The sequence below is a fragment of the Manacus vitellinus genome, unplaced genomic scaffold, assembly GCF_001715985.3.
Source record: "Manacus vitellinus isolate BGI_N305 unplaced genomic scaffold, ASM171598v3 scaffold_34_pilon, whole genome shotgun sequence".
Lineage (NCBI taxonomy): Eukaryota > Metazoa > Chordata > Aves > Passeriformes > Pipridae > Manacus > Manacus vitellinus.
Window position 1 is genome coordinate 7,467,041 of NW_021940488.1, and position 72,089 is coordinate 7,539,129.

A 72,089-nucleotide genomic window follows, 5' to 3' on the forward strand; every position below is an offset into this window, starting at 1 on the left:
ATTATTTTTTTTTTTAATCCAGGTAGATATTTGGATTTTAATTTACTGGTCATGAGCATGAACAGCTAAATCTTTAAAAAGAAAAAGAAAACACCTCAAGCAAAATGAGAGTACACTTGATTTTACTTACCCGCTGACTGCACTGGAGGCAAATATCACCAGTTAATCCCCTTCTGTTGGAATCCAGCAAAGGAAAACGAAGGGTTCCTGCACCTGGAAAAAAAATAACCTCATGTGTCAGTACAGGCTGAGGCCTCACCTACTGGAAAGCAGCTCAGTGGAAAAGGACCTAGGGGTCCTGGTGGACAACGAGCTGTCCATGAGCCAGCAATACCCTTGTGGCTAAGAAGGACAGTGGTATCCTAGGATGCAAATTGGTTTCCTATGATGTGTATTCTTCTTTGGCCTGACTTTTGTTTTAATTGTCTAGATGAAAAAAAAAAATATCATGAATTTCTAAAGATTATAAGATTGAAAGGGCATAGCAATTTTTAACCTGATGCTGAATGAGTAGTAAGACTTTCAGGTGTGTGAGTTCACCTAATTGCTTTTAGCTGCTGCTTTCTCTGGGCTGCTGTGGCCAGTTGCTGACCCAGAGGCACAGCTCCTGAGCTGAGGTTTTTCCTACCATTGCTCTGTTTTTCCCTCATGGATGGCTGGGAAGCAGGGAGGATGAGTTGACCAGACTTCAATACAAAGGGTGGCTTCAAATGAATTTGACAGAGAAACAAGAAAGTGAGCCTTCCACTTAGTTGACAGTTGAAAGATGCTGATCATCTTGCCTTGATGGTTTAGTGGTGTTTTGGAATTGTTTGTAATTTTTTTTTGAAAATCAATGAAATAGGACAGATACAATATTTGTGGTACTCTCATAGAAATATATAGGATAAGGACTGCTCAATTATTTTAGAAATAGCATCAGAGCTAAAAGCTTGCTTGGACTTTGGATGTTTACACCACATAGCTATTACTTTGAGACTTCATCATGCTTCTCCAAACTATGGATATATTTTCTTCTTTAGGGCACAGCTGGTTTCTTTTGTCTGTACAGAGAAGTTCAGAAAGTTTGGCGCCCTTTTGTTGTTGCTGCTGCTTTTTTTTGAAGCATTATACATCTGACCTTAAAGGTTTTATGTCTGGTCTTAAAGGCTTACAGTTAGGAATAATGTGGGGTTTTTTACCTTAACATGGTGTAGTCTTGGTTTCCTTTTGCTCCCTTTGGAAGAGCAAATGGATAATAATTTGGTGACTTCCTTCTAATGCAGTTGGCAATTGTGAATTCCATCCATTTTTCTTAATGTGAGGATGAGAATATGGTAGCACTAATTTGATTAGAGGATATAGGAACCCTCAGTTCTAAAATTTACCATCAAGAGTAACATCTCCTTCACCAAAGCTTTCACTGAGACAGACATTTAGTGCTGCATGAGATAGATGTTTTATATATGGGTTTGTATGTTGAGAAAATATTTCAGTGCCCCTGGAAATAATGACATTTAAATAAATAATGTTCTTATGGTTCAAAGTGTCTTGGGTTTTTCTGAATAATTTCTTTAATTATGATTAAGTTTCAAGTTGAGATAAAGAAATATCAGAAGTCCTTAGTGAACTCTTACAATTTGAGTGTTAAATTGACAAAGGATGAAGGCAGTGGTTCCCAGATGAGTCTGTTCTCCCAAGGGAGCCAGCAAGGGGGAATAGCTGTGCAAGCTTCCATTGCAAGCACTATATCTGGAATTTATAGGTGCACGTTTCAGTAATTATCTGCTTATGCCTTTCAAAGAGGACCTTTTAGTGTTATAATCAAGAATTGTAGAAAGGAAGTTTTCTTACCGTAAGATCTATTTGAAAAGCCATTGGAAATGCTTGAATACTTCATTTTTGAAGAACAGTAATTTTTACAGATATTTACATTAAGCAGTACTGATTGTATGATGATCTTTTTTGTTTTTCATAGTGGTCATTTTAGAGACAAATGATTCTGTAAGACCTTGAAAGAAAAAGGTCACTTAATGCAAAATGTACATCTGTATAATTTATACACCAATTAATATCCTGATTCATGGCAGACAACAGAGTTAAAAATCACAACAGTTTCATGCCAAAATCCATAATATAACATTAATTTTTCTCTGCATAATAGGATTTTATTTGGAGAACATGTTTGACTAGATGAAGATGTCAGAGTGTGTTGGATGAGCGTCTGGCAGTAATCCCACATATTTGCCATCATTATATTGTACAATTGTCACCATGCCTAGTATCAAAAAAAATCCTTCCTTTGGAAGGCTTCATTTACCTTCCTGTGGCTTCCCTGGGGAGAATTTAATGGTTCTAGAATGATATAAATGCAGTTAGGTTAAAAAGAATGTATATACAAGGTGAGAACTGTTGAGGTAGTTTCCTTAAGGATTAAACTATTTCCCAAGCTGAAAACACCCTAAGGCTTCAGGCACTTGAAGCTGGGGTACAGTGGACATGGAGCATGTAAGTGGATGCAACTCTTGCAAACATTAAACTGTTGCAGTACAGCACAGTAGTAATCAAGGATTTTAATTTAACACATGGACTCTTCCCTTTCCAGATTGTACCTACACTTATGTATAATCTTAAAGGAAGTATATACATAATATGAAACATAGGAAGAAAGATTAATCATAAAAATAAGCAGCTACGTGATATTAAAAAGCAGACATTTGAATTCCCTCTAGATGTTGGTTTAAATAAGAGTTGTGGCCCTAAATTATCAAAGGATCTCTGAAAATCTAATCCAAACCACATAAGCTAACACTATTTTATGAATCTTCCCATTATTTTTTTTTTAAATAGTGCTCAGACTGATCAGTAGCCTAATGCATTTACCCCCAGGAATAATAGAGTATCACTTTAAATGATTAAGTAATGGGAAAAGAGCTTAATCTCTTACAGCTTGTCTACAAGGAAAGAAGATCAAAGACAGAGTGATCAGGTTTGCCAGCTTTGCTGCTCTTTTGAGACTAGGAAATTAAAACAGCCCCTCGTAAACTGAGATTTGTAGTCCTGTCCTGAACAAATATGTTCATAAATATATGGGATGTTGAAGAAAAGAACAATTTGTCATATCTCTAGAGAAAACTATTACCTTCTTTAAGAACTAATACATCAATTTAAAAAAGCTCTGTCAGCTCGGTGAGATCAGCTCCAGGATAGCACCGGCTGGAATTTCTCATCAAGAGTTGTTCTGTTGGAGCATTTGTATCCATGGAAAGCACATTTTGCAGATGCTCTGCCAGGTGCTTCTGTGGCTCCAAGCCCACCTTGTAGCTCTAGGCCCTCTAATTTTAAGCAGCACATCTGGAAATATCCCAGCTAGATGTATAGTGATTACCCAAGGAAACTCCTGTAATACAAGCTGGTGATGAAAATGGATCTTCTCATGGGATTTCTGGTTTGTCCAGCTTTCTATAGTGGTAGTTGTACTGACACCTGGAGCAGATTTCCTTAGTGAAATGGAAAATCAGGTCACTCTGGCATTAGGTGGAATCCATACTCGAGGAACCACTTAGTCATTTTTATATATCTTACATTTTGCTTTTCCTTCTATTTGGTCTGCAACTTGTTTACATCCAAATTTACTGTTTGTAGTGCATTTTAATGCACATTAGGTACCTGGGCTTGGTTTTCTTTTTACCATGGAAAACCAGTTCTGCCCAGCAAAAGTAAAACAAATGAGCTGCAGCCAGCTGATCAGTAGAGAGGAATTGCTGTTTGTACCTGAAGTGAACCCTTCTTGGGGTGTGTGTGTGGAGATGCCTCCCTTGGCTGGGGACGCCCTCCAAGGTTACTCCTAGAGGCTGAGAGAAAGGGATCTCCCCAGATCTCTATTTAATAATTATTTTTTTGCTATAACTGCTTCAATAATTGCTTTGTTACAGTGCCCTATACTGCTTTATGCTAAACTATACCCCACTATTGGATTTCTAGTGTTTGTATTGTGTAGGAAATAGTTCTGATTAAGATCTTTTGTCTGATCATTTGTATGAAATAAATTATTCATTTTACATTCATATTCTCATTTTGTCAATCATTAAATGTCGGGGTTGTGGATGAGGAAAGCTATGAGAAGCAGGAGAGAGAACAAGAGATCTGCCAGATCTGTGGCACCCCGATAATGAGACCCCTGTTTGAAGTTACTGAGAAGTTCGACCCCCATGTGTTCCAGGATTTATTGTTATGTTTAAAAGCTCATTGTAATTTACCCCTAATTGTTTTACAAAACAACCCTCTGTTCTTTATCCCTTACAATCCCTGTTCCTGATTGGTTCTTGCTTGCTGCATTGCAGTAATTGCTTTTATGGCTATGACCCCTTTTTATGGGCAATGCCAACCCTTATTTTCTCTTTATGGTAGTTATTTGCATGCTCCTCCCTAATCCCACCTTCCCTTCTAGGAGTTTCCATCCCAACTGTATAAAAAACCAGAGCTCCCTTAATAAAGCACCATTTTCCCCACACGTCCCGGGAGTGGCAAACCCTTTTTCCCGTTGGGACTGGGACAATTAAAAACTACGGGACAAAAGTTGTTCCATCATGCCTCTATAATTCCTTGAAGTTAAACCAGTAACATAATCCAAGGCTAAGACTGGGTTTAGCTGCACTTAAACTCCTCTCTGAGCAGGGGTTTAGCAAGCAGGGTAGTCCTTTCTGTACCTCGAGACCGGTTCCACAGAACCACCAGTTCTGTACTCGAGACCGGCAAGGCTTTGCTTTTTAATAAATTTGTCTGAGCCTTCCACTCCCACTCAAGACAGGTGGTGGTGGAATTTTCAGTAGGATCAAGGCTGTCCCCTCCCGGATATTGATATCTGTGGCTCCTATGCAAATACCATTAATAGGAGAGTGAGTGCAGTAAGTCTGTTCACCTAGAGGATGTTTGTGAGCCTGTATCTTTAATTACGTCAGAAATGGTTTCAAGTGTTTTGGAAGTTGTTTTTTTTTTCCTTAAAGAGAGAAAGAAGCAAGTATAAATTTACGGTGAGGAGGAGAGAAATTGGTCAAAGTACTTGGTCAAAAATCAGTTTTCATATCTAAGTGTAATTAAACAGCCTTAGCAAAAAAGTTATGGGGATTCAAACTATGTTTATTTTAAAAAAAACTTTATGACGAGAAACTTTGCAGGTGATTAAAAATGCCTGAGGTACATTTTTCATTGTAAATCTTGCACCTGTGAAATTACATTAGATGGATAAAATATTCTGGGCAAGGGACCAAAATGGTCCAAATGACAGCGATTTGATAAGGGAATGAGAATGTATTATAGCCAAAGGGAGATGGGTGTAGTTTTTCAAATCTTTGAAATGACAATCTTGTTTAACTTCTCTTATTAAATATTTGAAATGCTTGTTGAGTTTAAACAATTTCATGACATCATCTAGGCCTAATGTTTTTGAAATACCTAATAATTTCTGTGCTGGCTGCTGCTTTAAACTTTTATTTCATTAATTTCCCACTTAGTAATTTAGTTAGAATTTCAAAAACATCACCACAAACTTGTGTATTTGACTTTGATTTAATTTAAATAATTGAGAGAAGCCAGCCAAAGGAAGGAGCTCCAAAAAAACCTCTGATGTATAAGAAATATTTGAAACAAAGTAACAGTTTTTTAAGACAACAGAGTACAAATTTGCATTTTATGTATTAGATGTAATTAAAAATTTGAGAGACTGAGAAAAATTTACTAGTTTTACATGACATTTAAGAAATCATTTTCTAGTTCTAAGAAAAGTATAAAACCTCAAAAATGCCTTGTAGTCAGAAGAGAAGAAAACATGGGATGAATCGATTAAAAAAAAATGCAGAAAGGGAAAGAACCTAAGAGACACCTTTTGATTGTTTGCTGCTGATTTGGGATATTTTCAGGTGTACTTTTTAGAATGGGATTTTCATCAATATGGGGAGGGCTGCTTTCTTTGCATACCTAAAGTACACTTAGAAATTAGAATGAGGAACACTGATAAGATGCTTGTATCAACTTTTCTGTCATAGAATATTATACATTCACTTAGTTAAGCTATCAATTTATTAATTCTGATGGCATAAAAGGCAAGTATTTCCAAAGCTTCCTTTAATGAAAACAATTCTTCTCTCCTATGTAAGAAGATGTTTTTGTTGTTGTTGTTGACACAATCCAGTTCAGTTAAAATGGAGAGAACATACAATGTCAAATTTATTCTGATTCTGAAATATGCAACCACATATAAGTTAGCATAGGAATATTGTTTTCCTAAATCAATTGATTGAATAATATGCATCAAGTTATAGGCATAAAACTAAAAATATCCTAGAAAAAGTATGCAGGTTGAATTAACCCATAAATTCATTATTCATGTCCCAGGGCCTATCATTACACAGTTCAATAGCATCTCAATTAATACTTGGTTGTTGTTTTAGAGGTTCTGGATCTGGGTTAAAAAGAAAAAGATATTAGAAATAATTTTAATCCCGGTTGAACCACTGTTTTCATGAGGGAAAATCTTGATTTTTCTTAGGGAAAAAAATATCCCGTTCCATTTCATATGAAGTATATGAATATGACTGAGAAAACATCAGGGTTTTTTGTTAGCGAAGATTACTATCTGAGCTCCAGATTCTGCCACAGTGACAAGTTGATATTTATATCAAATGATTGCTGTTTATATGGAACAAAACAGGATTTACAAGTAACCACACATGGTGTGATTCTTGGTCCTGACCAAGGCCAGCAGCTGGACTTAGATGACCCCTGTGGGTCCCTTCTAACTCAAGGTATTCTATGAGTCTATACTTTATAATGTTGTGTATGAGGGCCCTTGGGCAGACTGTGGGGCTCCATCTTTACAAATACCCCAAAACCAACTGGCCGTGGCCCTGAGCAGTCAGGTGCAGTCTCAAACCCAGTCCTCAGACTGCATAGCCTGGCAGTTTTCCTTCCTCTGCTTCTCTCCTCTCAAGTCCTTGCTCAAGAGACTTAGGTAGACTTTAACACTGCTGACCACTTACTGTATTACAGTATAACATATAGGAGTCATGCTGTAAAGAACTGTGAAGACATTTCACAGTGTATGCATTCTTTTTATAGGGGAATACTCCATTTAACATTCAGTTGAACAAAATTTAGATAGTAATTAAAAGTGTTTAACCCACATAAAAAAATTTTATGTGGGCTATGCAATTAATTTTATTACAGAAATTGCATTTAACTTAAGAACTGATGACCTTATCTTAATGCAGTAATGTATTTTTCATTAAAATGAAACATCCTGTTAGCCAGGCAATAACCAGCAAGAAAGGAAGAGATGGAAAAGGTCCACAATATACCATGTACAACATCTGTCTAAAAGAAAAAAATAGCCAGTAATGCAGCATTTTTCAATTTATTACTGTGTCATATTGGAAAGTTTAAACTGTAATTAGATGGATGGGAACTACTAATACACTGTCATTTTACAACTTGGATGGCTTCTACTGCTGAGCTGTCCTACCTCCCTCAGTAAATTACAGCTGTTGCTTGGTGTTTTATGCAGACTTTCACACGTGGGATATATTAATCATCAAGGAAGATTATTGAGTGCATTTCCACACAGAGGAACAGCCAGTATTTCTTCTGTCAAACCCAGCTCCCACCTGTTTGGTGCGATGCTATACGCATTTTTAGGGGTTTCTTTTATTTATGTTGCATGCCTGTAACAACATACATCTTGCAGATGAAGTTTTCTAAATGACTTAAGATGATAACTCTGTGGAAGAGGGCATATACGAATAGCATTTGGTTTTGCTGTCATGAGATGATTGCTGCAGCACAGCATATAAGTCTTATCATATAAGTGTTTGGTTTTAGCAGCAAAAAACATTTTTAGTGAAGTTACACTGCGAGTAATAGGGTGATTTTTATATGTAACCAGTGAGTAATCATGGCTTGCCTTATAGACTCTTACTCAAGGCTGTGTACTTGCAGGCAGTGCAGGAACACAGCACCTGGGGTAGTGGGTGATGGAGTTAAGAATGTATTTCATTCATTCAGATTGTTAAACTGATGGGAGGTAAAAGTATTTAACTTTCTTGTCTATTATTTAATTAGTTTCATATGCCAGGGTCTTGAAAACGGGTCAGGTCGGATGGAATATGTTTTTAAAACAAACAATTTTCTAAGGCTTGTTTGTTCCATGTCATTGTTGAGAAATACTATTTTGGATCTGCTTAATGATTCTTATTAATATTGATATAATAATATATTAATATTTATAGTTTGATTCTTCCACCCCTTTCCCATCAAACAAGAATGAAAAATACCCACCAAGTAAACCTGAAAAATATTAAGAATAGAGGTTCAAACCATGAACAACTTTTTCACTGAGTTTGAGTGACGAATTTGGCTGATTTTAAGTATTCTGTCTGTTATATAGTTGGCTTCAATAGATGAAGTTCCCAAGGAAAGCGATGTACAGCAAGAATAGTCTTCTCCTTGCTTTATTAGGTAGCTTGGTAGGCTTTATGGCTCATGCTTGACTGCTAATAGTGTTTGTTCTCCCTTGGAAGTGGTAAGAGATAAAGCTTCTGTAAATGTTTTGCTTCTTGCATTGGGTCAAATACTGTAATTATAAGAAACTGGGGGAAAAGATGTGTTTCTTCTGTTCAGAAGTGAAATACTCTGCTTGCTTCTATGGCTTTCCAAATGTGTAAATGAATGGGCTAATTGTTTTGGTGAAGAAGTTACATTCCTTGAAGGAAAAAGTTCATTTGTTCATTTTCAAATAAGGTTTCTTGAACTGCAGTGGATTTTACCTTCATTGTAGTTGCTGGGGTGTTTTCTGTTTGGTTGGTTTTGGGTTTTTGTTTGGGGGGTGGGTTGTTTGTGATTTTTGTTTGGTTTGTTTTGACTGTTGAGTGTCTGTGCGTTGATATGTGTGTGTATGTGTGTTTATTTTACTTTAGTTAACGAGTGATGTTGACAGGATGGTAGAAAGAGTAAACTGAGGTAACCATTCACTGTGAGCTTGATTTTGTGAGGCAGAACTGCACCTCTGGAGATCATCTAATCTAACCTCCTCCTCAGAGTGGGTTGTTCAGGGCTATGTCCCATTGGGTTTTGAGTATTTCAAGGGTGCAGGCTCCACAGCTTTCTCTTCACTGGGGAGAAATGCTTTCTTACACTTAGGTGGAATTATCTCTGTTTCAGTTAATGCCTATCTCCTCTTGTTGCCCTGTCACTGGGCACCACTGACAAGAGCCTGGTTGCCTCTTCTTTTCTTCCCCCATCATTTATACCCATGGATCAGATCCTCTAAGCCTTCTCTGCTCCAGGCTGGACAGCCCCAGCTCCCTAAGCCTCTCCTTGTTGGACAGATGCCCTGGTCCCTTAATAATCTTTTCAGCTTTTCCCTGAGCTTACTCCAGTATTTCTATCTCTTACTAGAGAGCCCAGCACTGGACCCAGCACTCCAGGTGTCTCACCAGAGCTAAGCAGATGGGAGGGATTGCTCCCCTCAACCTGCTGGCTACCCTCTTCTGGTGCTGCTCAGGAGTCTGTTTGTCCTTATTTGCTCCAAGAGGGCACTGCTTGAGCTGGTGCCCACCAGGACCCCCAGGGCCTTTTGCACATATCTGGTTTCTAGCCTGTCTCTTCAGGTGAATGTGGTTTTATTCCTCCCCAGGTGAAGGATTTTGCATTTCCCATTTATATGGTTCCTGTCAGCATATTTCTCCAGCCTGTTGAGGTCCTTCTGGATGGCAGCACAACCCTCTGGTGAATCAGCCACTTACCCAGTTTTGTGTTATCTGCAAAAATGTCATGTTTTGTGTGTAAAGATTAAACTTTTGTCTCTATTGAAAAATCATGAATACAGACAACCCTGAGGCTGAGACTGCTGCTCAGCTCTTTTTCAGAATGACTGGATGCCAGTTATAAATCCTTTTAGCCTTTTTTTCAGTAGACATTTTGCCACAAAAATGGCTATGGGCTTGTGCTCAGATACGTAAAGATTTTTGGTGATTGTTTGATGTCCTATGGATAGTGACCATAAAGTTAAACTGATTGTGTTAGCTAAGCTGTTTTTGATGCAGATGATGATTCATTGCCCGGATTAGTACTTCTAAATCAGATTTTTTTCACTTTGATATTTATTAATATTAGTGTTACTCTAAGTAGGTTTTTATTTTAAAATGTCTTTTAAAGGTAATTATAACATATATGTATAGCACACATACATACTGCTTGATACTTCTAATTTCTGGGAGAAATTAGGATACTGCAGTAGTTGAAATACTATCATTGTTAAGAAACAGGAACTTGATTTTTCCTGAGCGTGAGGGTGGACTGGAACATAAACAAACGTGCAGCTTCTGTTAATTTTTGCATCATTCAATAAATACAACCAGGCTTCAGTGAAACGGGTAGCCCCAGCAAATAAAAGAACTAATAGCACCTGAGGCCTGTCAGTACCTGAAGGGAGGAAAAATTTCCCTACTGTGAGGGTGGTGAGGCACTGGAACAGGTCACCCAGAGATGTTGTGGATGCCCCATCCATGGAAGTGTTCAAGGCCAGGTGCAAAGGAGCTCTGAGCAACCCGACGTGGTGAAAGGTGTCCCTGCCCATGGCAGGGGGGGTGTAATGAGATGATCTTTGAGGTCTCTTCCAACCTTATGATTCCATAAGTGAAGTTTTAAGTGTTATAATTTCTACCTGACTGTGAGTGAGAGAATTAAATAGTGTTTGTAAATGCATTTATCCTTTTTTTTTTATGTTCAGTCTTCCCTTTAACAATATTGCTGAAGTTCTGAAACTTTACGACATGCTCCTCTCCCTGCATGTGACACTCTTGTGTCAGAGGTGTTCCTGGAGCACAGAAAGATCATTTGAGAGGGTTACTCAAGGCATGCAAAGTGCCTTACTCATGAACATGGACCTCAGGCAGGACTGCAAACCTAAGTAAAACCTCAAGTTAGCTTCTTGTCTCTTACGGATGTGATGCTGATGATGCTTCAACTCTTAAAAACCTACTAAGTGAGGAAGAGTCTGTTCAGACACCTACTATGAAACTGTAGAAGGGATTTATTGGCTGATGTGACAGCTGACAAAGGAGAGCAAATAGGTAAAAACCTCGTGGTAGAGTAAGATTTTTGTGAGGTGGTGAAGAGGGTTTGCAAGGCCCCAGGGAGTTGCAGAGGGATGTGCTATTTTAGATGTGGCCTCAGAGGTACTTCACCAGCTTGATGGGCTGTGACTTGGTGTTTAACTACCTCAGCACCCAACATGTGAGAGTTGCCTTAGTAAGAGGTGCTTGGTAATTGGGATGGGGCAGAGATCTATGTTGGCAGGAATCTGCTGAGTCCAGTGGCACTGCTCCTGCTACCCCCTGGGCAGGAGAGAGGAACTGAGGGGATACTATGTTTCTCGTCTTTGGTGCAGCTTCAAAGAGGAGAGTTTTTAGCTTCTCACTGAGATCCAGTAATTTGTTATGTGAATACTTTTAAGCCCTTCTAGGGCAGAGCTAAGGAAGTTATTTTGAACGACAAATTTCTTTTATCCTGGAAAGAATTCAAAGCATTCTTACTGGGGTTCTCCTCAAGGTGCATGCTAGTACTCACAGGAATTAAGAGCTGTATCTTAAACAGCTTTTTAACTGTCCCTGAGTACCTGCTTTCAGGTTTTCTTGGACCCAAGACTCACCACGGGCAGGAAGAGGTTAACTTGGCATATGTGACTTTGTGTTTAAGTGGACTGAAGCACTCATGCTGTAAAGGGCAAAGGAGATCTGGATGAGGAAACTTTTTCTTCAGCGTTTCTTGCAGTCTTCTGTCCCTCTGCATCATGCTCATTGCAAACAAAGCTGGGCATGAGCACATCCAAATCCACCCCTTTTATTTACCTGCCTGGTGTGCTGGCTGGGGGAACATGGAGTGCAGAGGTCAGGAACATGAATGTGGGCAGGAAACTCATCCCCTCAGAACAGCTAAGCTAAGGCAGGTTATCCTGCAGTTTAAATTTCAAACTGGGCTTAGAAGCATGGTCCCTTTTAGCAGTCAGCCTGGCAGCAGAGCAAACACCTGGCTTAGAGAGGCCAGATGTTTCTGGGGATCTTGACCTGGGACAGACTAGTGGGGTGACTGGTTTTTCCACAGTGAAGATATGGTTGTTGTGGGAGGTGCAAATAGTGTGTTATCTACTTTGTGAAAACACAAACACAAAAAATAAACCATAGGGAAGAGAACAAAAGGTATGTACTGCTTGTTAACTAAGACTGATGACATTAGCAGAATATTAATGAGACCATGATAAAAAAAGAGTTCATCTGAAATGTTAATGTGAAGCAAGACTTGATCAAAGTGACTAAATATAAATTCTGTATTTGATTAATCACTTTTCAGTTATATATATTTTCAGATTGTATTTAGCAACTACCTCTGAAAAAGTAATTCTTACAGGAATCAGAGTAGTAGCTGGAAGGCAGGTGATGCAACAGATTATGCAGGAATATCTACTTGTCCTTTTGCTTTGCTATAAAGGCACAAGAATTTAAATGTATGCTGTTGTGGTCAGACCAGGCAATGTTGGCTGCTAGACTGTAACTATAGAGGGAGCCTGTACTCCATCTAGGGAAATGTGCCCTGTGGAGCACTGAACTGAGAAAAAATATATGTGCTTCTACTGGCATGACAACCTGAACCCCCTGGGTGACATCCAAACTTATGTAATTGCAAGACCTAGATGACATTAATCATTCAACCACAAATTGAGTTTCAAACTAAAGAAGTATTTGTCTTTCTTTCAGCAAATAGACCATTCTTGAATACATAATAATTTCAAATGTTTGTTGGGCTTGGGGAGAAAAGGTGAGCACAATGTAGGAGAAAAAATATACTTAAAATAACAATCTGCCTGACCAGTTCAATGTCTTTACTTTCAATGAATAACCCATTTTTTATGGTTCTAAAAATAATTTCATTTTTTCCTTTGAAACAACACAGCTCCATTAATGCTGTTCATGCTTGCTTACTTAGAAATCCTACAATAGAGCTTTATATAGTGAAAAGAGACCATAATTTTTAATATTTTGCTGGAATTTAAGCATTAAAGACTATGGCAGTAACACCCAAGAAGCTGTATGCAGCGTGAAAGGAGAATTTTATCTGTTAGTTTTTTGGATTACCTGTAAAGATCCTTCTTCTAAAAAATGAACAGCAAACCTGTAAAACTGCCTGCCTCAGTCTGAGATTATATAACTGGAGGTAATTAGGAGGTGCATCTTTAAACAGATGCCTCTCTTGGAGGATTCAACACTGTTTAGGGATATTGAGCAGGGATGCCTTGATTTCTAGTATTCCTTAATAAGGTTGTAGTGGAGGGTGAAGGGGCATGCAAAACTGTTCTGATAGTGGTGCCAGCTTGCCAGTTCCCCCTGCTAGACAGCAAGTTCTTCCAGGTGAGGTGATTTTTTTTTTTTATCCTACGTCAACATTCAGGTTTGGTTTTTTTTCTAAGATCTGTAGTTAAATTCAGAAATGTGAAAATAAAGCTTCCATTAGCATCAGAATAATTCAGAACAATTTCGTGAGGAAAACTATTTAGACTTTAAGGTATTAAGGAACCCCTAATTAGTTCCTGAATCATCAAGGTATTGGTTATTTTCATAATTTCTGTGATCTGTTTCTTGGCTGAAAATAAATATTTGTATTTCCTTCAGAGATGCCAAGATTCATGAGTAACAAACTGATAAAGCAGGGAGCTAAACATCATTGATGCCTGTACAGTAACAGTTCTGAGCTAGTGCAGGGTTCTGTCAGCTTCACTGAGAAACTGTTCAAATTGAAGTATTGTGCAGTAACTGCAAGATTATATCTTTCCAATTGGAAACACTGATTAAATTCCTTAACTTTTGCTTTCCTTTAAGTGGTACATTTCATTAAGTATCTTAAATGGATTTTTAGATTGTAGTTTTGAAAGGGCACTGGCATAATTTGGTTATAGAAACTTATCACAGACCTCATTTAATTTTTTTTCCCTTCTGTCATGAGGGCCATTTTTTTTTAAGTTCCTGAAATGATGGTGGTTATTAAGAGTACAGCAGCCTTCTTTTAAGCAGAACAAGCTTAAAAATATATTTTTATATCATCTAGGCTGCATATTTTGCAGTCCTGTTCTGGATTCCCATAATCTTCTGTCTATTGAAGAACTGTATTCCAACTCCATTCCACAATTTTGCATAAATCCTTGTCAAACAGCAGTTAAGTGAATGTGAGGCCTGTTGGCTTTGCAATGTAGATTTAGAGACTCCTGGGGAGGTTTCATGGAACATGGCAGGATTCTGTATAACTTGAGTATAAACTTTTCTGCAGGGTTAATAAAAAGTTTATGTACTCCAGGCATTTGGAGGTAAGTCTAGGAGCGAGCTGTTGGGATACAGCTAAAGAGTCACTTAGCTAGATGGGAAGTACAGTAACAAATGCAATGTTTTAGTCTCTCAATAAAACATTGTTAGCCCCTTGCTATAGCCCCTAATTAAAATCCAACGTGGTAGGTGTACAGAACACTAAAAGGTATAGAAAAAGCTGCATTGCCATCTGTGGGAGAGGTGTTTTGAGTATAGACATTTGGAAGACAGCAGAGGACATGCTTTGAAACACGTTAATTTAAATGTACTGTTTCTGTTGAAAAGAGGAGGGGGATCAAAATCAGCATGCCTATTCAACACAGAAAAACTAAATTACAGGTGGTGTTACGTGCTGATTCGGGTCCATATGTTAAAATAATTTGGGGGAGGAACTGGCTCTTTCAATGTTCTTTTCAAAAGGGATCCCAACTTCTTGACAGTGTTGTAGCTCAAATGGTAATTAAAAGTCTTGAAGCAGGAAAGAGAGAAGACGTGCAGTGCATTTTTGTTCTCTTGCTGATACACATGTAAATCTCATTTACACTTCTCCAAATTACTGAGTAAATTCTTCTGCTAGTAAGATATGGAAGGAATGTGTGATCTTGCCTCTTTTTGTCTGGCCACAGTGATCTTACAGGGGATTTATCAAATAAAACATGAAAATATACATGTGCTAAGATGTTATGTTTAGAAAAAATAACTTTGCTTTAAGAAAATCAGGCATGACAGTTTTTTATATAAAGGAGAATTAACACATCAGTTATGTAGGGCTGCAGCATTTTGCCATGCAAGTTCTTAACGGGATTGTTACTGGAGAGGAACACATTTTAACTGCTTATTTTTCCATCAACAATAAATCTAATATTCATAATGGATTAAATGCTCATCAGTTAGAGGGACCCACTTAGGCTTGCTGCTGTCGTCTTACTGTCATTCATTTTGCCAACTGCTGTTCAAAGTATGAAAAGAGAAGAAATAAACCTTCTGTTGAAGGTTTTTTTTACAGTTCACTCTACAGTGGGGGCAAGCAGAATGACAAATTAAGGTCTAAAATGTCCCTGGAAGGTGAAATTACTAAAATATCCATGCATTAGTCAAGCCTCGTGTGAGATTTCGTAACAGTCTAAGGAGTAGAAAGGTCTTTGCAGAGAGAAAGCAGTGAAATGGATGTTTTATGTGTGCCACTTTACTGGCTCTTTGTTTAGCTGGAATAGATCTGTATGAAATGGCATCATTTAAAGGACTACATAATCTGTGGGAGTTTATGATGAATTTTTAATTTGAGAAAGACTGGCTTTTTACAAAATAAGCCTCATGATCTAAGATGTAATGACTACAAATTGCTGTTTTAAATGCCAAGGCTGTGGCTTCATTATTTTTTGCACATTAAATAATGATTTTAATAAAAGTCTAGAGTTCATGTTCTCTTCCGAAAGCTATTACCTCTCAGCTACTGGCATATACCTCTTTGTCTGGAGGGCAAAGTGAGCAACATCTCATATTTTTCTTGGGTGCTATATGAAAGCATTAATTTCCTTCTGATGCTTTGATGGAACTCCGGCGCTGTGGGGCAAGTTAATGCAAAATGATCACATTTTCACTCATAATCAGTATAGCTGTATGACAGCGGGCATCTATTTTTCATTTCAGCATTCGGCAAAGCTGAATGATGTGTGGATTTTGTACAAAAGGCTCCTTTCGAAAAGCATTTTGAGCAGGAGGCTGTCACTTGGTTATATCTGCAATTGCCTCCCAGCAAAGAAAGGTCTCGATGTGTTTCACCACACACATTTTTCCCTTGTGGCTTACCTGTTGCATTTAAATAAATCAGATACTTGCCATTTTACTTAAGAAAACCACTAGCTACTGGTTTTTTGAAGGGTTTTTGTGATCTTGGGCTTCTTACATCAGGGTGATAAAAGCAAAAGCTGCCAAAGACCCACATAGGTCTTGTTTGTTATTTAGAGGAGATTGATGGAAGGAAAGAAAAATGTGTTTTCAAGACAGAAGTTTAAGCATTCGTTTGTGTGATTCTAAAGATTTTTAATGACCAGACATAGAACTCTAAATATAAGGTGTCAGAAGGTTCTCAGGCACATGGTGTGACTCTTAGGGGTGGTCCTGTACAGGGCCAAGAGTTGAACCTGATGATACTTGTGGGTCCTTTCCAACTCGGCATATTCTGTGATTCTCTCATGATTGATATAGGAGGAGGAAGGAGGAAGAGCTCCCCTCCCAGTTGGAGGAGCTGCTCCAGGTGTTGGAGCAGATTCCCCTGCAGCCCATGGTGAGACAGCTGTGCCTCTGCAGCCCGTGCAGATCCACAGGGGAGCAGAGATCCAGCTGCAGCTCGTGGCTGACCCCATGCCAGAGCAGGTAGATGCCTGAAGGAGGCTGTGACCCCATGGGAAGTCCTTGCTGGGGCAGGCTCCTAGCTGGAGATGTGACCCCATGGAAAGCCCATGCCTGTTCCAGCAGGACTTCATCCTGTGGGAGGGACACATGCTGGAGCAGTTTGTGAAGAACTGTAGTCCATGGGAAGCACTCACATTAGGCAAGTTTGTAGAGGACTGTGGGAGTGTGAGGAGGAAGGAGCAGCAGAGATGTGTGGTGAACTGACCAGAGCCCTCATTGTATGTTGGAAAAATACAAACAAAAATGATGACTATTTCCCATGCCTCAGCCCCAATTACTAATATGTAGTAGATTGTTCTTATTATCAAGTGGTCAAGATTAAGAATATGTTAATATAGGAGATTTAAACCTTCAAGAGGAGAAATAGAAGACTCATGCTTTCTAAAGCCTTTTTTTAAGGTCTGTTGAAGTCACTTTTTTAGCATAAAAATAATAAGCTGACAAATTATTTTACTAGAAGATATTTTTTTGTTTATTTCAGTGAAGAGTTATAAATAGAAAATATTGACCTAAGAAGTCAAATTACCAGCAGGTGTCGGAAATCATGTAATTATAATCTGCTGAGGAGAACCTTGTGAAATACATTATGGAAGATTAGCTTTAAAAGTTCTATTTCTGGCAAGAAACTGACAGTGCAAAATTTCACAGAATTCTTGTTTCTTCACAGTGTTGTCGCATAAGATAATTTTAAATTAACATTCTCAAAAAAACCCAACTTTGTTCATAGTGAGAAAACAAACTTTGTCACTCTTGGGAAAAGTAGCCCAACTCTAGCATGGATTCAAAAGCTCACTTTTGACTCACTATATGTAATTATGACCTTCAATTTTCCTTGCAACTGGATCAATACCTGTTGCACAGCTGCAGCTGTCTGTGAAGTTGCTTCTGCTTTCACTGCCTGGAATTCTGAGCAGGATTTATGTATTGTCACAAACACACTGCAGCTGATTAGTCCTGAAACAAAGCACGTGATGTTTTTGCCTCCTGAAAGCATGTGGTTGCATGAATATGTGTGGCAAGGAGGGGATCAGACAAACTGAGACAGATCTGACAGGCACAGAGATGTACATTGCTTTACTGAGGGACTGGCAGATGCTTTCATATGAAGAAGTGGTATTTGTAAATTCTGCCCCTTGTTCATAAGGCTTCCACCTGCCAAAACAGCATGACCCTCCTGTTATCTGGGCTGCATGTCAGCCCAGATGTCTCCTCTTTTGGCCTCTCCTTCTGCCAGAATAATGAAGTGCCTCCTTTTGAGGCCAGAGAAAAAGGTCCTAAAATTTCATTCTTGTCAGGATGTTGATGTTTTTCTACCTTATGTTATAACATACTCTTCGTTTGTTTGCTTCATTTAGCTAGTAAAGAAGTGATATGGCAAGCTTTCAGCCTCATGAGATATGACAGATTAGGCATTCTCACATTTAAAAATAAACAAATACATTAAAAGAAACGTAGACAGCAGGATATAGAGCTATTTTTTTATTCTGCAGTATCTGGAGGTCTAGCACTCTTAGCAAATGCAGATGACCGCTGATTTTTCATCCCAAAGACATAATTATTCATCAAATGCCATCTGCAAGTATGGCTAAACCTTTCAAGGGGTGTCAGACACCATTAACTCTTGCTAACTACAATTTGAAGAACATGAGACCGTTTAATTGTTAAATGCTGAATTCCATGTTTTCAGTTACACAGTATTGTTAGTAGTTTCTTAAGGAACCAAAAAGACTCTGCAGCCAGAAAGCAAGCAACTGAAATATTACACACTAGATTTTCTGCTAATTTGCCCTTTTTGTTTGTTTGTTTCTGCAAGTAACAGACAAACTCTCCGATCTCGTGATCTCCAGCATCCAACTTTTGATAAAGGAAATTCTTTCTTATATTTTTCTCCTTCCTAGAACCCTTAAGTTTGGTGCATTGAAACACCATAATAATTAGCAGAAGCTACTGTAACTGAGAAAAGACTGTGAATATTGTGCAAGGAAATCTGGGTTGATGAGAGGCTGATCCCAAAGGATGTTTTGAGCAACCATATACAGAATCATAAGAGTCCAGAGGTTAAGGTGCACAAAAGCAGTGTTATCCATGGAAAATCAAGGGGAAAGAGTTCCTTGTCTGTAAGTTGGAGGCTGCCTTTGGCTTTTGAAGATCTGCACCATTGCTGAAAGACTGGTTTTTCTTGCTGAATGGCTTTACCCTTTTTCCACAGAACTCTTAGCCTTGTAACATCCACTGTGAGAGGGAAGCCACTGTTATCTGTCTCGTGTTAGGAGGGGGAAAAGGCCTTTGGTCAGTTGTGATACTGCTCATCCAAGAGTACTTTCCTAGTGCAAGGGAGCAGGTGCATTAAATAAATACTGACTGTGTTTGGTTCATACTCCTGCTGTAACAAAGCTGTAGTTGTACTTCTGGTCCAACTGGACTGTGGTGCTAATCTATCTTCGTAGGTAGAAAAAATAAAACTACATTTGTGTCTGCTGATCCATGTTTGTGGAATAATTAGATGTAGGTGAATTTTGCATGTCCCTCCACTATGTGTTGGATCTCTTTGTCAAGTACTTGTGTTCTGCATGCCTAGGGTGGGCAACTCCTTAAGCTGGGCAGTGGGGGCAGAACAGTAAGAGCCCTGTGCTTATGGCACTCTTTTTGGTAGGAGACTAAGGCACCTACCCTGGGAAGACAGGCTGAGAAAGTTGGAACTGCTCAGCCTGGAGAAGAGAAGGGTGTGTGGAGACCTCAGAGCAACCTTCCAGTATCTGAAGGGCCCTACAAGGAAGCCAGAGAGGGACTCTTTGTCAGGAACTGTAGTTGCAGGGACTGTAGTAGCTTCAGACTGAGAGTAGGTTCAGATTAGATTATGAGGAAGAAATTCTTCCCTGTGAGGGTGGTGAGGCACTGGAAGAGGTTGCTCAGAGATGATGTGGCTGCCCCATCCCTGGAAGTGTCCAAGGCCAGGTTGGATGGAGCTCTGAACAACCTGGTCTGGTGAAAGATGTCCCTGCCCATGGCAGGGGAGTTGGAACCAGGTGATCTTTAAGGTCCCTTCCAACCCAGGCCTTTCTATTATCGCTCATCAGTGGCTTAAGGTACTGCTGGTCAGTACATACATTGACCTGAGGAGATGAAATTTGCAGCACTGCTGTGACTGCTCCTGTTTATATGTTTGTGCTATTGTTCTTGCTCTGTTGTTGTAAGCAATATTCCAGTTTAGGAATGGGTAGATATAGCATCATTCTGTGGTAGCAGACTGCTGAGCATGGGGTGGGAAATAAGTGTTTAGGATAGAACCTGGCCTGTGCCAGGATCTGGTGTCGTTAAGCCCAGCTCTCCAGCACTCTGAGAGCACCAATGCCAACAGAGTTATTTTGGCCTCTGCCCTAGGCCATGCCATGGTTTAAGTTTAGCAGTGCTGATGAGTTTGCCTTGGGCTTACAGCAGTGATGACTAACCCTGCAAGGTGTGCTTTGCCCACTGTGAGGAAGGCAATATACTGATTACACAGTAGCTGACAGGGGTGCACTGGTATAATGATGAGGCCTGTGAAAGCAGGTGAAACTGTCACATTGTTCATGGCAAGAAAAACCTTAAGCATCCTCTTGATTCTGATACTCTTGTCCCTTACAGCAGCAATCATTAATGAGCTTCACCTTAAAATCCGTTGTGCTGCTCATATTTCTGAATTGCATTTGTTTTTCACGTGTTTGTACACTGGTCATGATTTGAAGCAGCTTTTGGGGATTTACATGAGATTTTAGTTTTTACAGAGCTTACAAAGGTCCTCCTTTGTTCTGTTTTCTTGGTTTCACCCTCCTTTCTCCAGATCTCAGCTCCTTATTTCCAGTAGTAAGGTTGTTACCTCATTACCCCACCCCAAAATCCAGTTCCTTTAGTAACTAGTAACACCCTCACACTTGATATCCCATCTTTATCCTTGACTTGTGGATATTTCCTTACAGCTGTAAATCATGCTTTAAAACTTTTATCCACCGCTGCCCACAGATCATCCTATGTTCTTCAGTGTATTATTACTGAATCTATAAATAGGGGAATAAATCATTGGTTTCTGACTTGCAAAGAATATGCCACGGCATATGAAAATACATCAATTTTTAATTCATTTCTGAAGGTGACCCAGAAGCAAATGATCACCATAGAAATACACATATAATACAGTCCCCTGATGAAGAATTATGTTTTAAGAGCATCTGCAGGATTTATGATTTCATATTTATAATTTGCATATGGTTCATATTTGTTTTGGATTTAATATGCTGTAATTTCGTAGTCATGTAAATAAATTCAGTGGGAACTGCTGCCATCTCCTGGTCAACAGCTAAACTAAACACAGAGCTCAAAAACGCAAGCTGATACTTGAGAGATTTTCAAGGTCTTAATTTGTAAAGCTAAGGTTAAAATTCCCAAATATTTCAGCTTTCAATATAGAATCATAGATATTTGACAGGTTGGTATTTGTGGTCAGATTCGTTTGAATTTAACCTGAAAGAATGGCACTACCAAATTATTATTATTTGGTTTTAATATGACAGACTTCAGCAGAAATATTAAAGCAGACACCTTACCTCTAAATATATAAACTTATAGATTTTGAAACTGGATCTTTTTATTTTTCTTTGCATTTGCAAAAATGAAGCCAGTCTGATAGTAGGACCTTTTCCAAGTGAGCTTGTGGTCTATAGTAATTTCTTTTTCCTTCTTCCCCAATCAGTGGACTTACTCCCTTTATTTCCTTCTACCAATATCTGTGTTTAAAGAAAAGTTGGCAGAGTAATATCTGTTTAATCACTGAGATATAGTTGGAGTATGAACTTGTGGAGCTTCCTTGTCAATCTGTCTGTGCTCCTTGTTTGTAATAGTGGCTTTTGGCTATTGGTGAATTCCTCCACTGCATGAACGTCACCAAAAAAAAAAAACCAAAACCAAAACATTTGTTAGTTATGTGCTTTCAAGTGTGTTTAAAATGTGCCAAAACTGAGAAAATTTTTTTTTGAAACAGGTATGTTTTAGTGTTTTCCTCAGAGCCTACTGTGATAGAAAATCACACAAAACTAAGATATCCCCACCTCTTTCTCCTTGTCTTCTGAGTAGGTTTATCTCATTCTCAATACAGAATGTGGGAACACCTTATAAAATGTCACGGTTCTTATGCTAGTTTTGTTTCCACGTAGCCTGTTTTAAGCTGTGCTCTAAGCTGGTGGATGTGTACAAGGTCTCAGTGATAGCACTGCTATCAATCTTTAATTTCTTGTTCCTGTGAACTTTAACAAGTTTGGTTTTTACACTCATTGTTGCAGTGGTATTTAATGTCTTCCTCTACAGCATAGTTAGGCTCACTAATTTTTAATGTTAAGGGGTTTATTGACTCATACATGAAATGAGAGGAAAAGTTTTGAAATTTCTCTTCGTAGTATTGTTTTCAAATTCAGGAGTTACCAAACTACATTCTGTTGGCAAATTCATGTAAAATATTCACTTCAGTCAGATCACTCTGAAACACCTAAAAGAGACTCTGCACCGGGAGAAGTAACCAAAGGAAGTGCAAACTCCCTTGTAATGCTTAGGTGCTGGTGCAAAGGTGCACAACTTAACCAATTTTTACGATTGCATCTCATACAAAAGCTGAACTGGTCAGACAGCCACAGACTTCACTATTTTATCTTTTTAAATTTAGCTGTATGACTGGAAAAATAGTTGATAATATAAATAATGGAGTGGGAGAAGGAAAAAGAAATGGCAAGATGTGAACTTGATTAAATGCAGAAGTGAATCTCATTGGGGTTTTCTGTGCCTTGGCTTTGATATAATGACGGTGTTGTCACAGACCAAAGACCACATCATTGTTTTAAAACTTATCTGGTTTTGAGAAGTAGAAGCAATATACAAGGTTAAAAGGGAGACTAGAGAATGAATTAGGACAGAGTGGCCTTGTGGTGTTTTGACCTTAACCTCACCGAACAACTACAAATTATTTCTGTGGTGACAGGAGAGGATTTGAAGAATAACCAAAGGCAGGCTCTATAGTTTTCCACAAACACAGAGCTATCTTTCTCCAGACAAGTTAAGACAGATCAGTATGTTGCTCAATAAATGCATAATGGCTTTTATTACGAAAATGTTGATGTAAACAGTTAAATGAAAACCATGAAAAATTAATATTATCTCAATTAAAATTGGGGGTTTTAGAACCAGTACCAACCTGACAATCTCAGCTTAGTCATGTGAGCTTTCTGTCTCTGGATGCATCATTGATCAGACTCAGAGGTCTTTTCCAACTCATGTGATTCCATGACTCTTCCCCTGGAGCTGATGTTTGATCACTTAAAGACACAAAAGTAATTTCTAAGACAAAGAAGGGAATTACTGACTCAAATAGGCCAATTATATATAGTGGAACGCAGCACTTGTAGTTAGTGTAGCTATGCTGCAGAAACTAAGTGTCTTTAGTTGTGTACATAACAACTTTCAAATTTAATGTTTTAATTAAACAAAACTTTTAATTATTTCCTTTAGGTAAAGATTTTAATTGCATGCATCCAGATATGAGTTCTTGGCTCTACTGGGTATCTTAAAGAATCTTTTTTCTGACACAAAACACACTTTTCTCCAAAGAACTGCCACTGCATTGAAGTGTACAGCAGGTGAAGGAAATAATTATTTAATCAAATATGCAACTAAGGCTTTCGGTGCCCAAACCTCCCAAAAAATCTGCAGTTGAGGAGCTAGTTGTACTTACATTCTACAAACAGGTTTGTAAGAAATGAAAATATTAAAAAACTTAGAGATAAGTGGGTAAATTTTGATTTCATTCCACTGGAGAGAAATCCTGTAAACTTAAAGGAATTTCAGGTATTTGTGACGATTATGATTTTAACCCATAGTTTTTAATGCTCTTTTCAGTAACACTTGAAGACATCTTGTATGATTAGTCTTGCATTTGCACACCCTGTGGTGGTGTGCATAATTGACTAATGATGTCTGTAATTTGCCTGTGTGATTAATTCATTTGAAGCTATAAATATTCTATATTAAATTATGCAGAAAGTCAGCAAGTTTTTAACTTATTTATTGAAATGAAAAATAATTTGTGTTTCTTTTCCCTAAACAAACTAAGAACAAGAAGAAGTCAAATGGTATTTTAATGGCAAAAAACCCCACAATCGTAAATAATACTTTTGTTGTAATGAGAATGGAAGACAAAAGTTTTCTTTTATTGTTGATTTTTTTTTTAAAATTCTTTAATATTTTCACAAAATCCTCTCATTAATTTATGTTGAAGTCTTTTGGGAACCCAGTAGAAAACAAGTCTCTTGGAATTTACACTGGGTGTTTTCATGAGTTCTGTATGAAACAAGCAAGATAAACTTTGTCTTTTCCTACTTTTACGTGAAATTAAATGTTTTCGCTTTCTCAGAATGGAAAAAAAAAACCTGAAAAATATTGTTCAGAATATTAGTTCATGAAACAAAGTTTTTAATTGTTTATGTAGTAAACTGAAGTGTTTTATTTGTCTAGTTTGGCTTGAGCTTACCAAAGCAACTTACTAGACTGTAGAGGCTAAAGTTTAGTAGAATGACTTTATTTTACATATCTTCAGTGATTACAGGATCTAGCAGAACCTGTGAATATTCTGGGCAATTTGTGGGAGAGGAGGGAAAATGATTTATACATCTCTTTGTTCTTTAAACAAATAAACAGTTGAGAAGACAAATCCTGTTGTGACAGCTTTGAAGAGATGCAGAGATTAATGAACTAACATCAGGAAGGAAAAGCTGGCCTGATTAAATCTTAAATATTTTCCTGTTGTTCCTCACTGTGCTCAGTCACACAGTGTATCATCCTTGAAGTGCATTAAGACAGGGCCCGTTGATACTTGTGCTGATTTTTCTCTAGGAAACTTGAGACTATTCTGCTGCTACAGCCAAAAGGGCTCGAATTTGTAGTAATTTGTATCACAAACATCATTTGCATGCACAGGTATATCCAGACTCTCGTGTTTCAGTTCCTCTTAATAACTTTTTGTAACCTCCATGATATTGGCATTATCAATAGGAATGAGACTTTGCACTCAGTGTGACCTTGTCTTTTGCTGCTAGAACTGTATTTCAGTATTGGGTATCTATTGCTTTGAGTCTCCCCAGGGACAAGAAGTAGTGAAAGCAGTACTGAAGTTGAGAATTCAGGTGTTTTAGAGTGACATTTCTCAGGTACCATGTATGTCTGAGCAATGAGAATGTCGCCTTGCCCGTGACCTTGGAAATGTTGCAGTGACCAAACCATGGAGATGCTGGGGCTGACTGCCAACAAACTGTACAGTGTGAGGACTGAGGACTCCAGACTGACATCTGGAGGGCTGAGTAATAGTCTTTGGATGAGGATGGCAACAAAATCAGGAATAAGCAGATAAGATTCTTCTGGTATCTGAAATGCAAAGAAGTCAAGAGCAACAATATAGGTGTGAGTTCTCTTGTATTTGCATGTAGCTTTCAGATCTCAAGCAGAATAAAGTGGTTTTGAAGATATCTTTGGACTAACTGAATCATGCTGGGGAGAGGCAGGAAGGAGAAGTAATGGGTGTTGCTAGAGTTACTACAGAACTGTGTGGCAACTACCTGTATTATGACTGAATGTTGAAGGATAATTCAACTGTGGGAGGTTTCTGTCCACCTACATTAGATACTATATTTGAACATGTAATTTATAAAAGGATTGGCTAATCTTCGGAAACACAAACTGGAAAAAATGATCCTCTGAACTATTTCAAAGCTCATGATGTTTGCCATAAAGCTTTCAGGTTAAGCCCATACTGAACATGTTAAATGAATGGCGCCATTAGGAGCTACAGAAGTATGACATTAGAAATATTACAGTGCTAATTGGCACTACTTTTACAGACCTTAATATTGCTACTTTAAGTTCTCATTGTTCACTTAACAGTTACATTACAAATCTCTTGATGAATAGCTTTTTACCCAGAATTGTCAGATTCAGCTTTGACAATTCATTTACTTTAATGGGTTGGCAATACAGATAGGTTAACTCCAGAATGAAGGGGTCGTGCTGAGGGATGTCTGCAACAGAAAACAAAGTAATCCCTTGCATCTTTGACAAAATGTTTTATATATGAACAATGAAGATTGTTCTTGTCTCTGTATGCTTAGTCAGGAAAAACAAACTGTAGGATCCGGGTCATCTGTATTCTCCACTAAATATTGGAATAATTTGTTTAGGATAGAAGTAGCCATGGTTACACAGTGAATTAAAGTATGCAGTTTTAAATAGAGAGCATTTCCAAAAAATTGGATATACTAGTTTAAATCTTCAGATACTTCATTAACAAGTGTAAAAATTCATGTTGTGTTCCCAACCATTTAGCCCAATAAATAATCATGAAAATAAATCAGTAATCTGTCATACATTGAATGACAATTTTATATAGTGTGATCATATCATAAACTAAAGAAAGAAAAATACTCTGTCAAATCAACCTACAATGGAAAATCTAATTATACTTTTTTGTAGTGACAGTGTAGCTGCTTGTGAACTAACTACAGTAATATCACTCTCCTTCCTAAAATGTAATTTTAACAGATGTAGAATATAAAAGTGGATGGGATACAGCAGTGTATTGGGAAATGACTGGGAAGAGGGTGATGCTGTGAGTACTGTACCTGTCATGGAAAAAAGTGACAACAGGATGCTGGATCAACCCCCTAGAGCTCCCATGTGCTGGCAGGGGGAAGTATCCCCTCTGACCATGCTCATGCTCCTCCTGACTGTAGAAATGCATTTAGTCCCTGTGAGGTTTCAGAAAACTGGGTTTGCTTTATTGTGCTAGGTAAGTCTGCAGGGATGGAGTGCAGGGCTACCTTGTGTATCCCCAGACAGCCCTCATTACAAGGGTCATTTGCACTCTTTATTATGTTTCTTCTTATTTTTGCACTTTTTCATCATTGTATTTTCCTGTCTTCGTGTCTCTCCCAATTAACCTATCCATAACTGCTTTTCCCCCCTTGATGCCAGCTTTAGTAAATCTATACCCAAATTTGGTGGTTTACAGTTACCTATGTAACTACCTTGTGGTAGGACTGAACTGGTGGCCTAGGTACTGTTGGCCACGGAAGGCAACTTTTTAATGTTCTCCCATGTTTCCACTTGGATTATCTGTGCACTTTGTTTCTCATGTAAGAACACAATAACTATCTATGAAGGCCAGCAACCCCTTCTGTTGCTGTCTGTACCTTTTGTCAGCTGCTCACCCTATGAGCTGTCACGTGGGCAAATTGTCTTATACCGTGTCCAGCAACTTTTCACACCCTGTCAGGTCTCAGGAGCAGCCCTGACATGATGTCTTGGCCAATGTGGCAGTATCTACTACATAATGTTTGACTTGATAGCATCTTGAAGGATCCACTTGGTTTTTAGGTGAGGGTATGATTGATCATTATATATATGTGTACTAGAATACCTTAGAAGGAGTTTGAGAGAGACTGTAGCATTTAGTTTGTGTGGTCAAAGCCCTGTGTGTGCAACAGGACCCCAGTGTGCTGTGCAGCAGCAATGTCTCCGTTGTGTGACTGTTCTCTGCCTTCCTTTTCACTCAGACCTTCCTGGGGGCAGTTCAGGCTTAGAGCTTTGGCTCCTCTCCAGCCTGGCTCCATGCTGTGGAGAAGTTCCCTGAAGGGGTAGAGGACCAAGTATCTGAAGGGCGAGTTCTACTTAGAAAAGAAGACAGAGGAGCCCAAAATATCCATGGTCCCCATCGCAGATTCTATCCTGGAAAGGCGACAGGCCCCTCAGCAGTGGAGTCTGACGCAGGGCTTCAGGCAGCTCGCTATTTTTATTTTCTCTCCAGTGCTAGGAAATGGAGCTCTAGGTTTATGACAGACTGGAGTTTTTTGAGATGTCTTTGACTTCGGGAACTAGGTGTCATCTGTCAAAACCTAGGCACTGAAGTTTTTGAGAATTTCTCTGTGGGAAATGAATGCCCCTCTATATTCCATTTCAGTACAAGAGCTGCAGTGGGCCTGACCATGTAGTGATGCCGTGCCTTCCATCGTTGTCTTCCTCCCTGGAATGTTATTCCTATTTGCTACTTATCTTAGTATTGTTTGTTGCTTTAGAAGGGTCTCTTGAGTCCCGTTTTGGGGGCATTGATTGCTCATATCTGCTTCTAAATTTTAGTCCAAAGGAAAAATAAAATTATACTCGATAAAGGAATATTTATAAGATGCAATCTCATGCATGTGAGGATTTTGAACATAAATGTATGGAGTAGTGAAGGATTATTATTAATTTCAGAATAAAACTGAAGTTTGCTATAAGGTAACCATCTAGTCTGTATCTCAGAAGCAATTAACTAAATGACACTCATGCTTTTGGCATCTTTTAAATGTGTTGCCTTTGTTTTAATGTGTTTTAAGGTTTGAGTAAGTTGCACCCCATTCTTTAGGAACAGATAATAGATATATAGGTTACAGGAGATAATCCTCTATCAAATGGGAACATTTGAAAATGGTAGAATTTAAGTTTTAGTTGATTATCTTCAATTTTTACTCTGTCTTCAAGAGATCTCCTTATGAAGCCTGAAAAAGAACATTGTTTCCCAGAAGTGCTGTGAGTTCAGAGTTCAGGAGGATTACAGAATCAGGTCATGATTAAAAATTATCATACATCATGAAGAACAGGTTTTTGGTGGTAATGTTTCTTCAGAGGTACTGAAATGTTCAGTGATTTCATCTTACTTTTGTTAACTTGATTTCAGAAGGGAAAACTTGGGAGATGTTTTATTTTTAAAGTGATGGACCCTTCTGTTGTGATTGGATTTTATATATGTACACACATATATGTATGTAAATTCATCTATGTATATACACAGCTTTAAGAGTATGTCTGCTAGAAATATGATGAAAATTAACAGGCTAGTGTGTAAGAATGTCAATGGGTGGTCAAAGCATAGGAAACCATTTTCTAGAGACCTAGACGGGAAAATGGTTCTTAATTTTTTGAAGTGTAGGAAAGTTTTTGCAGGTCCAAGCAGAGAAGTTATGGTAACTTTCTGTTACCTTTTTATGCATTTGTGCTAAGATAATTTTATTTAATAGCTCTAAAAATTAGGTATATCAGAGCAATTTTTTAAAATATCTTCATGGACATTTGTAATTTAAAACTAAAACGGCAGCAACCACCCCACCCTTCCAACCTACTTATAGGGGAAAAAAATTCAGATGTTGTAGATAAATTAGATGAATATTAGAATTACTGTCAAACATAATAAAAAGACTGGGCTTTCTCTGAAAAGATTTATGTGTATGCTAAGGATCAGAAATTCTGAGGGACTTAATTTTAGAAGGATGCTGACTGTGTTGCTGTTATAAGCATGTCATCCACCATGACAGCTTACCAGTTAAAACATCTGTGTGAAACAAAGATAATGAAACCTGAATCCAAATGCAATAAGGATTTCTCTGCATAAAGTCTGATCATTAGAAACAAACATATACTTCGCAATAGTCACTTATTCTTCATCTTCATTAAATGTTCTGTAAAAGAAAGTACTATGTACTTTGCGTGGAGAAGATGAGTGAATTCCTGATTCTACTGTGGAACCCACGAAGGCTAATTCCATTTATTTATGGAAGAAGAAAAACAGCAGATGTATTTTAGAACTTTATTGGAGCTAACCTCTTGTTTTTTTTGTTAAGGCATAGCGCAGTTATATGTATATATGTATGAATGTCTTTAGTTGCTTGAGAATCTAAAGTGGTGCAAATTGGGGAAATTGATGTTTTGTTCTATTTATTATTATTATTTTCTCTTAGAAAATCTAAAATATAGATTTAAAGAAGCAAAATAAAAAAATGAGGTAACTCATGTTAGAAGAGGGACTTCTTTCTTTACTCTGAGAAAATGGTCCCAGCAGAGTTAAGGATGAGACAAGGGTAGCAGTTCAAGAAAGCAACCTTAAGGGTTTAAGTCCTTTGTATGTTAAAGTCAGGGAATTTGATAAGTAATTTGAACTAAATATGGAAAAACACGGAAATATAGGAAACTAACTTTACCCTTTGTTAATGCTCTATGGTAATTGTACAGCTTGGCATCTCTGGTCTTATTTGAGATGCATTTAAGAAAGATACACCCCACTTTTTAAAAGATATCCCTCATGGTCTGTCTTTTTACTACATGTATTTTCCTACTGAAATGGCCTTTTGGCGTTGCAGAAGTGCAAATAATTAATAACTAGCATTATTAAAATATGAGGCAAAGAAGCGTCTGTCATACAGTTAATTTTTTGCAAACTATAATTACAAGATTTTAACACTGATTGTAATTACTTGAACATATGGTGAGAAATAGGTAATGAAACTGGTTTTTAATTGTGGTATAATGAGTTTCTGGATGTTCAATACTATTTCCACTGGGATACCAAAAATTTAAAAAGTGAGATTAGAGAAAGAAAAGAGATAGAAAAAATTCCTCTAGGTTGGAATTAGTTGTATCCCTGAAATGAAAGAAAACAGAATTTGAGAATAGTTCGTAGTTCTTTAAAAAAAAAATCCTCTGGTCATCTTGTTATTCTTGTATAGGTTGGGTATGTTTGGAAATTTGTTTGTTGCTCTTAATATTTTGCAAGACAAGTTAGATAGCAGATTTCCTTCTCTTCCGAATATATGTAAATACGGAGACTTTTCTGCCTTATATTTGGCTATGCAGATGAATTGTGCTGTAGCTAAACCTCAGATGGACCCTTTGTACTTGACTCCTGCAGTCTGTGCACTGTCCAAGCCCAGAACTGTCCCGTTGATTTGTCTCCAAAACCTTGTTACCCTCCTCTGTGCTTGACAAAGACCTGCCTACTGCAGTAAATCAGAGATAATTATCCAGTGGTATTACTGGAGGGCTTTGATCATATGGGCTCAAGTTGATTGTTCCTTGCAAGTGTTCAACAGGCAGGACAGAAATAGATCTTCTGCCTCAGTAGAGCTTTTATATTTTTTCTGACTTCATTTGGAAGAAATAAGACAGATTTTTTTTTTCTTTAGGCAAAATATGAGGGGACATAAAGGATTCATAAAGTGATGTGTGTTTCTCCCCAAACTCTGAAAATGTCACGGTGGAACTTATATGAATTCTGGGATAGAAATCTTTATTTTGCCTCTCCTGTATGAATGAAATATGCAATGAACAGAGTGACTGTAGCTAAAGATGCTTTTCAATTCCTTACTCTGAACCTGTATTGGTTTCTGTACCCACCCAGTGCCTGGACCCTTCAGTGGGGTAGCTGAAATTCTGGGCAAGGGAATATGTTTTTGTTGTTGCAGAGTTAGCAAGCCATCCCCTACTTGACTCAAGCAGCTCAAAAAAATAGTTTTTCCATAAAATGACACTGTCCACTGCCCTCTCCACCCCAAAATCAGTACTACTCACTAAGAAAAATCATTTAGTTCTAGACACATTTTTCTACAAGACTCTATGAACCTATTCCATCATTTTCATCTCCTTTCCTTTCCTAAAGATGAAAAGATTTTTTTTTTTATCAACTTAACTAGGAATACTATTTCTTTAAATATAAATGTGCACTTTTAAAACAGAAAACTAAGTTTCTTTTTTTTTTTTAGTGTATGCCCATAACTAGCTCTTTACATTCCAAAATGGTTGTCAGCATATCACTGCCATGCTTGTCACAGCCTCTCTAAAGCTGTTAGAGTGAGTCAGGAAGTGATTTTTCTGCCAGAGGAGCCTGGCAGTGATTACAAGCCTGGAGATGCTTCTGCTGTGCAGAGAATTATTATTGATGGTGTTAAGGATAAGCCTGATGAGGGAAAAGATGTTGGGCTGAGTAATGCTTGGGGGAGGGGGTTGATTTTAGTACTGATCCTGATCATGTCCAGTAAAAAACTTAGTACCTTTTTGTAGGACACCTGGTACTAAAATTGACAGTATTAATCCTATCCTGGTTTTCTCCTACTGTTTTCAACTATTTTTTCTAAACAACATATTAACTCTGTTAGACTACATTGACAGATATAGCCTAATTGACAAAGAGAAATGTCAAACTTTTTGTGTAGGGACACGGATTTTCCTAAAAACTGTGAAAGATAGTCTTAATATGATAGGAGAGTAAATATTTAAGATGAAAAATACCTAATGTCTTCCCACATGCATGTAGTCCATTGGTGTTTTCCTTTGTACTCGTTGTAGAATGTTGCTCATTTTTAATTCCATTTCAACTACAAAGTCCTCTTGATTTCTCCTCTATGATTATCTGCAGCGCGACCAGCTTCTCGAGTGCTGGTTTTATATTGATCTGTTTTCAGCAATGTAGGCTCTAAAATTTCTGTAGATCAGATCTGTTACACACATGGGAGTATGGATGTGTCCAGTAGGAAATCAAACCCAAGAATCCATGAGATTCAAAGGTTGCTTCAAAGGACATGCTTGGAAGTAGCTATTGGTGTGCTCTGAAGTGTCAGCAATAGAATTCACCCCATGCCTCTGGAGTTATTGCTGAGTGCTGGAGGAGCTTATGGTGTTTAGGTGAGACCTTAGTGTTTTTCACTCCTGGGTAATATAAAAGCCTTGATCAGGCTGCATATAAAACCACCAGATTCAGTCCCATTGTTTTTCCTCGGTGTGAATTAAGCTAAATATGGAGGGAATGTAACTGGGTACTCTTTAGTTATGTAGCTGGGGTATCTGTAGGTCTCAGCATCAGGCCTTGAAGACAGCTAAAATGTGGAAAAAAAATTCTTTTTTTTTTTTTTTTAAGAGGAGAAGGAAGGAAAAAAGTCTTTTTCTTTTCTTTTTTTTTTTTCCCCCAAGCTTGCCAAAATGGAGGTTGCTCTTAGCATGCAGGTGCCAAGGATATGTCTTCATTAGCAAAAAAATATGGTTTAAGTATAGTTTGAGCACTGGCGTATGATTTGCTCATTTTTTAAAATTTTTAGGATGATCCCTGGCATTTATTTTGGTTCAGGTCCCATCCCTGGAGGCATTCAAGGCCAGGCTGGATGAGGCTCTGGGTAACTTGGTCTAGTGGAAGGTGTCTCTGCCTGTGGCACAGTGGGGTTGGAACGAGATGATCTTTAAGGTCCTTTCCCTCACCCAAACCATTCTATGACTCTTTTCTAGAGATGGCCTGAGCATTTCTAGGTAATGGCAGAGTCTGTCATAGAGCCACCATGGCTGATCCTCTTGTGCATGGGGGTCAGGGGCCTCAGTGCAATGAACATGAGAGGTGCTGCATGGGGTTGGAGAACATGGCTGTGACCTAAAGGCATTTAATTTTGATCCTTTAGTGTTTCTCTCTGGGGTGCTTTTCAGTAACTCTGAGTGTCTGCAGACCTTCAACTGAAATAGTTGAAAGGAGGAGTCAGAAGCAGCTCAGCTTTTAGGTTTTCAAAATAATTTTTGCTGCAGAGCAGTAGTCCTTTTAGCACTGGAGGTTAGAGGAAGCTTGCTGCATGTGGGCACATCATAAATACACTACATGTGAATTTGTTTGTAACCTCTCTGCAGGGAGATTTCTGTGTTGAGCACAATGTCCCCAGAGTCCATGGGGAGATGATATCTATGTTTTTTAATAATTTTTATAGTTGTGTGTTTGTATAGCAAAACTTCAACCAATACTGGAAGCAAAGGGCATTTACAACAAGATGAACTTGGGAGGGGAAAAAATGCAATAGTATGTTTATAATATTTACGTTTATAGTATTCTAATAGTAACCTCTTTGATCATCTACCCACACTTACCTACTGTCTGAAAATCTATTGAGCTGTGCCACTACCATCAGATTAGGAGGTCTGATGCAAGGTGAGATGCTGAAGGTTTTGCACCAGAAAATTCTTTCCTCTTTTTGTTTAAAAGAAAACAAACATATGTAACAACAAAGAAACCTGAATAAAAAGCATAGCTGAGGAGCAACAATGCTGGGGTGCATTATGCCATCTCTGCGTGAGCTCCTCCTGTCCTGTGTCCCCCCTCGCTGTCTGTGCTAGCTCAAGGTCTGACCATCACCCCACAAATGGCAGAAACCAAAAATAAATGCTGCCCTTGAATGCAACCTGTGCTTTTTTCCCCTCTGTCCTTTTTGACATAGAACAAACCATTTCAGTTTACCAACTGGGCAGAAAGCTAACCCAAAGTTTATGGTTTCGTGTTAGTAGTTTGGTTTTGCAAACTGAAAGAGCTCATCACAGATAAGTGCCAGGAAGGGATAGAAAGGCAGGATTGCAGCAGTGACTGTGAGCCTGCCTGCGAGTGCCAAGGAATTACAGCCTGGAAAAAGGCAGTTATGCCTTCCTCTCCTTGTCTTTTAGCAAATCTGGGTCTTCACATTGAGTGTTGGAAATTTTTAAGTTATTTGTGGTAGGTTTCTCAGTCACATCTCTACATGTACACTGGGAAAATCTCAGCCCCAAATGAGAATTTCAGTGACCTGGTTCCTGTTCTTGCAGAGCATTTGTCAGTCAGTCTCAAACTTGCTAGACGAGAACAATACATATTTAGTTGACATATAGGTATATATGTACATACTTAAACTGTGCTTTCTTGAAAGTGTAGTCCATGGGGACAAGACGAAGAACTTTTAAAGAAAGTTTATTCTGCATGTCTCACAGTGCTATAAACAACATGACTGATGTGAAATAAATAAAGGTCTACTTAGGATTGCATCCACTGGAGATAATAGATAAATCTTTACTCTAAGCCCCATGATATTATTTCAATTGTGTAGTAAACATTTTCAATTTCGAAATTAACTTGAGGGGAATCTCTTGCAGATACAGTCTCTTGGCTCCCTGAAGGATTCAATCAACTAGATACAGTGCCTTATTAAAAGCTAATGTACAAACTTCTCCCAGGAAGAGGAGGAGAACATTTTTAATGATATATAGACCAAATATTTATGAAAATTTCTATTTTATTCCCTTTTAATATATCTGTATTATTACTGCATTTGTGAATAGTTAAGCACAATAAATAAGCAACCATCTAACTCAGTGGCATAATTATTGGTCTGCTTTTGATACCATTTGTGTGTATGGGGGGGGGACAAGGTAGGTACCACAAATCATTTAGGAGGAAATTTGTTGAAAAACCCACCTGTGAAATTGCAATAAGTATATCCTTTTGTTGATGAATGGTCACTAATCAAGCTACAGTGCTTTTGTAATATCCCATCCATATCTGACAAGATTTCTTGCAAGTCTTCCTGCAAGTTGATTTTTTGCAATAAATGTTATTTTAGAAGTTCAAGTGTATATTTTATGCAGCGGTTGACCTCGCTCCAAGTTTACCGATATTTATTTGAGTAGGAAAAGGGACAGAGGTCTTTAAAATTTAGGTATTTCTTGCTTTCCCCTGTTGTTAGTTTGCATTGGAAACTCACCAAAAAGTTCAAACATATTTAGACTTGTTTCTTTTTACCAAGTACAGAAAGTCTCTAGTAGAGTACACTGTGTCATAGTTATACTATAACAGTCTAATATAGCAGAGGAAGATTACTGGGGTTTTGAGGACAACTGAGATGAAACTCAGATTTGATTAACTTTGATTTCATTAGGCTTCATCTGATATTAAGGAAATACTCATATAAATGCTAATGTATATTAAAAAGTTATTAGCTCTAAAATTCCTCTATCTTGCTTTTTTGTCAACATGACCTGTTACAAAATTAAATGTTTAGCTGAAGGATGTTCGCAGGAAAAGAAATTTCTTAATTACTGTTTCATGGGAAAGGTCTGAAGGTGGAAGACATTTCCAAACTTGTCTTCCTTTGCCCTTGCAAGTTGTCAGGAGGAAGCTGATCCATGGGACAGAGACAGCTCTGCCAGCAATACTGACAGGTACAGCTCAGTACCCCCAACCTGTCAGAGGAGCTGGCTCTGCACCTCTCCCACTACAGTGCAGATTTCAGTTTTAAGTTGCTCATGAGAGGGAGTTGGCACTAACTCCAGGCTGGGCAAGGCACACGGTGTGCTCTTATCCGCTGGCTTGTGCTGTGGGGGCAGCAACCTCTTGCAGAAGGGTGGGAAAAAGAAAAAAGGTGATAATGTCTTTCGCTGGCACAGCTAAATTTGCAAGGTGTCGTCGTTCAGCACCCTCATTGCCAAGTACATTGCCACGCATTTCAGCCCGGCTGTGAAACAGCAGATCCCTCTTTTGTATGAACAACAGGCTCCACGGGGGCAGTCAAACAGCAAACGTGTCTTTGGGGGACATTTGCACTCATAATTGCATGCTTCTAATAGGAAGGAACAGCCTTCTTGTTTCTCTGTGACATATTATCTGTGGTGTTGTTCTGTCATACAAAGTGAATTCTATCTTGAGTTGAAAAACGTTTTGCTTATTTTCATTATAATTTCCACAGTACGGGGTGAAAAAAGTAAATTGTGCAGAAGATGAAGTCTGATTTTCATGGTTTGGATTTCTTATTTCAGGAAAAACAATTGCTTCCTTTGCATTTAAGTGCTTGGTGTCAGGGTGCTGAGACACACGAACATCCAAAAAGAGCGATTTCCCAGAGTTTTTGAGGAAACTGAGTAACTTAAATTGGAAAATTAATTATATGCTATTACTTTTTTTTTTTTTTTTGGTAAGCACCTGATAAATGTTATTCTGAACTTATATTGCAAGTCTTACTCAAATCGAAGTTGGTATTAGCTGAGTTAAAAATCTTTTCATTGGCCAAAAGGAAGAGGGTATTTCAGTCTCTCTGAATAAAAAAATATATTTGAAGGTAATCCTTTCAGACTGGGCAGACTGAGGCAGAATTGTGTATGCTGCTCCATCACTCAGTGTTGTTTCATCCTCAAAGAAAGAAAAATGAGTTGTCCTTTGAAGTACAGGGTGACTCCCTCCTGACTCCTCACCAAGGCAGTTTGCTGCAAGATTCCTTCCTGTTAAAAGTTGGTCATGGAAGATAGAACTTTTTTTTTTATTTTTAAAACTTCAAGGAATATTGAGGGATTTCACTAGGGCAAACTCAATTTTGAACTTGGGGAGATTGAATTTGCATTCTGTTTGCAACCTGTTCATGTTTGGAAACTACTCAAGTAAATAAAAAGATTATTCTTGATGTTTCTAAATGTTTTAGCTTAATTTTGACATTTTCTCTTAGTACTTTCTACACATCTTGCATATACTTCTAAATTTAGCTTTAAAAAAAAGAATAATCCTTTTAAATACTATATATTGAGTGGTGGTTTTGTCTCCAGGAGTTCAAAAATGCTTTTGGTTTCTAAGAAAAATATTTTTATTTTTAAATTTCATTCTTACTTTTCTGTGGATTCAAAATTTAAAATGGAGGCAGGTGAAGATACCACACTATGTTTTGCTGTCTGCTGCTTTAACATGACTTTTATTTGAAAATCAAATGGAGAATGACTCTTTAGGCAACTGTGCCACAGAAATGGCTCTTGATTTGTTTTGATTCTAAAACCCGTGTATTAAGAAGAAATGGAAACACCATGCTCCTGTTGGTTGTTTAGACAGATCTATCACAGGGATGGCAGTAACTGTTGTGATTTTCTAGACTTAAGGCCTCAGCTGAAATATCATATTCTACCTTGTAGAGTGACCTGGTAAAAAAACAAACAAAAAAACTCCCCCAACCAAACAAAACCCAAGCAAACAAAACCAAACCAAAAAGCCACAAAAAACAAACCCCAAAGGAACAACAACACAATCCTTAATACTGCTGTTTTCAGTGTCAAATGTATATGGAAATGCCTTACAAAATTAAAGAAGTGACTTAAAAAAACCCCGAAAATGTAGATGTAGGTAAAGGGAACAAAAATGACATGGTCAAGATTCTAGTGGGGTATTGGCAGAGGCAGATAAAGACATAGGATGGAAATGCAGCAGGTGGTAGCAAGGGCTGAAGAAAAGACTGGTATGGGGAGCTGACAGGGAGGAGCAGCAGCAGGTAGTAGAGAGGAGTGCAAATATCCAGCTTGAGGTCTGCTCAAGGTGATTTTCTGGAGATAGGGAGAAAAGTTTTGTTTTGCCTTCTGAAACAGACCGCGGAGAAATAGTCTGCTGGAAAGGGTTCAGAGGAATTGCTTCTTGTACAAGAGAGTTTTGCATCGTGTACTTCTTGGGTTTGGGGTTATGAATGCTTTGATGCAGGGAAAATATGTGCAACCTTGAGCACTTCTCCATCCGAAGTCCTCAAGCTAAAAAAAAGAAAAAAGATTTTCTAGAAAAGCACAGCACAACTGATTCAGCCTAGACTGATTTGTTGAGAGAAATTCTGGGGACGTAGGCTGAAAACATTAGTTAACAAACACTTTAACAGTAAGAATAATATAAAAATGTAAGACTATTGGGAGAAACCTTGCTGCTAAATGAAGAACATAATTTGATGATTGAAGAGTTCGTAAAACTCCTCAAAGAACACTTTATAGCTCTGATTAATATAATTCATTTAATTAAAAAATATAATAGTACAGGATGGAAAAATACCTTGAAAAAGAAACTGACTTTGAAGAGTTCTCCAAAATGTTAGCAGGAAACATGTTAAAGGTTTATAACCTGGCAAATGAGTGTTACCAGGAGGTCTGTTCAGACGGCAGAAAAAGCTGAAAATAACAGAAGGTATCATAGTGCCATGCCTGTTTTTCAGATAAAAGAAAAATTCATCCAAAGTGTGACCAGAATACCAGCCCCAGCTACTTATGATAGCTACTTCTAGAGCTTTCCTTCATTGCTGTTGGAGCTTTGTTTTGTTCTAGTTGGTAGATGTGTGAGGGCGGATTCAGAGATGCAGCATGCAATGCATACTGGGAGGAAAACAAAAAAAACTTCAAACCCAAAAAAACCCAAACACAAACCCCCAAAAAGTCCCACCAGCAAATAAAAACCCCCAAAATACAAAGAACAACAAAAACCACTACCTGTATGTTTTGTTGGTTTTGTTTTTGTTTTGTTTTTTATTTATATTTTAGCTAAGCAAGACTGAGTAAGAAAAAGTGTGGTTCAAACTGTAGTAAATATAAAATGGTTTGGGTTTTAATTAAATTAATTCTTGGCACAGTAGTAGTCTTAGTGTGGTACACTAGAAGAGCAGGCTGAGGTCACAAGCTGCTGTGTCATTGCCCTTTCATGCAATAGTCTGGAAATGAGCATGTTCTCCATCTCCTAAATAGGCTACTAAAATCATCAGACTACTTGTTTTTCTTCTGAATGCTTGTGGCATCCCTTTGCATAGTAAGTGAATATTCCAACATAGGCTGGAATCCATTTTTCAGGCGACTGAAAATGCACCCTGAGTAAACTAATTATTAGGGATTAGGAAATTCTTCTGGAATATCTAATACCAAAGTATCAGACATATACTTTACCTTCATTAAAAGTGGGACTGTGAACTGACTTTTAAGGCACAGGTAATAGCATATAACAACACATTAGTTTAGGCTTATCCTTGAGAAAAGGGATCCTTGTGTTTAGATCTTCTATGTGTTAGAGTTGAAGGCCAAGATGAGACCAGCTGAAGCTGATTTACACTAACCTGAATTTTACTTTAAGGGAACATGGTGTTCTATTTACCCCACTGTCCCTTTACAGAACAAAAGAGTGACTTAGCCCATATCACTTGCACTGGGAGTATGAAAGATGTTTAGCTGTTGTTTGTCTGCAGCTAATGTCCACATTAAGGTATGCTGACAAAAATTCCCTGGCTAATGATGAGTGTGGATGTTACTTTTTCCGAAGACCCCAATGTGTCCAGCTCCCTTATGTGCTTGTGTAACTTAATGCATCTGAACCTCTAGACCTGTTGGCACAAAAATCAATAAATAAACAGTGTAATATATAGCAAGAGACTAGGCTCAAAAAAATTCTTGTATCTAGACTAGAAACTGAAGATCCCTCTTTATCATTGTAAGTTCAGGTACAGCCAAGGCAGGTCTATAACACTTTGTCTGCTGGGTGGAAACTGGTTTATAAGATGTATTAGCTAAAGATACACTAAAAGTAATTAATTGCTTCCTGGTGTCATAGTTGTAGAATTCCTTCTCAGCAGGTATGAAAAACTGAAAGAGAGAGTCCTATCCTGCTTCTTGGTGTAACTTAGGAGTTGGCACACATCCCTGTGGTGGGAGGCTTGCATTATTTTCACATTTAGTACGTACCATCATTCATTTGTATTCTGAATCTCTCTGGGTTCAGTCCATTTGCATTGCTATTCTGTCTACCTGGTAGCCTTCATTTAGAAATGTATTAAAAAGAAAAGTTTCTTTGTAATTAATACTTATAAAACTTGGTGCCTTCTATGAGGTGCTTTGATTTTTAAGTTCTTGATTGTAAAGCTAACAATATTTCCAATTCTACCCACATCAAAGGCCTCAACAGTGCCTTAGAACTTCATAATCTACACTTTTGGTGCAAAGTTGCACCTGTTTAGAAAAATTATAGAGATCTGGGAAAAAAATAAAAGTGTTCCTTGGGGGATCCTTTAATTGATAAATAGCACTTTTCATGTTACACCTAGGTAAACAGATTTATTCATTCAGCTGGAATTAGCATCATGCATGAAGGATGGGACAACATTTTGGCAAGAAATGAGGCTTGTCATGAGATTTCCAATAAAGATTTGAGATGAAACATTGTATGATCACTTAATCTTGTTAAACGTAGCACAAAACACTGAGTGTATTAGAGCGTGTATTTAAACGATAACAAATCCTGCTGTTAGACCTAATAGAAAACAGTCCTTTCTCCCCTCACTTGCTGGTCTTAGAGGAGATTTCTTTCCACTTTGGAGCTATTTACTCTGCCCTTTTGTTATTGACCAAGGTGTTTTAATATATACTTTTAAGGTTTTTTGCTTGTAAATATTTGCATTTGTTTATAAGTCTATTTAAAGAAAGCTCCCCCAAATCTGTGTAAAGTAGAAATATACATAACTTATATAGTATAACTATGTAATATATTATATAAAATGCATATAACAATTACAAAAATATATGCATTGTATATATTCTGTATTAGAAGAATACTCATAACCTGTACATATAGCTCAGAGGTAATATCATGAATGGGGGTGTTAGAGTGTTAGAAATATCCATGTCCATTTATAGGAATAACCTACATCTCTTTTATTATTTTCAGGGGTAGTATGGATAGAGGGGGTAGTTTGTTTTAAAGTGTTTGACAAAGTAAAGCTTCTGTGGTCATAAACTTCACAGATGATGAGCAAGGCTTGAAAAAGAGCTCTGAGATGATTCATGATTTTCAGGAGTTCTGCTGAAAATTTTCCAGTAGCTTAGAATGAACTATACAAACCCTTTCTGTAGGATCACTACAACATCTGTTGTCTGATGGCTTTCTAACAGTATGGAGGGTCACTGTGTCACACTCACTCCAGCCCTGCAGCTGTCACATCTGTCATTCCCCAGACATATCTCTTATAGATCTTGGAGCTTTGTGTGATGTGCCAGAGAATGACCAAAAAGGTTATCCATGCTCATGGCTGTGTTCAGTTTCTGGGCTCACTTGTTCTGTCTGGTTATTGGTACCTGATGTAAAGAAAAGGTCAGGGTTATTCAGGCTGTGCTCTCACCCAGGCCCGTGCCACCAGTAGCTTTCCAAGAATTGGCACCAGGATGCTTTCCTGGTATCTATGCTGCTTGCCAGTGTTTCAGTGTAGGAATGCAGCAAATGTAAATGCTTTCCTTGACAGAGAAAGAGGTAAAATTTCTTCAAGATATATAGGACATGCATCCCCCTTTCAGGACTAGAGACTAAGGAAGGATTGTGTATGTAAACTCTGCCATAGTTTCAGTAAATGGGTATGGCTTCTACTTTCTGCTTAAAAATTACTAATTTCTTTTGATAGAAAAGTTATCACTGAGGTGTGAATTAAAGTTGGGATCTTCTAAGCTGTTTTTATAGTATCATAGACTTGTTTGGGTTGGAAGGGACCTTAAAGATCATCTAGGTCTAGCACCCCTACTACTGGCAGGGACACCTTTCACTAGATCAGGTTGCTCAAAGCCTCATCCAACCTGGCCTTGAACACTTTCAGGGATAAGGAGTGCTCAGCTTTTCTGGGTAAACCTGTTCCAGTGCCTCACCACCCTCACAGTAAAGAATTTCCTTATAATAGCTGATCTAAGCCTAATGTCTTTCAGCTTTAGGCCATTCCTGCTTGTCCCCTTGTAAAAACTCCCTCTTAAATGTTCTAGAACTGGATTTTAAAACTAAATTAGAAATCTAGATTTTCTAGAATTAAATAATCAAATATAGGTGTAGGGAACTGAAATAAAATTCATCTTGTATAACTGAGTATCAGACACACTGAAATTTGATACTGAAATATTAATATAAAAGTTTGTGCTTGGGCTAGGAATTGAGTGTTTTGGTTAAAGGTTTCACGTATTGGCTTTGTGTGTTTATTCAACATACCACTGTAACTGTAAAATATACACATTTATATTAGTAAATATGTCTTCATAGTCTTTTGTTGAAGGTTCATAAAATACAGAATTAGGAAACTATGCCCATCACAGCTGCTGCTTGTTCTCTGGAAACTATCGGTTGTCCTTGTTCATGTCGAGTAGCTCTGCATGCACACATCATCCCTGTAATTTTCATCACATTAATGTGATTCATTAGCTGTTTAGGAGGAAGAGACACGTCGGATGTTGTAGAGTAGAAGCAGATTAACTTTGAGGTTTTATCGGAAATGGCGAATTAGCGTCCTGCAAATTCCCTGTGAAGGTGTGCCTGGAGTGTGTGCAAAGTAAATACGGATGATGGTGACTAATGGCAGAACTGCCATAGCTGGGCACACACTTCCCTTTTTCCCCAGTTGCAAAGTAAAGTGTCTGACAATTGATTTAAGTACCTGTGTCTCTCTCACAACTGCTGGTGCGATCGTATCCATGGTACTGAGAGGAAACTATTTTGCTGGACAACTTATTCCTAATGTGATTCCAAATGAAACTACTTGGAGCGGTTCCTGTCCATAAGGGTAGCCAAGTGTCAAGGATTTGATAGCTATGAATCAGTAAAAATCCCAAGAAAGGAAGTACTCACGCTGGCAACTCAGTCTGTGTGGTGGTGGGAGGGGAACAAGAGAGAAAATGGGTTACAGTGTTTCATAATGTAATTACAAAAGGTGATTTGAATTTGATTGTCTGCAGGAAATGCTGATAAGGCTAAATCTCTGTGCACTTGGAGATCTGAATGCTGAGGCCAGATCAAGTCTCTGCAGACTTGTGTGGAAAAGCATAGATATCTCATGACCTCCTTCTCTCTCCCATTAGGCTCTTACTTTGTAAAAGCAGGATACATTTTGGGCTGCATCTTATAAATGCAGAAATGACCAAGTACTCTTCAGTTGTGGCTGAAAAAAAATAATGTACTTTGTTCATTCTTTGGGAAAAGAGATAGGAAAAAAAAAAACAACCTAGGGAATCCATTTAATTAAAGCAAACAGTGAAGGTAAATATATCTGGTCCTTTCAATTTTTGTTCATATAAACAACATATCAAGATCCTGTTTTGCTTCAAGAGAAGAAAAAAAGGAAGAAAATCTTAAAAAGTGAGAATAAGCTGTTGTCTATAATTCTTAATTTCTCATGCCATAAACTGATCTCGAATCTTTAATGTATGTTGCATTTTGTCTGTAAGACCATTTGTGATGAATTGTGGCTTGTTAAGAGGCTTTTCTTTACTTTTTTTTTCTTTTTTTCTTTTTCTTGTGTTGTGTTTGTTTTTTCCCTTTTACCCTGAGTGACATTTCTGATATGTGAGCAACTACCTGAAGTTGTATAAGACCAGATCATTTCAAGGTCTTCCCTACAATCACAGTGTGTTGGATCCTTCACTCACACCTTGAGGAATGGCATTGCTAACATATTCAACTATTTCAGCCTCTATTTACTTCAGCTTCTTTTAAGGGCTGTTGCCTGATCTCAGTTGTAAGACAAGTACCTAGAAATCTGACTAATAAATGGTTTGCTCCCTTCTCCTTTATCTTCCCTATCTGTCATTAGCACCTCTAATTTCAGTTTATTGTGGTGATAGAAATATCTGGCTAAATCTCCTCTAAACTCAGGTCCATGTCTTTTATTGGAAAAGGAAGGGAACAGGTTATCTTATTGTATCTCTTTTGTGGCTCTCCAGACTCCAAAGGGAGAATTGAAATAAAAATCAGAGTTTGGGTTTTGTGGGGTTTTCAATTTGGTCACAGAATATATATGCAAAACAGTTGAGGGGCAGTAGTAGGAGACACTGGAGAATACATGGATTTGTTTCTGGATCAGCAGTTTATATTTGCTCCTGCTGATATAAAAACCAGGCTGATACTGCTCAGAACACAAAGCTATGTAGAAAGATCCTGTGCTATACATGTATTTCTGATGAATGTCATACAAAACATTTTTGTAGCTCTTTCAGGGAAGAGCTCTCCACTCACTAAGTAGAGAAATGGGACGTTAATGGCTGACTTGGAAGAATTTGTAATTAAAGCCTCAGTTTATTCATAGCAACACACTGAGTTCATCAGATTGCATACCTGAAGGATACAGGGCAACCTCACCTATTTGCAACCACTGAAGTTACTGAGTGTAACTGTTGAGATCACTCCAATATCATCTTTCCATTGTTCCTTTATTATTTATTTTAAGATTACTTATCTTTAACTGTTTCTGTTCTATTTTCATTGCCTTTCTTTTTAATATTTACTCCCCATTTGGATTGTAGCATATCTTTGGGCTGTTTTTCTGAGTGGCTGCATGAAATTCCTGTGTCTCCTGGGACTTTTAGATAAGCTATTAAAAAAAACCCAAAACCCAAACCAAACAAACAACCCCAAAAACCCACAATTCTCCTAGTTGGTAGAGCAGTTGTGTGCAGGAGTTATGCTTTTCTTGTGAAATACTGGCGTTCCTGATTGCTTTAGATCCTATTGCTTTCATCTTGGTCAAGAACTAGACTTGGAAAACTTTTCGTCTTCTTTGCTAATTGTGTTAAACTGCTTTGTATTAAGAGTTGTAAATATTGCTGTTTATATACAGTAAAACTCAATGGTTACAGTAAACTATATTGCATGCAGTTACACATTTAACTAAAGCACATGGTTACTCAGCACTGATATTAGAGGAAGCTTCTTTAACCAGTTGCACTTAAAGCTTACTCAGCATTACAACTTATACTGTGCTTTATTATTCCTGGCATTGACAACAATCATAATCAATCCCCGTAAGGAAGAAATTTTCAAGTTAATTTTTTTCCAGAAAAAAGTTGTTTAAGCTCCAAACTATGTGGAGAACTTGCTACCACATAGCAAAACATGATGAGAAAACTTAGAGAATATAAAAATACAACAGACACCAATAACAGCCCTCAAGGAAATGTCAGTAAATCTGAGATGGAATATGGCACAAAGCTAAGGAGTTGTGGTGTTCAAACAATTCTTTCTTGTGTACAGGATATTGGGTAAAATATACATTTTAGTAAAAAGTATCTCCCACAAGTGCATTCTAGAATGCAGAGCCCAAGTTTATATAAAATTTTAATATTTGTCTTGGCAATAACTTGGTACTAGTAAACTCAGAAATGTAGAGAGATATGAAAAATGAAGCAGTTACATCAGAAACATCTTTTTTTAATTGGAACATGTAAAATGTGTATCAGTTACATGAATAGGTTGAACATTACTAAAATAGCTTTTTCAGGGAAAAAAAACGCACTTTTGACGTACTAACTATGAAGTTAAATAAAATTGCTAATAGATTTAATTTTCGTTTGATTGCTAGTTCATGTCAAAGCAAAATATGAAAAGTGACAGATGTTCTTACATTATAGTGCAACCCCTCTTTGACATACACATCACCTGAAGTTACATTTAATGAGAGAGAAGCAGGCCATCTTGGCATGTGATTCTTGATTTTTTTTTTCTTCTATTTAACTCTTTAACCAAATCATTAGTGAGCTACACTTTATATTTCTTTTTACCTTTAAACCTATTGATACCTTGAACCACGTGCAAATCCTAAATATTGAAGTGAGAGGAAAGTTTAGATGTGTATTCCACGCAGACATCTGAAAGGGGTGGACTACACCAGTCACTGAAATAGTGTGGTGGGTTTAAATGGGGTTATTCAGCCAGTAACACTTTTTATTTTGGTGGCAATCTTTCAATTTTTTGGCTTTTCTGTTTTTGTTTGTTGGTTTTTTGGGGGGTTTTTTTTGAGGCAGAATGTTTCATGGCTCAAACACACACTGAACACGTAGTCTGGCTCTCTTTTGATTTCAATGCTCAAGTTTTCAGGAATAGGCTAAAAAAAAGTAACAATGAATGCTTTCAGAAATCAAATGGCTCGCAGTTCCTCACAAGGATTTAAAGTTGGGACCAAGTGCTGGAGATGTGGACATATGTCACGTTGTACATCTGCTGTACATAGACAAACTTGAAGGCACGGGCAACAAAAATTAGATAAAATTAAATTAGAAATGGTTACACTGTTATAGATCACTTGGTTTTTTTCTAAAGCTTATAGTACAACTATTTTAGAAGTCTGTGTCTTAGTTTAAGGTATTTTCTTAATGCACCTCCTACACTATGATGGGTTATTTTTCAGACTCGTTTGCTAATGCAACAGGGTAACCCTGCAGTGAAATGCTCTGTACTTCTGATGTTCTGCAGGTAATTAGCTATTGCACTTTAGTTCATTACTTCATAGGTGATAAATTTCTTTGGGGAAAAATGCTTTTAAAGAGTTTGACAAGTTTAATTAATCTATTAAAACTTTGACTCTTGGATGAATTTACAAGAAACATCATCCTGTTTCAAGGGCAGCTCAGCTACCACCTTCTACCATCATGCCAAAATGTCCCTGAGTAAGGAGCACAGGCAAGGCTAGTTGGAAAAAGGAAAAAGGTAGTCCTGTACCTGGACATCCAGACAAAAGGCACTTACATGTTTTTTCTGAGCCCACAACAGAATAAAATGTTGTCTTTGTATTGTCCATGTAAAGTGGTGGCAGGTAATTAGTACTCAAAGCAAAAGAAATTCATGTAGTCCGATGCTATGCCTTTTCCACTGGGAATGGTATTAATAAACCTCAAAAAAGAGGAAATTAATATTAATATTGTACTTAGAATGCAATTTGAGTACTCCAAAGGCAAAGAAAGGCTTAAGGCTTCCTTAAGTGTTTGCATTCTGAAGCATTTTAAAATAGTGTATATTTTTTCTCTTTTACCTCAATTAAGGCACAAGATAGTCTTAAGAAGCAACTATTTGTCATTCTTAGGTTTTCTTTCTAGTTCCATATGTTCATTTCTGTTTCTAGGCTGCTGTTCAAATCCTTGTCTGAAGGTGCAATTCAAAATTTTTTATGAGTCCTTTCTTTGCTACTGTATATGGTGTTTCTAATATTTGACTTAATTTATTTTTCACAACAAGTTTTTAAGTCAAAGTAGTGTAATTATTGCTGGTTTAGTGTGTTGTGTGAGGCAATAAGAGTGAAAGCCAATGGATATAATTACACAGGCACCTACTTTGAGTCACTAAAAATGTGACCCCATCTCAATGTACTCTTCATTGTGAAACATCCAATATGTCAATCAGAAATCAGGTTTTTTCCTGATGAAAACATTCAACAGCTGGACATCAAGGTTTTGGCCACAAAGCAAATGAAGAAATAGTGATAATTTTTTCCAATTTATTTCAGGGACCTTCCTAACTTTATACAGCAGTCTTTAATTATGACAGAATAGAATTCAGTTCTCGAGAGCATCCTTCACACATTTTAACTGTAGTCATCTTTTTCTTTTTTCTTTTCAGTTTTACAATTTCTTTTTTTGCTTATAATCATCATTCTCAATAGGAATGGCCATAATCCTCTAATAGGAAGGAAGGCTGTTGGTATGTCTTTTATTGCTATGCAGTTCTAATTTATTCGAAGACAATTTTATTCCCATTGGACAATGAGTTAGCAGTTAAAAAAAAAATCTGTAATTGTATAATTAAAGACTGTAGCATCACAAGCACAGACAAGATGGGAAAAAAAAACCCTTTTACCTCTGTGACAGCTGGCTACCTCTTGTCCCATAATCAAATTGCTTTACTAGCAGTAGGCACGAAAATAACTAAAGCTGCAGAGTGGAATGGATCCATTAATTTAATGTATGTGTTTTATCAAACAATTTTGTCTGTTTACAAGTTAAAAATAAAAAGCTCAGTCAAGAGCTAGACTACCATCTTTATTTTCTTCTTCCCCGCTTCCTGCATGAATTTGGGGTGTACAGGTCAAGGTGAAATCTCTCTGTCCTTTGAAACTTGTGCATCAGCCTACATGTTGACAAGAGTGTTGAGACTCCCATCTAAATGGATTAAAGCATATAGGACCTTTCTGGCTATTGATTGAAACTGGATACAAAATGAACAATGAACAGCTTGGCAGCTGTGGGTTTCCTAATGGGTGACTGACCCTTAAAAGCTTTTCTATCAGGACCCGATAATATTGACCTGGTCCTACAGTGTTGAGTGCGTGGACACAAATGCCTGTGCATGTAGTGGGGCCTGGCATGTAGTTTTCTGATTTATTAGGAAGCATTTCTATCATCTGGGGTACAATACTGCCATGAATGCAGGTCAGCAGCATCAGGAGATCAGTGTCCACCCCACAGACACTTGCTGTTCTCACTCATGAAGCAGCAGCTAGAACAGAAGGGTGCCTGTGAGGATTTCTTCTATTTGCAATTCTAAAGGGCCATTTTCTCCAATTTGAGGAGTAAAGGGTGTTTAGTAGCAACATTGTACTTGCATGCACCTCAAGGCAAAATATTTTCTTATAGCCCTGGGTGTTCACTGTTAAATCTGCTGAAAGTATTTATCACTTCTTTCATAATGTGCTTCTGGATTAGCTGTGTTTTGGAAGAAAGGGTAACCCAGGCAACCCAACAGTCTAGCCCTTAGGCAACCTACAGGCAGTCAGCCTTTGCAGAATATTAATAATAATAAAAGACCCCTCACAGTGCTGGCAGCAAATTCCACAGCATTTTTGACAGGTGAAAGTCTGTACCTCCAAGGTGAAGCAGAGGGGGGAGATAGGCAGCATGACTAAGTGCTATTTCTGTTAGATTTATGACAGTGCACTCAGAGATTTAATAAATTAAGATTTCAGAAGATTTTTGGAAGCAGACTGTGAGCTGTGCAAGAACAGTATCTTGAGATAAAGAGCCAGGGTAAGAACTGCAGGAGGAAGAAAATGCTGCATTCTCTGCAGCAGCAGGGTGAGTTATTTATACCTGACTCTGCAGGAACTGCAGAGGGCTGAGGACAGCAGTCCCTTCCCACTGTGTGGCTTTGCTTAGTGGTGGGAGAGGCTGACTTGGTTGTGCAGAACCTATCTGCAGTCTTGAGCTTGTTCTCACATCCCATGAAAAAGATACCTGCCTGGAGCAGGCTGTGAACTAGATGAAGAGTCCTCAGTAGGCGCAGGCAGAGAATCCCTCCTCAGCAGGAAGATCCCACTAGTGTGGACATCAAGGCTTTCCTGGAAAAATCCATATTCAGAGACTGAAAGGTTTGAACAGTGTGTGATGGGTGACATCTATTTTATCTCTTTAAATTTCTATTACTAGGTTAAGAAATGTTTTGGCTGAATCACTCAAGAAGAGTGATTCCCCAGGAGGGAGAAGGCTGCTCTTTGCCTTGGACAGTAACTGGTCTGGTTCCAGGGAAAGAGGGACGAGGGAGTGTAAGAGGCCAGGGGAGCAGGAGTGTCATGTAAAGGGGCAGATAAATTGCAGAAAGATGTGAGGAGCAGCCCCTCGGGCCACAGAGGAGATGGCGGGAGATTTCTATGGACCAGAAAAAATAAACACAGAAAAAATAGGTTTACAAACAAGGGTCTGCCCTGGTTCAGTGAGTTCTCTCTCCTTAAAATGGTAATCATTCTAATTAACAGCCTACTAACCCCTTTTTTTTTTATTTTAAAAGCCTTCAGATCTGTTTTAGTTAGTTAAGTCTAAGTAAGACTCAAAGCTTTCACTGGCTAGGGATCTGGTCTTACCAAGCAGCAGCAGCAGCAGCACAAAATACAGGGCCTGGAATTGCAGAAATGTATAGCTTCAGAAAAAAATGTATCACTTAAAGTGATGGTTATATCTTCATTTTGGCTGGATATGCTTTTTCCAGCAGATATTGTACACAGAAGATTTGAGGATTGCAGTTGGTTGTAGGATTATCTCTGTAAAATTGCTTTGTTTTTGAGAGATGTGAAACTTTGCACAACTTTTGATCTGTTGACCTTAAGTTAGAGTGGTTTTGTCAAGAGCTTCATAACTTTCGTTCACAGCTTGTGATTCCTGTGTTGGGGAGTGTTGTTCACTTCTTCCCTTAGGTTTTCTAATGCCATCTATTATACAGTAGGTCAGTAGAAGAATATTGTAAATTATTCCTGGCTGTTGGGATTTTTAAAATTTGTTTCAACTGTTATCAAGTTTTGGTCATGATTTTCAGTTATTTCCTTTTTTATGGTAGAGGGATCAAGATGGATCAATATGTGTGTTAGATACCTAAACAAAAAAGAGTTGCAACTGCCCCACATCCCAAAGCAAAAAAATTAAAAAGCTTGATAAAAATCATTTTTTTAGGTGATTGGGGCAGATTACTTTCTTGGAGATAAACTTCCATATAATAGAATTTTAACACATTGTTTGAGGCAGAGATATTATTAAGATGGACCTATATTGATTACTTGTCATTTGGGTTTCTATATTTGCATTTGGTTTTATTTTTCCCTTTTATTGAAAAAACCTTAAATCTAAGTTGCAAGAATGTGTGTATCTTCTTTATTGGGAACATTAGATGTGCATGTACTGGGGGAGTTTGGTGAATATAGTGAAACCAAACTGAAATCCCTGGTGCCCACTGTATACAAACTCTTGCTATTTGATTTTATTAACCTTTTAATTTTTTTATCCATTAAAATATGAAAGACACATTCATTTGTGTGTCCATACCATCTGCATTTGACTGCTTTTCCTGCTTCTAGTGGGTTAAATTAAGTTTACATAAAGTCTTCAATCTATTGGTAAGAATGTTCAAAGTACAGAGGTGTTAGCATGAGTATGTCATTGTGTGCATGTGCAAAGGGAAAAATGACAAGATCTTAGGAGATAAAATGAAATTTTAAGTTTTTAAGATATGCTCTTTCTGTGTGTAGTTGGGTAAAGGTAAGTTTTTCTAAAAGGTTGCTGCACAGGACTCTGGGACCCCTTCTTATGGAACCCTGTAAAATGAAGAGCTCTTCAGACTCCTTAGTGGGTGTATTGGTCGTCTGTCCTAATCAGTCTTTTATTATAATTGCAGTATGTAATAGCTCAAATGAAGTTAATGAGCTGCATCAGGCACATTGTGGGTTTTTTACAGTATGTGTTTTTCTCTGCAAGAGATTTTTTAACTTCTTCAGCTAAATGTATAGCTGGTATAAATCTATCTAGCTGTAATTTGGTAGCCTCCCATACATTAGATGATTATTCTTCCTGTGGTTTTTAGTTTACTGAATAAACTAAATGGATGAAATTCATATGAATGGCTGAAATGTGTGTTCAGCAATGACAGGTTTTTCCACTGGTCTTTGAGCTGGTATATATTTTGAGAAGCTGAGGTTTTGAAGCAACTTCAGATTCTTGATTGATAAAGATGAAATAAAGTACTAAAATAGGTATGGCACCTGACAGAGAATGGTTGAGTGGCATGAATTTCATCCCACCCCCTCCCTGTTTTAAATTGATCTACATTATGAACAAATATAAGTTATTAAAAAGCTCTGTGTGAATTTGTGTGTGCATTAAAAAATAATGAACTAGCAGCAACCTCAGCTGCACATCACAGCAGATCACACACACACAAAATCTGCATAGAAACAGGGTTTTTTCACTTAGAAAATATTGCCATTATTATTCTTCTTCTTTTCTAAAAAGCTGCTTGGAAAATGTGCTTTCTTAAATAACTATTTTAATATGCTGTGATATAGACCTGTAGTTAAGCAAGAGATAAAGGGAATGTTAATTTTATTGGTAAAGCTGGATTAGACTCTTTTACCTCCACTAGCCTGTTAGTACTTTGAGACTCTGAATTTCCTATCTGACAGTCTTTTCTGGCCATATTTTGCAATTTGTTCTAGTCCAGTAAGTCCTTTAGGATTACTTTTTCCAAAGGTTGAACCTAATAAAACCATATGAAATATTCCCAGAAGTGAAGATCTACTTGTTCAGAGCAAAGGAGTAGCCAAGTTCATGCAACAGAAACATATAAATGAACATAATAGCATTCAGGAGCTCTATAAAGTGAAAACCATAAGACACTAACAGGACTGTGAAGTGCATTAGTCAGTCAGTGATTTTGCAGAGTTTAAAATTATATGAAGCAAGGAGTTTCAAATGTCACTTGTCTAAAGAGTGTAGTATTGTAGCAGCAGAAAAGATGGCTTAATACTAGTCTTTAATAAAAATAATCCTTAGTAAAGGATTATTTTTATTAAAGACTGGGTGATTTTTACCTTGGCTCTTCATTAAACTGCTGTTCTAGATAAGCACCAGAATGAGTGAAACTGTAATCAAAGTCTTCTCAAAAATGTCACCATATCCTATACCTTCCTGAGTGTACATTTTGAAGCATGCTACTTTTAGCAAATCAAATGATCATCATAATTTACTAAATAAAAAAAAAAAAAAGAACCTTGAATATTTAAACAGCTTGGTTCCAAAATCTTGGCCACTGTTCCTGAGCTTATCACAAAACTGAAAATATCTGAGGACTTGTTTCCCTAGTCTTTTTCAAGGCAGGAAGGGTCTGAGGGACCAGAATTCAAGGCAGATGCTCCCAGGGGTCTGATGGTTACAAGTCTGAATTTTTTCCTAGTGAATGCTAATTAACAGGTTTATTATACCTTCCCAGACCACTATTTTATATCAAATGGGTTCATAGCAATGCAGTCATGGTATTATTTCAAGCTGCTTTCAAATTGCTTATCTGTGAGCAATCCTTCCCTTACCCCTGTGGGTGTGTTTTCATTTTTGATTAGCTACTCACTTTAGCTGTGCAGTCATCTAAGTAGGAACCATCACAGCCCAACAAAGAGGTAGAAAAAACTTCTTCCCAGAGCTGATGATATTTTGTAGGTAAAAATTTTATGGCTGAAACCACCTTTTATTTTGGATGCTTTCTACTCTTCTGTCAAAAGCTGTGAGTAGCAGAAGTTACCCAGCACTTAGTGGATTCCTCTCTGGCCTTCATGCCTCTAAGCATAGATACAATTTATTAGATTTTTTTATTTGAAAATAACACTGTTTGGAATAATTGCATGCAGACATACCGTAAACTGCTATGCCATAAATTATAAATGATCTGAAATAAATTATACATTATTAGTAACTTATTTAAATCTAATACGTAAGAAATCCAACATATAAGTTTAGAAAAATCAAGAAGTGATGCCTTCCTGTAAAATTTATTTTGGATGTACACACATGTGCTGAGATACCAGTGCTATGACTTTAACCCCACTGTCCCTTGCATGAAGAAATCATGATACAAACCAAATCATACACGCAGTGCCTTTGCTGTGTGTGATGGCATGCACTGTTTTCTCTTAAATGGAATGATGCCAAGAGATACCAAAAAAGAGACAAAGGGGCCTGGGGGGTGTGATGTTGAATTATCTCAGGAAGAACAGCCACCTCAGGTGCACCTGATAACCCCGAACTGTCTTTTCATGTGTCTATTGATCAGGCATAGCCAGAAGTCTGCAGCGTTGTACCTTTTGTAGGTTGCCTTGATTTCACATTTGCTGAGAATTTGTCTGTTCTTGATACAAAGAAGGCCTCTGATCCAAAGAAGAAAAGCGGCAGAGGGGGGGACATTTGAAAAAGAACTGCATAAACAGGTGCCAAATTAGGTCTTGTGGGTAGAAAAGGCAGAGGTGAGAGATTAATGATGTTATCGTTCAGCCTAAAGTTGCTGTTGCTGCATTTTCAGCTGACACCCAGACAAAAGCTAGGTATGGGAACTTTCCCCAAGATATTTCACTGAAAAATATGCATAGTTGTACACAAATATTTTTAAATGGACTGAATAAAACAAACAATAGTTTAAACATACGAATTATTGAAATTTGCTTTTAGTGAGGTTATATGAAATGCTTCAAATTTGATCTTGTGGATCAGAAATATCATTTCACTAAAACTAACTATGACTATTTGAAATTACGAAAGTTCAGGACTGATATATAGGAGTGTTCTCAGATGGTTTTTTTTAGAGAGACAGTTAAAACTCTCAGTGAAAAGTCCTAATGAATAAATGAAAGAGACTGATTACCATTGGAGTTTAGTAGGGCATTTATAATGGTTTGGAATCCAAACAAGAGCACAGTAACTATATGAGCCTGAAAAAGCAGGGAGGTATAAATCAGAAAGTTATTTGGTAGGGCAAAGATGTAGTAAGAATGCACATAAAGTAGCTAAGAAAATGCTGTAAATGCACATTAGAGCTGCACCGTGGACCTTTTCAGATTGCTAGGAGTAATTGTGACTATTTTCTTCTTCAGTTCTTTTGTCTTCTGGCCTCCCCCTCCTTCATTTTGTAATAATGCAGACTAATTGCCCTACTGAGAGTTTGAAAGGTTGTATAATTTAGATTGCTGCAGACAACTTCCAAGCAGTTTGTAAGCATGAGGTGGGAGGCTTGAGGAAAAGTGACAGGTTTGAACTGTGGTGGGTGTAGGTTTTTGCTTCCTTTGCATTGAGTGCTGTTGACCACTTTTGTCCTCTGTGGGTATAGTTAGGTTTTCATGATACACAGAAATCTTTCCGATAACATAAAAATGTGAATGACTTTCTTGTGTGGAGGTTAAAGATGCAGAAATGTTGACTTTAAACTCAAAGCACTGTCTGAAATTACTTTTGCAAGCAAAGTGTCTATGTAGTCTCAGTGTGTTAATGACTGTTCAAACACCCTTTTTACTTGTGTTTTAACTGCTCTTTTTAGTTTCTGGAACTCCTGTCCATGCTGTTCTCTCCCCACCATCCCCTTGCACAAAAAGAGGCAGATTGTTGGCTCTATTTGCCATCTAGCAAGAAGCACTTCTGTCACTAGTAGGGAGCTTGTTCTACTGACCTCCAAACTGGCCTTTTGCAGAAGAGATATTTGTCCATGGAAACTTAAACAAAAAAAACACTCATGAGTGTGCCTGTCCATTAGGAAGGTAACATCTGAGGTTTTCCAGCTAACCTGAAGTCATTTGTAACTAGCAAACAATAAATTTGCAATGAATCCAATTTACCCAAGGACAAAACCTAAGATGTCTGCCCCTGTTTTGAGGATGTATGTGAAGAAACAAAATAAAAAGACTTGTTAGGAATGTTCTTCTGGGCATAGATACTTCATGCATTGTCTTGGCAATGAGGCTTTTTGAGAAAATGCTCTCAGCTATTCATCATGGATTCTCATGCTTTCCTTTCAATTTTCTGAAAATATTAGGTCCTGGAATTACCAGTATGGAAAAAACCTGTATAAACAGGTGTCAAATTAGTATGAAAAGATAACTGGGTTTTGGGGTTTTTTTTTGTTTGTTTTGTTTGTGGTTTTGGTTTATTGTTTGTTTGGTTTTTTTTTTTTTTATTGGAGATGGTATGGTAAAGGAGAGGAGCCCTTTCAGCATGAAATGTGCAGTGATCTGAGGATCAGCAGCTCCATGGGGGGATCAAACTGCCTCAGGTAGCTACAGTGTGAGGATGGGCAGGGCAGAGGCTTGAACAGCAGCCTATCCTGTAAATAGGTTTGTGCTCCTCTGTGGTGTCAGTGTGGCTCCTGTTCACGCCGTGAACAGTTCAGGTGCTTCTGAGAGCTTGTCCTCTAGACAGCTTCTGGGTTTAAAGGGGGAAATGATGATCTAGGACAAAGACCTGCTCTGTCTGAGGTTTCTGTCAGGTGTAAATATGTTCTTTGAGGACTTCTTGTGAACTTCCAGCCCATGCTCTCATAAAAATACACCCAGTTTAACTCTCAGGCAGAAGTAATTTGAGACAGTTTGCTTGCTGCTTTGTCAGGATACCCTTCACCCCAGGTGAGAGACTTGCTGTTTTTCTTGACCACAGCTTCAGGGGTGAGGAGTCCACAACCTCTGGGAGAACTGTTCACAACAGTGTTAGGTAGTTGTCTACCTGTATAAATGATCTTTTACAGGAATAATGCATCTTTCTGTAGCTATGTGTACTCTCATTTATTTTGTCCTTTATTCCCTGTACCGTACCTGTATAACACCTAACATATCAGGGTCTTAGTTATCTCTAACTGGGAATCTTAGGACCAGCGGGAATATGAAAATAGCAGCAGTCTATGTTGTTGTCAATTTAGTTATGTGTTTGTGACAGTAACTAAAATATCTGAAATGGTAGAAGATTTTTAACAAGCATTGTCTCACCAAAGTCTGTTTCCAGGAAAATAGATGAATAGAAAACTGTTTCCAGAAAATAGTTATCAACGCTTCAATTTTAAATTGAAGGAATTACAAGTGGGATTCAGCTTGGTTCTTTCTTGGATCTAGTGATATTGAGTAGCTTCACTAGCAGCTTGAATAGCTGATTGGGATATATGGTTATTAAGGGAACAAATGGAATAGGTACAGAGTCATTGTATAGGCTATAAGACTGGGATTTAAAATAATCTTGATAAAAATGATTAAAATATCTGTAAAAGAATAAGATTTAGGTAATGAAGACTCACACAACTGCGCTCTACTTGTCCTTCCCTTATGCTTTCGCTCAGTCTTACCGCTTTGTTTCAGCTTCTTGCAGTTCCCTGGTCACTGCTTAACATGATTGATGATCACCCTCCTCCTTAGCAGTATGCATAGAATCATAGGATATCCTGAGTTGGAAGGCACTCAGAAGGGTCACTGAAGTCCAACCCTGCACGGGGTAGTCCAGAGGATCATACCATGTGCTTGAGAGTGTTGAACTCTGTCAGGCTTGGTGCTGTGACCACTTCCCTGAGGAGCCTGTCCCAGTGCCCAACCACCCTTTGGGTGAAGAACCTTTTCCTAATATCCAACACAAACCTTCCCTGACACAGCTTCATGCTCTTTCCTTGGGTCTTGTTGCTGGTCACCAGAGAGAAGAGATGAGTGTCTGCACCTCCCTTTGTGAGGAAGTTGTAGACAGCTCCCAGCAGGTCTCTGCCCAGTCTCCTCCAGACAGAACAGATCAAATGACCTCAGTCACTGCTCATAAGGCTTCCCCTCCAGACCTTCACCATTGTCGTGGTCCTCTTTTGGGCACTCTTTAATAGCTTAATGTCTTTTTTGTTGTGGTGCTCAACACTGACCACAGGACTAGAGGTGAGGCTGTACCAACACAGAGCAGAGCAGGACAATCCCTTCCCTCTACGGGCTGCCGATGCTGTGTCTGATGCACCTCAGGACATGGTTGGCCTTCCTGGCTGCCAGGGTACTCCTGACTCATGTTCAACTTCCAAATTGAATTGTATTGGTTTGGGGCAAGCACTATTGGAGTGTTTGATTCCAATTTTGGTGGTTTTACTCCCTTTCCTGTGTTGGAGTTGCTACCCAGGACATTTTGCCAAGGGAGGTCTGTTGGAGCACCTCCACAAGCAATGCCACACGCACAAAAATGTCAGATCACTGTATAGCAGAACAGTACTCATGTATCACAAGCAATAATTTCTCTTCTGTTCAGTACTACTAAGCTGAAACAACCCTTGTGCCAGTTTTAGATTTTACACCTGTGTAAACTATGGAGAAGAGAGAATCCCAGAATGGGTCAGGTTGGAAGGGACCACAGTGGGTTGAACCAGGGTCATCTGGTTCAACCTCCCTGCTCAAGCAGGGTCATCCCAGAGCACAGGGCACAGGATTGCATCCAGACAGTTCCTGAATATCTCCACCAAGGGAGACTCCACACCCTCTCTGGGAAGTCTGTCCAGTGCTTGGTCACTCACACAGTAAAGTTCTTCCTCATGTTCAGGTGGAACTTCCTGTGCATCAGTTCCTGCCCGTTGCCTCTTGTCCTGTTGCTCGGCACCACCGAGCAGAGCCTGGTCCACCCTCTGACACTCTCCCTTCAGACACTGATTAGCATTGATGAGGTCCATGAAGGAATACCACTCTGGAAAACTGACTGTAGGAAGTGTTATAGCAAAAGGGCTTATTTGATCTGGCGAGGTGACTGATGTGGAGGTATTTAATAACATTTGAAGCACTCCTCCTCCTCTTCCCCCACACAGTGGTTACAAGGGTGAAAGGGAATAATTATTCTTTTTTATACTGAGCAAGAGGTAAGAAGTGTAGTAGGTTTACACTGAACACAAAAATACCCATTTTAAACATCAGGAACAGCAGTGTTTTTCTTACCACAAGGCAGTGAAAAGTCTGAGGACATTGAAGTGTTTCCAGTATAGTAGAATGTTAAGAAAAAGTTATGGTCACATCTTTCAGGAGTAGGTTAGGCAGAGTTGCTGACTTCTTAAAACAGACAGATCAACCAGATAATTCAACGAGTTTTTGCCCAGTATTCTTGTTCTTGCTTTATAGGCTCATGTTCTAAATTATAGAGATTTAAAATAATATGTTGGTTGTAATCCTTTATACCATGTAGTTAAATTATATAATATTGCCATTCAGTCTCCATCATGGTCAATGAGATTTTCCACTGGAAACATGTATTTTAAATATATGTGTGCATAAATAAAATTTTTCATCTGTATTTCCATTATGAAGGACCACAGAAGTAGCATAAAAAGGGTGGAAACATAATTCCACCTTTTGTATGCACTAATGTAGGAGAAAATGATATGTTTACCTCATTCTGTTCTAAAAATCTTGAACTAGCTTTATAAAAATTTGAAAGCTGAGTGTTTTATTGGTATGCAATAAAAAAAAAAGTCCTTCAAGAAATAAAGCAGTGTAACAATGAACTGCTCAAGAGAGAGGAAGTTTTAATTTGAGAGTATATGATTTGGCAGTGCTAAAAGAAGGAGTTTTAAGGACTGCTAAATGGAAAGAAAAAAATCCATGCACGCTCACTTCAGCTTTTTATTAAAAGGTTGAACTTCCTGCTCAAATTCACTGATTTTGAAGAGAAGCTAATTCCACTATGATCCAAATTTTCTGTTGCCAACAGAAGTATGTTTAACTGACAATATCCTAATTTTTGGTGGGGGGTTGGCAGCTTTGGCTGGGTTCTGCCAGAGAAAACACTGCTTGAACACTGAATTTCCTAGTGTGACTCTTAAACAAAATGAATGGTTTCTGCACCCCTTATGTGCATACTTTGACAAGATTATGCTGGAAGTATCTCAGTCCTATTTGCAAATAAAACAGCTGCTGATTCTTTACTCACTGTTGACATACTCCTTTAAGCCAACGGGTCTCCTCCTGAAATCTTTAGGTCTATGGCAAAATCATTCCCTAATTTATCCAGCTGCTTTCATCAGGGCAAAAAATATCCATATTCTTATGTCCAATGACATGCTTTTATTCTTGGTAGATTAATCAGTGCCACATACTTTTCTGTCTTTGGCATGTGTTGCCTGTGATACCTTTTGGCTTTTGTTGTTCAGCCAGTTGCTTTTATTCAGTTGGTTGGTTTGTAATTTTCTCTTCTGTGTTATTGTTTGTGCTGGGTATTATTCCCTTCTCCCAAACTCTTGGGTGGCTACAGTGACACCATTGCATGCATCTTAGTTTGGATTCTGGAACAGTGGTGCATAACTGGGGATGCCAGTCAAGCCAGGGAAATTCTAAGGAAAGGCATAAATTTTGTTAAAAAAGAAAGATACTATGTAAAAATCTATAAAAAAATCTATCTCTTTTACATTATAAACCTCGAGCCACTATAATCAGAAGAGAAATTGCCAAATAGGCATTAAAACTATTGACAACAGCCTTGTGGTACAGAATCAGCTCCTGAAGGGCACGGGGTCGTATGATAGGTGAACATTTAGACTGAACAGATATGCCTTGCTTTGTGATTGTATAACTGTTTAGTTCCTTGATGAGTGTCAGCAAGAGACATAATTACATGTCTTTTAAATATGGAAATAGAATATATCATTTACTTTCCTTTGTCTGTTTGCTCATTGACTCCTTCAGAGAAATATATTTGGAAAGCATGACTTCCCTTTACAGAAGATACTTAGGCCCTTTCTTAATTATCATATCAATCTAAATTATTTTATTTAGGGCATTCTTCATCCCTGGATCTTCCCTAAAGCCATTAAAAATTGCTACATATTTGTCATAAAAGTAATTTTAAGTGATAGATTGCTGATAGAATTAGTACATTGGGTATTTTACCCCTGAGCTCTTCTAGAACTTAGGTAAATAATGATTAGTCACTGTCCAACCTGGCAGTTTGTTCTACAAGAGTTTGCACTGATGTTTTGATTTCAATAAGCTCCTCAAACACATTCTTTAAAAAGAAATAAAATTTAGGCACACAAGCAGTCTACTTGATAAATCCAAATATGAGAAAATCCTTTAGCTTTTTTTTTTTCTGCTGAGTTCTATATTCTCTGCTTATTATTTTATTTTTCTTTTAAATATCCTCATCTGTTAGCCCTCTCTTGCAAGGCTCTGTTTCTGAGAAAAATGGTTGTTTACTGATTTTCATGTCATCTTCAAGTTGCTTCTCAATCCCTTTGGGCCAGCCTAGTTCTTACATTTAAGCTGTCAACGTCTGTAATCCTCCCTATTGTTTGATTTAGGCGTAACTTCACCTTCTGCAAAATAACCTCCTTTCTTCCAAAAACTTTTTCACTTGGCATTTTAGAGCATCTTTTATTGGCTCCATAAACCTTTTCAGATGGGTGAAATGCATTTCCATTGGCCCTCCAGTACAGCGTCTATATATAGACTCTGTTTTGTGTCTGAATACTTTCATCTTTTAGATGGCTTTTTATCTTTTTAAGACAGCTGTTTTTTCAGTAACTTTTTTTTTTTTTTTTTCAGATGAAGTAGTATTTTATTACAGTTTATTTTCTGGCTTGCTGCTCTTGTAAGATGTGGACCCTGGGTGTGTTATCGTCACAGATTCCGAGTGGCTCTTCAGGTGTGCTTTGAGCCAAGTCCTTCATGCAGCTTCAAACCAGTGCCCAGAGGTGCTTCTCCTGCTGCTGTGGCCCAGATTGCTTCCTTGTGTAGTTCTCATCGACAGCAGTCAGAAATTCAGTCTCAGCATCACAGCTGAGTGTGGTAATTACACGGCTCAGATCAGGGGTAACCGAGGTTTCCCTTGGCTGTTGTTTTCCTGGCTTTGTTAGACCCCTTGATCTCCCACAGCACAGTCACTGCCACTTTCCTGTCTGAGCTATAGGGAAGGCTGATGATTTCTCTGCTACAGGAGGACTTAATTGACTACAGTATATCCACATACTGAAGATGTGTATACATACAATGTGTACATATATATAGACATTACATATGTACACATACAGTATCAGGCACAGAAATGAATCACAGTATTATAGTAGAGTTTGTTTCATGTGCTAAAGTTTCCCTTCATTTCTCAGACCAAAAGTGCATATTAGGTTAGAGCTGAGAGTTATCAACAGGTCTAACACTACTCTTGCTATGAAATTCATTTTCCTGGTTTCCTGACTTGGAGTTCAGCAGTGTCTTTGCCATAATTTTAAAGTGACCTTTTATGCTTTCAAAAAGAAGACAAGATCTCAAAAAGAAACTGCTTGTAGTTTTTGGTTTTTTTGTTTTGTTTTGTTTTTCCCTTGGATCTTTAGTGTTTGTCTTCACATTTATTTTATTGAGTATGGGAAAGAAGTTTTTGCTTCTCATACCACATGCCTGAAAAACTTCCGATGGTCTATTCTTTAATATAGGAATCTCTTCTCAACTTTGATTAAGAGAAATTTTGTTGGTGTTTTTGTTTTGGTATTTAATACATTTTGACTTCTTTGGAAACAGTTATTTGTCTGTCCATGTTCTGATTACTTTAAATGCTTGTTTGATCAGCTAATGGTTTCCATGTGTTCCATTGCTCCTACCATCATTCTTAGAAGTTTTACTAGTGTTTGGAAAGTTCTTGCATGACAGGGAATGATCAAAACTCAAAGTCACGCTATAAAAAATAGCACAACAAAGTAGAAATGTGCCAAATTACCCAGAAACAATTTGGATGGCTGGCAAACAGGACAGCCTGCTGGTTTGTGAACAGCATAGGTAATTTGCCACTCAAGTCTCCCCTATTTGCTCCAATAAATTGTAGAGTACTTAGTACCCTCGTATCTGTTATCTCTCTCTCTGTATTTCTCTCACTGTCAGTGTCTGACAGTAGTTCTGCTTCATTTTGTCTCTGTCTGTCTTTCACTCTCAGCTTGATGGAAAACCTTTGAAAAAAATGTATGGCATTTGGGGGGCTGGCATCCCAGAGTTCATACATGATAGTGCCTCTGTGTAGTCTAATCTAAAAAACATAGTGGAAAAGGAATTAAAAAAAAAAATCAAATGCACCCAAGATATAGTTCAGCAACTGATGAATATAGGTGATGAAAATAAATCAACAATAAGTTCTCATAAGGCAATTAGGAAGAGTGTTCAAGTCATGACTGTACAATCAACAGTCAGCCAACAGTCTCATAAACAAGATGTTCAATAATTTTTGTAGTTCAGATGTAGTTCATATTTTATAGCAGTGTTGGTCAATCATTCTCCTCATATTAGAACTACAGCCTTTAAACAGAAGAACAATAGTGTGGGGTTTTCTTGTTTTTGAGGAAAGGAGAATAGAAACTAATAACAGGAATTGTTGGAGGAAGAAAGGAAAGATAAATCCTTAGTCTGGTTTTTTTTCCACTTTATATTCATGCTTGTGTGACCATTTCTCATTGCTCTTTTATTGGCCTTGTCTCAGTACAGCATGGACCTCCTTGCAAAGAAGACTGACACTGCTGCTATATACAGGCTTCTGAAAGGGAAGGATGTTCCTAGAAGAACAAATTATTTTGGCTAGGCAGTTTGAAGTTAGAGGCTTTGTTGTTCTGTGAAGAGTGAAACAAATCTGTTCTTAGGGTATTTGAAAGTACTGATGTAAAGTCTGAACAGAACTTTCAGTATTGGATTCTTATTAGCTATTAGTTACTTACTATTTGTTGGGTATTGGGAATTAGAGGAAATGATCTTGGTGATCTTGGAGGTCTTTTCCAACTTAAATGATTCTGTGCTTCACCTGGCCTTAAGAGAGCACTTATCTCCTGTGAAGGGGGTCAGGCACTGGTAGAGGTTGCTCAGAGAGCCTCCATCCTTTGTGATACTCAAAACCAAACTGGCTATGGCTGACCAGGGTCTGAACAGGGAGGACTGGACCAGGTGACCTCCTGCCTGTCATTCTGTGCTAGTATGAAAAACAAGTTTCATGTGACTACATGAGCACTTGTTGGCTGTAAGTTATGAGTAATAGTGTTTGTGAGATTTTTCCACCTGATTGCCTGTGTGTCCACCATGTCAGCCAGAAACAAAGTTAGAAGGGGGCTGTCTTGAGGCTATTATTAGGTACAGCAGTAGCTCATAAGTCATGGTCAGAAGAATAAAGATAAAGCAGATATGGAAAAGCTACATTGCTGTTTCAGCCTTTCAGGGACCTGTAAGGGCTTTAGGTCTTCAAACCACCTGTACAAAGAATTGTATTTCTTCAGCATTGTACAGCAAAGCCCATATTAACACTGCTAACACAAAGCTAAAAATGTCATTGCAATAGCAGGCGTGTCAAACTGTACAGCTGCACACTGGCACTAGGATATTCTTTAATGCTCTTACAGCTTTATAGACCAGAAATACAGTGCAACTTTACACTGTCATGTTGCTTGCAATGTGGACTTAAAATTTGTAGCTGACACTTGATATGCTATCAAGTGCACTTGCATAGACACCAGCAAGTGCAGAAGCTGCAGGCCAACACTTGGCCATGGGGACACGCTGCAGGTGTGCAGAATGACCCCGTGATGCATACACCCACCAACCAGGGTTTACAAAGCATACAGAAACTTTGCAGACCATAATTCCATGTGGGAAGGTGTCAGTGTCCAGCCAGAAGCAATACAGTCTTACCAGGATGAGTGGACAGGTCTGCTGCTGAGATCTCAAAGAAAGATCTTAGTGTCCAAAGACTACACTGAGTGATCCTTGCTGTTCATGGGAATGAGAATTTCACCTCATCAGTTAAAAGTCAGTTGTTTAAAACTATGTAATGTTCTTTTTGACTCTGCAATCCATGCCTGTATCAACAGCCTAGGTGCTGCTTTGCTAAATGCACTGATGTTACTAGGAAATCCATATGACCATAAATATCTGTGTTTCCTATGCTTTCCTCCCCTTTTAATGACATAAAAAACTGGAGAAGATGCTATTGTCATTTTGTTAGGTGGGTTTTTTCGGTATTTGCTTTTAGATAATGGACAGCAAAGCATTAGTGAAAAGACTGTCACACAGGATAATTAGAAATATTTTTCTCTTTCAAACTCTGCCTCTGCTTCCCTTTAGCATTTCTGTAAGTAAGAGACCATTGTCTCATTGCAGTATCCTGTCTCATTGCTGGGCTCTCCTAATGAAACTGGAATTTCTGCAGGAATCCGGGATATGACTAACATGAGATTCACTGTGCAATAAGGTTTTCAATTTCTGAGTTCTGGACACCTCTTAAAGGGCTCTCTTGACAACTGTAAACTTCTTTAAATAAATATTGACATGCCAGTTTGAAAAGTAAGGAAGTCTCTCTTCCTGCAATACGAAGCAGTAAAAAAGATATGTGGATTATTTTCGGTTACTTTAATGGCTGAAATGAAAGCTAAAACAATAGGTAGTTTGGTTATACAAGAATGTTAAAATGTATTACTTGGATATTATTGGCAACTTGGAATCTAGGTTTGCAATTATCTAGAGCTGTAAATTATTTAAAATCAATATGTCGATACTTTGAGTGATATGTGTTTAATATGTGGCTAGACATTTATTTATGATGATAACTCATTTTTATTGGTCTAGTAAATGTAGCTATTTAGAAGATATTTCCAGATGATCATAATTTTAATAGCACATGGATATTACTGAAAATTATGGATGGCAGCAGCCCAGCATTCCTTCTGTTTCTTAAATCTTGTAGATGTTATATGCTGCAAAATATCTGAATGGATTCTACTATAGGATCATATGTAGTCTCCCTTTGGTATGCAAAAGTGTTTTGGGTTTTTCTTTTTAGACATTAAGTATAAATATGGCATAGCAAATATATAAATGCTTATTTACAAATGTTGGAGCATTGTTCTCAGTACAGAAGGATACTTTAAAAGTTGGATTATTGTCCTTAAAACACTTTTGAAAATAATTTTCTCTTTAAAAAATTTTTTGACCATTTTAAATGTATCATCTGAAATACAGATGTCCAGATGTTTTGAATAGATTTTTAATTTAAATGAAAACTTATTTTTGAACTGAAAAAAATAGAACCAATGAGAAATTCCAGGCCAATAACTTTCTGTTTCCTTTTACGTCTTTTTGTAGCAGGTTGCTACAATTACAGTACTGGACTTACAGTTGAATTGATAGGTATAAGGGTTGTGCTCTTGCTTTATAGGGAGAGGAAATACTGGATAATAATATGATCATTTTCTACACTGTTTTTAGTAAAGTAGTACCCTAACACTGACAGTGTTAGCATATTAGCTATGCCACTCTATGTGACCAAAGATTTCCTTTACATCAGTTGCACAATTGATGATTTTGCATTTATTTGAATTCCAGAAGAGCAGAGGACAGTGCTCTCCCAGGAGTCTGACATTAGTGTGTTCTTGTGCTCTGCTTCTTACAGAATGCCTCCTCATTATTGCTTCAGATGTTTGCTTTTAGTGAGGCTACTCAAATCTATTTTTTTCTTCCTCAACTAAAATAAATTTTCGAATAATTTTTCAAATAAAGTTTCAGATAAATGAAACTTCTTACCAAATCATCTTTCTCTGTGTGGCCTGATCTTTCTTGTCCTAGTCCAGAAACTTGTTTATTTAAAGTGATGGAGAAATATTGAGCTGGGAAACATTTATAAATAAGTAATAGTAGTTTTCATTAAGATTTTATCCAATAAATTTGAAGAACAACCTACTAGTTGGTTCTTATTTTTTGCAGGAATCTTTGTATTAAGTGAAAGTCCTTTCAGCATTTTATTTTATAGTGAGTTCAGGACCCCATCCTTAAAGCTTGAATGCTCTATTTATTGTAGAAAGTAAAAGCACGGCCAGGAATATATGGGTTAGCAAAGTAGAAATCTCTCTTTTTTTAATAGTATTTGAAAAATATTCAAATATTTTTTCTCATGGAAATAAGTTCCTTTTTTCTGTTTTTTAATTCTTGATTGTGCATATATTCTTAGGTTGGCGAAGGTATTCTAGGATGTAGTGGTGGCTTTTCTACTTTTAAATGAAAGTAATTTTGGAAAATGATAACATTGGTATATTTCTTGGTATAGGAATTTTATGTGTATAATCAACATTGCTATGGTTTCTGTTTAAAAAAGGAAAATTCCCAAAACTTTCTATTTCATCAAGGAATGTATTTTTAATGGTTAATTCTGATGTGATTCCATCAGATTTCTACGTAAGGACCGGAAAATCAACAGGAATTGCACAAATGTGAGCCACTGTGTGCTTAAACTTCTAAATATTGCATTACTATAAACATAAAAGCTGTGTACACAAACCTAAAGTTATTAATCTCTCTCTGAAACTTCAAAAGGTCTTTTGCCTTAAAAATTGGTATTATGATTGTTCACTTTAAATCCCCACTTGCAGTCCAGTCATTTAGGAGTGTGATTCTACAGGAGCATGTTAACTTTAGTGGCCAACATTGACTTCTAGAGGGAACAACAAAATGTTCAGCAGAGAGGGAGAGGGTAACTGGGTTGGAAGATCCGTGTCTCGAGAGACAGCCAGCACTTCTTTTGATCTTACCAGGAATATACTGTATCTTTTCTATCCTACTGCTTCAAAAGTGCCTGGTGGCAGAAGTGGGAAGTGTGTTGGCAGCAGTAATTTCCCCTAAAGACTGTTAGTTTTAAGGGAAAAAAAAAAACAAGGAGGGGAACTTTAAAGGAGGACCATAATTCCCGTGTTCTAGTCAGAACACAGAGACCAGGATAAAATGTTCAGCTATCTAGTATGAGAAAGAAGTATTTTCTGTTCACATGGTAGATTTGTTCTTCCTGTCAGTAGTTCTGCAGTTGCATTAGTGCATCCACTTCTCATGGTGGTAGAGGAGGTGTTGGACTCCAGTAGAGGGCACTGACCCACCTGGAGACCCCAGCACCGTTCTACCTAACAGTGAATGCATGAATCTTGGATGTTTACAGAGTTTCAAATAATGAAAAAATAAAATAAAATTGCAAGATGAGGCTTTCTTCTTGTTCAAACAGTTCACTTCTTGAAATGTTGTAGGAATTGAGTGTGTGCTCACCTCCCTACAGATCACTGAAAAGCAGATGGGCAACTTCACTGCCGGCTTGAAACCAGGCTCCTGCTCCGAACAGTCACCCCAAATCTGCCTTGTAATTCTTTTGACTTCTCAAAATGGGACCGCATCAATATTCAGCTCATAACTCTCCTAAGTAGATGGCTTTTTCATTAAACTGAATTCCTCTACTGAGGTACAACACAGTCCATTTCACTTCAGATTTCCTCCAAGCAGAGCATACAGATTATGGCATGGGATGGTTTTATGACCAGCACATTGAGAGCAATTAACACTGGAATTGAATCTACATCAAGATAACAACAGGCGATTATACTATTTAACAACTGTTAAATGGTGTTAATGGCTAAGTGTAGACCACAAGCCCAACAGATTAGGACACAATGAAATTCAGTAGGCATGTAAATTAAGAAAAACCAAATGGATAATTTAGAAATATATTTGCCACAAAAAACCTGCAAATTATTTTAGAAAGCACTAATTACCAATTTATTTTTTTGTAAGTGAAAACACTGCTAGGGTAAGGAAGGTCATTTTACTGAAGGTTTTATAAACTGAAAAAAAATCAATTTGATTTAAGTGTATTTGAAAGTGCTCTTTAGATGCAGCATGTTCGTATTCTTTTTGTTCCAGTTTTCTGAGTTGTTAACTGCAATTTTTGATGTTACACTGAACTTAGCAACTTAACTGTATTTAGGAACCTATAGGACAACAGTGGGCAGTTAAGTACCCAAATGCTAATTCAGTCCTGGAATAGAAGCAATTTGAAGTTCACAGTATCTTGGAAATAAAATACTTTGTTTCAGTGTAACAAACTAAAAATGTTGATTTTTAAGTTGACCTAGCTTCATATAGTAAATTGTATTTCCATTCTCCTGATAGGAAAGAATTTAAAACACATCTAAAACCTTCAAATTTTAAGTTTTCTCTGTAGTCTTTTCCACTTTCTAATGACTGCTGTGAACAAAATTTGAGGATAGTATGCAAGTTTGCCTTGATTTCTACCTGTTCTCTCAGCTGCTCCATTTCGTTTAGCATTTACCTCAGCATTCAGAAAAGGCAAATCAATACTTTCCCCCAACTCCTTTCTAAAGGGAACTTTTCTGGAGGCATTTTAATTCCCTCTGTGGGAATAGGAAAAATTGAACTGCTTGGCTGGGCTTCAGCTGCATCGGTGGGAGGGACGTGGTCCCAGTCTCTCAGCTGTCTTTCCCTGAGGAAGTGATCCCAGGTGGGGCTGGTGGGACTGACCATGCTCGTCCTGCCACTGACCTCTACCATTTGTAGGCTGTTCTGTCATCCCACTCCTGACCTTCTCCTGTGTGCCCACCACACACACAGCTCCAGTCCTTAAAACTTTTTCTGGAATTGAGGACTTTGTGTCATGGAAGGGAGTAGAAGGTGTAGAAGAAAACACTGAAGCCACTTTTATTTCAGTAAAAATGTCTGCTTGTAGTTTTCCTTACAATGTTGACAGGTTTGAAGTTATTTCTTTTGGAAATACAGTTGCAACATAGTGATATATTAGGCTATTTAATATTTTTTTTGTCGACACATACACACCCACACCCAATTTTAGCTCCTGCTAAAATCTTTGTGCAATTAGTTTTAGAATTTGTCCACAGGGAATTTGTCGGAATTGCCTATTTGAGGTAACATTCTCAATAGTTAAGTATCCATTTAGTATGGGCCAAATCCTAAAAGATCTTCAATTGCTTTTGAATGGCAAGTCCCTTAAGGAGCAAATGAATGGTGATGGGTTATCAGTCCAGATAGATGAGAACAGAATAATGGAGGATGTGAATAATTCATTAAAAATATCACTTTTTATGTTATCTTGACGCATGCAGTAACCTGCTCAGTCTAGGCCTCACTTTCCATCTGTTAATTCTGTGTTATTAAGGTTTTGATTTCTCGAAAACAGATGGCTATCAACTAAAACAGGTGTTCACATTGCACTTTTTAAAGTTTAAATGCTGAACAGGTATAACTTGAAGTTTGCTTTGTTACAAAGGGAATTAGTGCTTTGAAAGATGTGTGAGCAGAGAATAATTTGGGGGGAGGAGGGTCAAGTAATTCACTAGAAATACACCCACATACAATTAACTATGGACCTCTGTTATAGGATACAAGGAGAGATGACAGCAGAAAGATTTAAAGGAACACAGTTTCTCCTGAACCCATGTCCTGTATCTCTTGTTGAGAATATACACCAGAGAAATGTAACCTAAATGTGTTGCAATAGGTGAAAGAGGATGATGTAGGAAAGCATTTGCTATTCAGATTTTTTTGAGTGGCTCAGCACACTGCCACCTTGTTAGAACACAAAAACACAGGACTAGACTTTTTCTGCATAAAATGACATCTAATTAAATTTTGTAATTTGTTGCTCCAGTAAGCAATTGTAAAAATTTCTCACATTCTGAAAAAAAAAAAAGTTTGGTAAAATATGATGGATTATGTCAATGTCATTTGATTATAGAACGGCATAGCATTGCCTGGGAAATTTAAGGTTTGCACTGTTTTCCAATCTCATTTTTCAGCCCGTTTTGTGTCTGCAAAAAGTATGGGTAAATAATGCAGCAGGGTTGGGCCATTCTCACATGCATACAATTTTCTTTCTACACTTCTCATCAAAGATTCAAGAAGCCCCTGCTCTAGTGAGATCTCATTGAGAGGACCCTATTTTCATGCTACATATTTCTGCATATATACTAACATTCAGTGAACAGCTAAATAATTTAATTTAACTTATGCTGATATAATGAACAATGTAGACTTCTATCAGGCAAAAATCTTTGCTTTTTTCCTTTATTGCTTAGCAAACAAATGCATCTACATGTAAATTACAAAATATAGGGTATTTTACTTTCTCCTGTATGTGCTCTGCCACCTTGTGACAATCAGCAAGAGAAAAAGATCACTAGGTTACAAATTCTCTGCCCCTCTCTTTCTTTTCATGTCGATGTGCTTTGAATGATTGAGAGGAGGGAGTAATTGAACAAAACCTTGACCTTCCTTTCAGAAGCGCTTCCAGAGTACAGGGTGACATTGCTCCTTACCTTCTGTGACCGTCTGTATTTTCCCTCAAGAGTAGAGTGAAGCAGAGTACTGACAAGGATGTTATTTATCCATAAATACATGAGGCAGAGCCAGGAGTGAGGTGCTAAGGATTGCCCGTTTCTAACCTGTTTCCAGTCTGTAAGGATGGGCTGCTATTGAGCTTAGTGAGGTGTGTCTCAGCTGGGGATGGAGCTGCAGCTCTGGCTGGTGGTATCCTTGAATATGCACACGTTTATCAACCTACTGCATGAAGAATAATGGCTGGTTAGCTAAGGTACTAGTAAACTTGGAACGGGGAGAAGTTATTTGCAATGTATTTATTCACACAAAATCTTTTTTACCTTATGTTTGAACGTGCAGAGCTAATGGTAAAGAAATATTGTTATCTTATTCCTATTATCCAATCAGCTATTGAATATTTGTAGGCTTGATCTACTATTAACACTTCTTTTCTAGACTTTTGCATTATAACTAGGCTTTAATTCATTCATTAGTTCATGAAGAGTGTCCATACTAGCAGTTTGGTTTGCTGAAAGGTGCAGATTTGTTTTGTGCCTGACCTTGGAGCCTTGTAGCCCCACTGAGCAAACTCTATACTAAGAGCAGCTTGCAGATGGTACGGAATTATTTTCCAAAAAAAAGACCAAAAGCAGGCCTGTGATCTTGGTATCATGGCACAATGGAGGAAGATGAAGCTCTCTCCTTCCCCCTTTATACTAAACCATAGATGTACTGTCATGTGTTGACACAGTTGCACTATGAAGTGGGCTCAGTTCTGAGGGGAGAGTTCCAAAATTATGCATAGGAAAAAAATATAAAATGGCATGTTTGTTATGTTAATGCCAAAAAGCTTCCCCCCCCCCAAAAAAAACCAACAAACAATCCTCCCTTAGTCTGTTGATGAGGCTCCAGAGAAATGCATTAGAGCCAAGGAACTGGAAAAGACTGCCATGGAGGTCCTTGGAAAATTCTGTATGCAATTGTATGGATTCCATAGTTTGTATATGGATTTCATCACTGTAGATGGAGTTTCTGGGGATGTGCTTGCTTGTTTTCTTTTGCTTTAAGAAATGGGATAAATGGGAATTTAATATTGTAGGTATTTCTATGTAGTGAAAACACAGAGCTAAAGGAAAACAGAGGGTTTGTGAATTATTCTGCTCTACTTCTTTTCCAAGTGAGTTGTTTTCTTGTGAGCTACCATAATAGTTAGGTACTAGGGGAAGGAAACATAAAAAATCTATTATCTCTCTAGTCAACTGAACAATGGGATTATGTACAGAGGAGCAAATGCCTTTCAATTGTCGAGTGATGCAGTTGATGTTTCCCATTAAGAACAAAAAGACCTAGACTAAGAGACCAATGCACTTTTTCATAGGTCAGAGGAAATTTCCCATAGCAGAATCAAAGCAAACTCTGTTTTAAAAGGACTTGAGGAGCCATGATAAAAAAAGCACTCGTTGATATGAACCCAGAATTTTGGTCTTAGTTTACCAGCAACAGGGTGTGGGAGAGCTAATTCTGTACCTACTGAAATCAGTTGGCAGAAATCAGGGCATCTGTGCTGACTCAGTGCTTCCACTTCCATACCAACCCTTGGTGCTCAAGGATTTCTGTGCTGGAAGGGCTCTCCTGCCTTCTACTGTCGGGGTTCTACAGCACTAGTGTAGCTTCAAATGAATTCCAGACAGGTTTCTAATCTGCCAGAGTG